Source organism: Dermacentor andersoni, chromosome 5 (assembly GCF_023375885.2).
Source record: "Dermacentor andersoni chromosome 5, qqDerAnde1_hic_scaffold, whole genome shotgun sequence".
In the NCBI taxonomy this organism is placed as follows: domain Eukaryota; kingdom Metazoa; phylum Arthropoda; class Arachnida; order Ixodida; family Ixodidae; genus Dermacentor; species Dermacentor andersoni.
Window position 1 is genome coordinate 41,651,287 of NC_092818.1, and position 72,089 is coordinate 41,723,375.

At 46.1% G+C, this 72,089-nt stretch overlaps 1 long non-coding RNA gene across 2 annotated transcripts; it reads left to right on the forward strand.

Annotated features, from left to right (window-relative positions):
* Positions 1-36,923: 36,923 nt before the first annotated feature.
* Positions 36,924-41,699, forward strand: LOC126530149 (uncharacterized). Of its 2 annotated transcripts, none has more exons than XR_011894600.1 (3): positions 36,924-37,225; positions 39,215-39,342; positions 41,405-41,698. It is a non-coding gene; the product is annotated as an uncharacterized lncRNA (long non-coding RNA). The 2 variants fall into 2 exon arrangements; XR_007599373.3 differs by lacking the exon at positions 36,924-37,225 and adding an exon at positions 37,964-38,236 and having other exon boundaries at positions 41,405-41,699.
* Positions 41,700-72,089: the final 30,390 nt, after the last annotated feature.

The following is a 72,089-nucleotide window of genomic DNA, read 5'->3' on the forward strand; positions in this document are numbered from 1 at the left end:
AAGACTGCTGATGGCTGTGTCTTTTTTTATTGTCGCATGCGCTCGAACCGCCACGAATCCTAGAGTGAAATGACATTAGAGCAGTATTCACGTCCAAAGGGAAATGCAGCCGGTAATTTGGCTGCCTGAGGTTTGCGGCCCGGCGGCAGCTGCCCTCCCGTCCCCCGTTTCCGTTGACAAGTTAGGGGGAGGGGTCTAGAGCAATCTTACGCCCCCCTCCCCACAGTGACGTAGCCAGAAATTTTTTTCGTGTGAGGGGGGGGGGGTCCCAATTGACCGTGGAGGGGGAAGGAGCGGGGCCATTGGCATAGCAGCAAAAATTTTACTGTTAGTGAGCGTTACAAATGCTCGGCGTGCCCCACTTGGCACGCCGCTACTAGACCCCCCGCGCGTTTCATGTATAGCCAATATCAATGCCTTAACTGGCAATGTTCATTTATCATATACTGTAAGCTTGTTCACTTACTCCCTTATAATTAGGGTGTAAATTAGAAAGACTGGGTGTTCCGAGGGTGTTTTCTTGTTGAACACCCTTTTCCGTTAAAAAGGGTGTTTCAAGGGTGTTCACAAGGGTGAAAAGATGAATACACCCGCATTACACCCATAAGGGTGTGAAAATTTGAAGAGAGTATCGTTATCGTAGGCTGAAGGACAAGTAGAGACAGTCCACAGCATCATTGATTCTGGGCAGAGGGTTGATGCCCTTTCGCGTGATTTTTTTCAAGCGACGGTAGTCTAGGCAAAAGCGCCAGCTACCGTGCTTCCCCTTTACTAGTATGACCAGTGACGCCTAGCGACTGCAGGAAAGTTCAATGACGTTATTCGCGAGCGTTGTTTCGACCACGCGCTGAATCACTTGCCCTTGTGTGTACGTGCTGAAGTTCAAAATGGGAAGGGACGCGCTGGTATTTGAAACAATGAAGATAGTATGGGGAAGGCGACTTTTCTGGACAATAGAACATTGCATTGCAGATTCCTGTTTATTGGTTTGGGGCACAACTACTCAAACTAACTTACAGAAACTTTTTGTCCCCCAGAAAAAAATGGTCAGACTGCTTTGTGACTTACCACATAGCAGCCATACACACAATATTTTTCAAAAAACAAGCATTATACCAGTAAAAAATCTTTATGACTATAAGCTAACACTAGCCTTCAAACGCGAAGTATTTGAAAATAGAACGTTTCTATGCGACTTATCATCACTAAATGAGAACATTTCCATACACAATACCCGGCACAAAGAAAAGTGGAATGTTATAACCCCTCGGGCTAACTACTCTACAGGAAAACTGTCCTTCACCCTGCCCACTCTCCTGAATAATTACAACAAACCTACCACTGATATTTTAAAAATAACTAATGCTGCAATACGACAACACTATGTATAAGGTATCTAATCTTTTTCATTGGATGATTTTTGTGTTCATCCCCAGTGTCCATTTCGATGCCTATGTATGTTTTCGATGTTCTTTCCTGTAACCCTTTTACTGCCGCCTTGTAGAGTGGGCTGCGGGCTCCTGTCAAACTGCCGTTTGTTCGTGCAGCTTTTACCTGCAGCCTCCTCCATCTTGCTTGATGGAAATAAACATTATTGTTATTATTATTATTATTATTATTATTGACTGCCGGGTTTCGCGTGACAATCCACTGTGATGGCTTAGGCGAACCCGATTTCTGTACTTGCAGATTTGATAATAAAGTATTATTATTATTATTATTATTATTATTATTATTATTATTATTATTATTATTATTATTATTACCAATAGCAATCAGGACGTAATCGCCATCAGGAATAGAAAGGAGCGACATTCGGTACACATGCGTTCTGGATTCGGGTGCCCGACAGATGTAATCAACGGAACATACACGCGGTTCATGGGTTGTCGGAGCGTCATAGTAGCCGGAAGGTCAAGTTGAAGCAATCTGGATCCACAATCAATGAGGGCTGAGTGCGCAAATAAAAAGTTAATGCCTAGGATGAGTTGATGGGAGGAGTGCTCGAGCAGAGCAAGTATTGCACCCGTGCAGCAGCCGGCAATACTTATTTGTGCAGAGCACACACCAAAGACGGGAAACATTATTCCGTCGCCGACTCTGATAAGCGGCAACGTGGGTGGCGCGAAGACCTTCAGTCGAAGGCAAAGCTCCGAATATATGACTGACATGTCTGCCCCTGTGTCAACGAGAGCAGCGACAAGTGTACCGTTCAGCTTGACGTCAATAATTGGTGTCTAGTCGGCACTGCGGTGAGAGAATTTTGCGGCTGAGTCGTCAATGCAGCTTCACCTCCGGGAGTGACATCATCTAGTTTTCTGGAGACAGGCGTCCAATTGGCATGGAATATTACGAAATTGCGGGGAGCGAGATGATGGGCGACAAGACAACGGGCAGAATGATTTGCTACGACGCCGTAGCCATAGCGCTATCCCATGAGTATTATTGCAAATCCTTTAGGCACCACCTGTCACTGGGGCATGCAGTATTTTATTTATATTTATTTATTACATACTCCTTTTATTTATTACGCTATGGTGGCACGGAGCAGAGCCTCTAATCTGAAGATCGTAAGCTCGCATTTTCCTCCAGAACACCACACTTTCAGGCTTGGAAGGCCACCTGCACTGGCAAAAGAATGCCGAGAGACAGTGGGGCTAAAGTAGCCCAAAGTGAACCAATCAGGAACGCCTAAGAAGCCACAAAGGCACTTCCACACAAGAAGATGGTTTGGCCTCCCTGGTGCAGTATTCGGCCTCTGCCTCCCTCATGACCCCTGCAATTAGTCCGTTGCCCTCATTCTCGAGCGGGTAGGGAGCACCTGACCAAGGGGGTGGTCAGGCATGCCACGCCGCAGAGGTTGCTTAGAATATCTGTGTCCGGAAAGGCTCTCACTGGAGACAATCTGACGACGCTCAACGCGCAGACCTTCTCGATGGAGGCTAGGCTAACAGTGCTGTTTCAGGAATCATCGGGCATAGCCTGTGATATTGTCACGTGGTGGTGACGTTGAAGAACATAGTAGCGAAACTGTGAAAGACAAAACTAACTTTTATTTGGCGAACCTGTGCCCACAATAGCAGGCTATACTTGTAGCACAACGATAGCGGCCAACACGGTTGGCGATCGTCGAAAATCTGATCAGCGGGTCAAGCGCATCGGCTTTTATAGTTCAGTAGTCGAATGTTCCAGAGTAACCGCTACACCATTCTACATTCTACACCAGTTCTACACCATTCGCGTTGCGCATACATGCAATCAGATTACACAAGTTGCGGCGAAAGGCAGTGGGCGGAACCATCGATAACATTCCAGAAATTTCTTTTACATGCAGGCGCGTCCTGCGCTGTGCGATAACATTTGTTAGGCGGTGAGAAGTGGTCGTCCGATAAAGATAAAGAAGTACACGTGTCATTACCCCCCCTCTTAAATGAACATCGTTCCGATGCTACAAATATAAGAGAGCGAAACACAAAGGGACACTTATGAAACAAATGTAACAAAACAATGAAAAGAAACAAAGTCCAAAGCTCAGTTACGCGAAGTCCCAGCGTTCATTAACGCTGGTAGTACGGCTTGAGTCACACAACGTGGAATATTTCAGGTCGTGAGCGGCGCCGCTGTGATAGCGAAATGCCGTCTGGCACGACCTCATAGTCCAGTGCGCCAATACGTCGGATGATCTTGTACGGTCCGAAATAGCGACGCAAATACTTCTCGCTCAGTCCTCGTCGGCGTATAGAGGTCCAAACCCAAACACGGTCACCGGGCTGGTACTTGACGAAGCGTCGTCGGAGGTTGTAGTGTCGGCTGTCGGTACGCTGCTGGTTCGTGATCCGTAGTCGGGCGAGTTGTCGGACTTCTTCGGCGCGCTGGAGAAAGGTCGCGACGTCAAGATTCTCTTCGTAGGTGACGTACGGCAGCATGGCGTCGAGCGTCGTCGTCGGGTTTCTGCCGTAAACCACCTTAAACGGCGTGATCTGTGTTGTTTCTTGCACCACCATGTTGTAAGCAAAGGTTACGTATGGCAGGACCGCGTCCCACGTCTTGTGCTCGACGTCGACGTACATTGCTAGCATGTCGGCGAGGGTCTTGTTCAGGCGCTCCGTGAGACCATTCGTCTGCGGGTGGTAGGCAGTTGTCCTCTTGTGGCTTGTATGGCGATACTACAGAATAGCTTGGGTGAGCTCTGCTGTAAACGCTGTTCCTCTGTCGATGATGAGGACATCTGGGGCACCATGTCGCAGCAGAATGTTCTCGACGAAAAATTTCGCCACTTCGGCTGCGCTGCCTTTCGGTAGAGCTTTAGTTTCAGCGAAGCGGGTGAGATGGTCAGTCGCAACGACGATCCACTGATTTCCGGATGTTGACGCCGGAAACGGTCCCAACAAATCCATCCCGATCTGCTGAAATGGTCGGCAAGGAGGTCTGATCGGCTGAAGTAATCCTGTTGGCCTAGTCGGTGGTGTCTTGCGTCGCTGACAGTCTCGGCATGTCTGGACGCAACGGGCGACGTCCGCGGTCAGACGCGGCCAGTGATACCTTTCCTGCATTCTCGACAGCGTCCGGGAGAATCCGAGGTGCCCAGCGGTTATATTGCCGGGTGCGCATCTCCATAGTTTTCTCGATCGTCGATGCCTCTGCTGAAAACTCAGCTACAATCTTCCGTGGGTTACGAATAAGTCGGGCGAAAAGCTCTCGCTTCACGCCCCGCATCAGGAAGCGGACTTCTTTCTCCTCCGACATTTCTGGGTCGGCGTGCCGGGAAGACGGGCCATCTCCTCCGTGAAGATCGCGATCGTGTCATTTGGCAGCTGCGCTCCGGTTTCTAGTAGAGCTTGGGCTCGCTCTTTTCGCACCACGCTTGTAAATCTTTGCAAGAAGCCGCTTCGGAACAGGTCCCACGTCATTAAGGTGGCTTCTAGATTCTCGAACCAGGTCTTGGCAGCGTCTTCCAATGCGAAGAAGACGTGTCGCAGTTTGTCGTCGCTGTTCCAGCTGATAAATGCAGCCACCCTCTCATACGTGTCCAGCCAGGTTTCCGGGTCCTCGAATGTTGAACCGCGGAACGTAGGAGTCTCCCAGGGCTGCTGCAGCACGATGGGGGACGCTGGGGCTGCCATTGGGGTTGCCTTGGCCACAATCTTTTTGGTCATCTCAGATAGAAGTCCGTGCTCTGGGGGCAGCTGTTGAAAACGGCGGCTTGCTCGATGGTCCGGGACTACGTTGGTGTTCTCTTTGCGGTCCGGGCTTGCATTACGGCTTGTCGGGGGCGTCCGGTACATGAACGAAAAGCACCTCCACCATATGTAACATGGTGGTGACGTTGAAGAACACAGTAGCAATACTGTGAAAAACAAGACTAACTTTTATGGGGCGAACCTGTGCCCACAAAAACAGGCTACACTATAACACAATGATAGCGGCGAACAGGGTTGGTGATCGTCGAAAATCTGATCAGCGGGTCAAGCGCGTCGGCTTTTATAGTTCAGTCGTCGAATGTTCCAGAGTAACCGCTGGGACCCGCGTGTCTTCCACAAAGTTCTACACTATTCGCGTCGCGCATACATGCAATCAGATTGCACAAGTTGCGGTGAAAGACAGTGGACGGAACCATCGATAACATTTCAGAAACTTCTTTTACATGCAGGCGCGTTCTGCGCTGTGCGATAACATTTGTTAGGCGGTGAGAAGTGGTCGCCCGATAAAAATAAAGAAGTACACGTGTCAATATTTTTAGCATGAGAGAGGTTGGAAGAACTGGTGAGGCTGATGCAATGCTGACTATTGGCCCCGTCTTCTGCTACAGTGGTACTCCAGATATGAGACAATAAGCGGTAGGACCTATAATCCATAGGCACATAGCGGACAACATTGTCGAACTCTACGTCATTATTGAGACGGTAGCAGTCGTCGTGTGGCTGTGGCACCCTGCCTTCCCGTGGTTCGCAGTGCTGTTCATTGATAGAGCAGATAAATTGAGGAGGCTCAAGACGGTGCAACAGCAAACGCCTGTGTAGTTTGCAGAGTCACTTCTTTGCTTAGCTGTTAACTCGTCCAGGGCCTCTTCGAATATCGCGTCATCGAGCTTCTATGCTTTTGGGTTTACCAGTTATACCAATGCGAGAAGAGCACTTGCTTCTGCAGCCGAAAGTCTCCATTTTTGTAGTGCGCTTTCGGCTTCGCTCCTGGTGTTGTCCAGTTGCAAGTGAAGCCCTTGCCCTCGTAAGAACAGACATTTCATGGTGCTAGCTGGTGACTTCGTCGCGAAGCTCGCGACTACCTAGCTACCTAGCTTTACAAGTAGTAATCGGCTCCGCGCTTAAGCGGAAGCTCGGCTTCCTGACGCAAGAGGTTCCGGGCTTCCGGTACAATTTGACAAATCGCTGGAAGGTTTTTCTACCCGTAGGCGACGACAGCTTCATACAGGTAATTTAGGCGGTATAGATCATTTAATTGAAGTTGGCCGCTGCGCGCGTCGCACAGAGAGAATTGTCAAAATTCACCGACGACTAACGTAGTCCCCAAAACGGAATTTGAGCAGAGCAGTTTAGGTGGTTTGAAATCGCGATATAATATGGCAAAGAATTCCATTTTGAACTACGGGGTCCTCAAGGTGGTGGCGCTGAGCCTCTGCTCGGACAGCTCGTTAAGCATCAGCAGCAAACGAAGCATTTCGGCCGGTTGGGTCGCTCATTGTTCAGAAAGAAAGCGTGGACACGAGAACGTGTGGCTCGCGGGGAGGGCATTCTTTAGCGGCACGGTACAGGCGAAGTTGTGCATGCACAGTGGGTCTAAAGCCGACGTCAGCGCTTTGTTTCGGTGGGCGCGGTCGCCGCATGCCTAGTCGCAGCCTTTGAGCACGTGTCGCACGGCACTCTGCTTTCCTCCTCATTCCTTCCCCAAGCTCTCCTCCTTCGTTTTCCTCCGAGAGCTCTCTTCCCTATCGCCATCTTTCATCCTCCGCTGCATTGCGCGCTTGCACTTTCATCCTTTGCTGTGCTCGTTCACTCGGATTCGCCGACGATGCTGAGAAGCGCCGATGCCGACGACCAACGCAGGAACAGGTGCCTTAATCGCCGATCATACGTAAGCGCTGGAACGCTGCCGCACGCGCCGCGCGGCGTCTGGGCGTGTAAGGCGCCAGGCGCAGACGCTGTATCGCGTGTCGACGTGCGACGGCGTGGAGACCTTGCACTGCTAGGATTTTTCCGCCCGCACCAGAAGCTGCGGCCAGCATCCCCCACCCGACGCGCCTGACTTGACCACGGCGAACTAGCGTGACTTCCGGAACGACTCTTCGTGCGGCGTGTGGGCAAGCCCGGGCAAGCTGCGTGCGCTGTGATCGGCGTCCCGCGCGCGCCTTGGTAGTTGATGATGGCTACCGCTGAAGTTGTCAGCCGTAATGGCTGCAGTATTAATAAAAAAATTGGAGGACGCCTAAGCTTTGCCTTCAAGAGTGGAACTCGATAGCGTTATTGCACCCCGTTCGCACCACCTACTCAAACGGCCTCTACGGTGGCTACGGCTAATACGGTACCGGAGGAATTCCGCGGAAACGTTCGTACGAGCCCTGGGGAGCCGTTTTTTTCAATCGAGATCTTGCTTCGTCAGTCGGTAACTGGCGTTAATGACATCGTATGTGAATTTCGGAAAGAAATAGAGAAAAGGCCATTATTTAAGGCGTAAAGAACGAGCACGTAGAGAGTTCGTGTTGCTGAAACATGACGCATGCACTCAGTGTGCTCCAACACGCGCGTAATTACCAGACATTCAGGTTTTTACAGCGCGAAAGTGTGTGTAGGTTGTTTCGTAGGTTCATATACAGTACATATGACACATGCTATACCCATTTATTATTCGGACGCATAAATATGTTAACGTTAAACAGTAAAAATGTTAATCCTTATCAGCGGGCCTGCAGTCCTTTGCGGCCTTTCTCGCCCATTATAACCTTCCACACAAAACGTGCGAGTAGCGCTGCTCATGCTTTCAATATTGAGGACGCTTCCGGCAGCAGCCGGGATGGAGGCGAAAGGCAAGAGGCACGTGGAGAGATTCCTCGTTCGTGTTTCGTAATTCTCCTCAGCCTGGCGCGGTATGTTGTAGCAGTCGCGGGTAATCGCGACGATGCATTGCTTTTTTCTTCTTTTTTACAAGTACTCCTCCAGGAGGACACATATGTGAAGGCTAACAGAGGCCTCTGGAGAGCACGTGACATTACAAGTGTTCCCGTTGCCACTTTGCTGTGGCGCGCTAAAGACACCTTCACTAATACCTAATACGAAATAATGACACGTTGTTACAACTAGCAAATAAACTCTAATGAATAAATACAGTCCCGCAGAGGCGCCAACTTCTGGTGCAGCGCTACCGCGACCGCGCGGGAATTACGAAACGCCAACGAGGAATTTACCGGGCCACGTACAACTACGATCAAAGTGCACGTTAAACATTCCCAGGCGACCTAAATAAAGTTATCCGGAGCCATCCAATAGGTCCTCCCACATAGCTTTAGTCGAGTCAGTACGTTAAAAACGTTAATCACCACAAACCAAATCAGTACATACAGGTGTGCATTCGGAGCTAAACGACTGCATCCGTAAGTCATAGTGAGCCTTGCAAAAGCGTCCATAATGTGCTAACTTCTGGTGGAGCTCAAAACATAACATGAATAAAGTCGGTTTTACATCACAGGCCAGCTACAGATGCGCACACTTTCGCTGCAAGACGAAACTACATGAAACAAAGAGAGCACATTCGGAAAATGGTCAACTTAAACGCGCTAAAACCACGCACAGCATGAACACATACACTTTTTTAAAGCGGCAGGCATGAACTAGCCTCAAAAGAAGAGATTATGAGGAACAGTGGCACTTCACAAAGCCGTGCGTTTTTGTGCCACTTCATCGAAGTCAGCTCGCCCGATCCTAGTTATCCACACTCCCTTGTGCGTTGCGCTCGCCGGAAGGTAAAGAAACCGCCGTTGTGTCGGTTCGGCAACCGAAGGCGCCGCACCATGGCATCACAATTAGGTTTTCGTCCCTAACACACTAGATTTGTTCCGCTAGCGCACTAGATCAGTCCGTTCGCGCCTACATTAGCCGCGCAGGGCCAATAATGGCGGTTGGAGCGCGCTGGAATGAAAAAAGTATACAAAAGCGCGGCGCCTTCTTCCACATGACACAGATTGGCCAGTGGGGGAGCGGAGGAAGCTGGCGCGACAGGAGGCGTGGAGGAGGAAACGTCGTGGAGAACGGGGTGGCGGAGAGATCTAAGGATAGCGCGACTTTTGCAAATTGAGATGCAGTGATTGAGGGGCTTTAGAGGAACCGGCCTACTGGCGCCGCCTCTGTGTAGGGAATGTCAGAGAACGTCACATGTCAGCCGCGAAATCATCGGCTGCCTCCAAACGACGGCGCGGCTGTCGGACGATGAAAACCTGCTCGGTATTTCCCACGCCGGGTGTGCCATCCGACGCTTCGGCACGGCAAATCACCTCGATTACGGCGGCCCTTCCGGCGTGTGGGACGCTGTTTAGGACATCGAATCGGACCGCGTGTATCCCTCTTTTTATACCCAAGTTCGAGACCTGACACAGCCTTCATAATGCGTAGGGTACGTAGCACGCGAGTGATGCTATGCCGATGCTGCTGCAGGTTTGACCGGGTTCACAGTACTCATATTAGGTCTCAGCTGAGCTCACTGAACCACTAGGAGTCCTGCGCTACCTTTTTAAAATATAAGAAACATACTTCAGGTAAAGCTTGTGTTTTATTGTTATCTTTAACGCACTGCTTAACATGACCGTTAAGCGAAAGCTAGGCTCCCTTCAGCACGTTAACCTAGCAACACTGCGTCTCCGTGAAGAAACGCTCGTCGACGTGCGGAAACTCGTGCATCGTTTGGATGCGTGCCCTCTTCCTTCGTCGGGCGCGACGCGATGTCGAGTGAGTGCGGTTCCTGACGACGCACTACAACACGTACGTCTGGTTGGGGCTTAAGAGCTACGCTCTATAACGTAGAAAAAGCGGTGATTACAATTGCTAGGCCGTCCGAAAAGGATGTAGTTCTGACAAGTCGCATTAAGTTGCGGCCTATTTTACATATTTTGCGAGCTTTCTTTAGGCCCTAAATGAAAGCCACGTAGAAGATAACGTCATGAAAACAGTTTTACAAAGTGTTTTTCAGCACGCTCTCAGGCATTTATAATATGACGTGTGTCGTAATACGGTTATTTAATATTTTCAGTAGATAAACTTATCTATAGTTATGAAGCGGTATGAGCCTTCGAATAGAAGATGAAGAAGCGCGAGAACCGGGAGACATGAGAAAAGAAGAAGGAAGTGAGAATAAAAGGTGGACGAGATGGACGCCGGTTCCACAGGAATGCTTTACTTCTACTGTGTCCTTTAACTAGGAACGCTACATTATTTTGGCGCAGCCGACAACTGACTCCAGCATGTGGGTGACATTTTTCCTCGAGGAGACCTCCGCAGAGAAGATCATCTTTTCGGGATACCAAGCTCAAGACGAACCAGCGGTGGAACTACCTCGTGAACTCAACTCGGCAGAACTTGTGAACCTGGTTTTAGAGAGGGCTTCCATGGACATTGCTGATCTACGTCGGAAGGGTGCGGTGAAAGTGAAGTTTCGTCTGGCGATCTTCGACGAATTAGTTCTTCAACCGATGCGTCGAAAGGACTCTGGATCACGGTCTTCCACAGAAGAGGTGAGCCTCGTTTTGAAAGCTCTTCAGCTACAACAAGAACAGATTGCGCAACAAAACCAACTGGTGACATCGCTTATAAGCTCTCTAAACGCTGAGAAGCCGGCGACTAATTTTCTAGAACCCGATGCGTTCGACGGCATGTCGTCAAGCCCAGAAAGTTGGCTTAAATTCTATGAATATGCCGCTGGGAAGAACAAATGGCATTCTAATGAGGACAAGATTACTAACATGCGTAGTTATTTAAGAGGTATTGCACGGAAGTGGTACGATCTGCACATTATTGAAGATGCTGGCAACTCTTGGAACCAGTGGAAGGAAAAATTCTTGACGACATTCCGAAGCAACCCAGTGCAAAGTTGGGACGGCGCGCTTAATTTCAAATTCAAGCAGGGCTCCCCCGTCGAGTATTTCTTTGAAAAACGCCGCCTTTTAAAGCTGGCCGAGCCTATGCTTCCTCCTTCTGCCGTAGTTGCACGAATAATGCACGGACTGCACGCGGAAGTCCTGAAGCTAGTGCAAGTACGATCACCTAAAACTATGGATGAGCTCCTGGAGTGTCTTCACGACATACCATATACTTCAGAAGAAAATATAACCGCTAGCTACAGCAGTCGCTTCAGACGGACCGGCACGGATTGGTCGAGCCGTAATCCGCGAGAACCGAGCCGCCTTGCAGGCAGCACAGAGAACTTGGGTTGGCGTGCTCCCAGAGGTCGAGTGAATAACGTCGACAACGACCCTGTCTCCCTACTTTCAGACGCTCAAGAGTCCCCGACGACAAAAAACTATTAAAAAAGGGTGATCAGTCCGACCCGATGACCACAACTGAGACTGTTTATTTAACTTGCTCAAGCCTACTTCACATTCCTGTCAAAGTGGGAAACAGACTTATGATGGCTTTGGTTGACAGCGGTGCTTCTGTGTCTATAATAAATGCCAAGCTGGTAGATGCAAGTCACCTGCATAGTGGAAGAGTACTACGGGTGCAAGGTTACGATGGAAAAGTGACAATGCACAACCAGTGGGCCGCAGTAAACATCAAGTTCCAAGGTCATTAAATAGACAGTGAAGTACTGGTGATAGAGGAGGTGACATACGACTTTCTGCTATCCAGACCAGATATAAAGAAACTAAAATCAACGTATACTGGGACGATGCGGTTTTAGTGGAAGGGCTATCAAGGGAAGACACACAGCAGGATAGAAAAGATAACCTGCGAATTGTCAAGTGCGCCGAGGATATTGCAACGACCTACCCTGAACTGGTATGCATAGGAAGCTATCCACAAGCGATGAAGTCGCACAATGTGCCTTTCGAACTAACTGACAAGACCGTCATCTGAAAATCACCTTATAACATGTCAAGAGAACGTAAGATATGGTTGAAGAAAGAATTGCAAGAGATGCTAGCCGCCGATATAATCCGGCCTTCGGTGTCACCCTTCGCCTCTCCTATAACTATTGCGCCGAAGGAAGATGGAACTTTCAGACTGTGCACATATTACAGGGTTCTCAATCGCCAGACAGAACTTACACCATTTCCCATGCCGAAGATCGACACGATTATAGATGAGACAGGCGATTGCCGGAGTTTTTCACGCATTGACTTGTGCGAAGGTTTCTGGCAGATCCCGCTAACCGAAGAAACAAAAATGTACACTGCTGTTATCACGCCCTTCGATCTGTACGAGTATAACCGGCTTCCTTTCGGCTGGAAAAACTCGCCAGCATGGTTCCAGAAGATTATGAACAAAGTTCTGAAGCCTTTCCTAGGCGTCTTTTGTAACGTGTACATAGACGACATTATCGTCTTCTCCAAAACAGAGGCTGAGCATCAGGAACACTTGTCTCGGGTATTAAATGCTCTGAGCTTGGCACAACTCAAGGTTAACTTTAAGAAAAGTGCATTCTTTCAAAGAAAAGTTGTGTTTCTCGGAAGAGTCATTGATGGGACTACCAAAAGCACGAAACAAGAGTTTGTCGAGAGAATATCCCAACTGGTGAAACCATATGACGTCCACTCATTGCGTGTGTTTTTGGGATTAGCAGGACATTTTAGATTTTTCATAAAAGACTTTGCCATAAAAACAAGATGGCTCACGCGCCTAACGCAGAAAGAAGTTCCATTTGAATGGGATGAGGAATGTAAGAGAGTCTACCGTGATTTGGTGCACAGGATCTCTGCTGACCCTATTCTACGCATACCAGATTTCACTTCACCCTTTGAACTGAATACGGACGCCTCACATTACGGAACAGGTGCAATCTTGTACCAGAAATGTCCAGAAGCATCCGACCGAGAAAAGCGACATGTAGAAGGCTACTACAGCTACACCCTCAAGCCACCTTAAGTCAACTACACCACTACTGAAAAGGAAGCTCTTGCTGTCCTTGAAGCAATTCAGTACTTCCGTACGTACCTAGAAGGTGCGAAGTTTACTTTGTTCACGGATCACCAGGCACTCACTAATTCTTGAATATGACCCAACCTAGGGGACGTATCGCCAGATGGGTGAACTACTTGCAGCAGTTTGATTTCACCATCTCCCACAGACCTGGGCCCCTTTTGACTGATGCAGATGCATTGTCTAGACTTATGATACAGGCCAGCAAAGAACAATCTGAAGAAATCAATGAAGTAAAATTGTGGGAAGGCACTGAAGAATTGATTTTTATGGAAGGTCGCTATCAATTCCCGCCAACGCTGGTTTCCAGGGTGCTTTATTTGTACCACGATAGCCCAGAATCTGGAGGATACGACGGATTTTGGCGCACCTACAACAAGCTAGTGAAGAGATTTACGTGGCCTCACATGAAAGAAGACGTCAATCAATACGTTTGTCAAGTGAACAAAGGGAAATATAAGCAGCCTACCGACGCCATGATAATACCTTGCCACTAGAATGTACCTTTTGAAGTTACACACCTGGATTTTGCCGAGCTAAATAAGAAACGACGAGTCCGAAAAACGCAAGCTTTTCTTCTGGCCATAGATGAGTGCACTAGGATGGTCGCGGCACGGGCAGGAAAAGAAGATGCGAATAGTGTCATCGCCCTCCTACAACGGGATATGTTTAGGGCAACCAGGACGATCGTATGTGACAACGGTCCAGCGTTCATGAGTGAAAAACTAGCAAGATGGGCTCGAGACCGCAATATATCAATCAAATTCTGTGTGCCATACCATCCCGCGGCGAAAGGGCTTGCAGAGCGTGCTATACGAGATGTGAAACAATACATCAGGATGTACGATAGTTTCCCTGGTGGATGGAAATGCTCTTTAGGAGCCGCTGTAAGACATCACAATCGCTCCTACACCAGTGGCTTGGGATGCAGCCCGCAGTTCGCTTCTTCAGGAGAGACCCCTATTCTTTAGGCGGACCGTGAACTGGGGCTGTTAGAAAATCTCAAGATCGTCGAGGAGAGGAAACAAAAATCGCAGGAGGAGAGGTACCGTAAACGAATGAAAAAAAATTTTGACAAGCGACATTGCTCAGATATCCCAGACATTCAAGTCACCGACCTGATTCTAGTTAGGAAAGGAGTAAGAGAATGCAGTTCCAAATTTTATGGTCCTTACACTGTGACGAAGACAGCCACTCAGAAAGGAATATTGAAGACTGTGTGGTACATTGGTGAACGGGGCTCAGTTGAATGTGCTTCGAATGGAAACCTTTTCAAGTATTACCCCAGGAAGGGTTAGCAAAAGGAACCTAGAAGGGTAAAGCGGTATGAGCCTTCGAATAGAAGATGAAGAAGCGCGAGAACCGCGAGACAGGAGAAGAGAAGAAGGAAGTGAGAATAAAAGCTGGACAAGATGGACGCCGGTTCCACAGCAATGCTTTACGTCTACTGTGTCCTTTAACTAGGAACGCTACAAGTTACTTGACTAATAGAAGTTGAATATAGTATCAGTGATTTAGAACGATTATATACTGCTAGTTTCATTTGTCTTAGGTGTAGCGTCCAGTTTTTAATGGCTGGTTCTAGTCGCGCCGCATCGTTGAAGAGGAGGCGTAAGTTGTGCTGCCATCAACGACACCGTAAAGAAAGTATCAGAAGATTGCGTGAGTGCTTTTTACTTTAGCCTTCAAGCATGGCTTATAGTGACGAGGCGATTTGAGCAGGCAAGATGAGATGACTGCTACTGACACACAAGAAACACATCGCCTGAAAACCTCTTTCTGTGGCAATTATCATGACAAACAATCATGGCACTAAGGTGAATAACTGAGAGATTTTTCTAATATTGTCGCATCTGCAGCCGTCTCGTTTATCTGCATATAGATTCTAAACAAGAACAGGCAAGACGTTACGAAACGCAGCCAGCCTCTCGATATCGGCTGCGCTGACACGTGAGCCCAGATTACGCTAAGACGAATGGAATTCGCAAGTCCAACGACGTACGCACTTCCACCGCTCACTAAAAACTACACTATGAGTATTTGAGAGAAAATTTACCTCGTCAAACAAGCAACCGTTCGTCTATATACCTCATCGTATTAGCTGTTGGAACGTGTCTAAGGGAATCAAATGCGCATCTGAAGATGATGATGGTCTCAAAGGTTGTGGCGCATACCCACAAGTGGTGATTGCTCAAGAACCTGGTGGTCTATGCAGATACATTAGCGATTTTGTGAGCAAACGATAGCCCCAAAAATCTAGCAAAAATTGTTTTTCAGAACACTGTACCCCGTCTCTTGTCAGTATTTATTCAAACGGAATGAGTTCTTACGAAATTGTATTCGACGGGAGAATCACGTGCGCTGGTGTTTTGCAGAAGAAGTAGGAATGGATCTCGATATCATAAAATCGTACCCATAAATTGTGGGTAATAATAAGAGCCGATGTCGGAAGGAAGAAACAAACGAAAGGAGAGAGCAGAAGAAAGGGTTTATGATGATGATTATCCTCAGGCAGCGCGCGTACTCTTAACGGGAACCAAATGGAAAATATGTAGGTTGTAATAAACAGGAATAATACGAATACAATACAGCCTAAACGAAGCCGTAGCTTGGTACGAAAGACGAAGCATTGATTGCGATTGAAAATTAGAAGACAGTTATGCGAAGTAAGGATAGTGGTTTTATCTTATTTCTTTATTTGTCTATCTATCTATCTATCTCTAGTATCTCTCTAGTATCTATCTCTAGTGTTTATCTATCTTTTATTCCATTACTAAACAAATTAGCAAGCATGGTGTCAGCGCGCATAGGCAAACACGAACACCCCAATAGATGACCGCGGACACTCACTGTAAAAAGGCTGGCGTTAGGAAACGCGGCAGTGGCAGCGAGAGAAGTGAACTTCGTGCTGTCTATCGCTTCAACGCGAATTGAGCGCTAGAACAAGCATGCACAAAATTGTGAGCCGTGTCCTAACACTCTGCAAACGACTAGTTTATATACGTTCGATGCGTTTAGTGCACTTGCAGACAACCAGGACGTCAACTGCCTTGCTAATTACTTTGAGCGTCTTGTCAAATCATGTATCGAACGTTTTGTGCACATTAAAACTAAGAAAAAAAATTCTAACAATCCATGGATGACTCGTGATACCTTGCATTTGTCCCGTCGCGTTCGAAGGCTAAGGCGTTCCAGAAGAGGCACTGATGCCATGGCGTTGGGTAGATTTGTTAAGGCAAAGAAAGAATTCAATCTTAAGTTGCAAAATTCCAAGGATTTCGTTTTTCGCGTTCACCTGCACAATTTGTTAAGAACTAACCCACGAAAATTTTGGTCTTTTATTTTACCTCGCGATGCTTCATCCGCTTCTTTCAGAATAGATAATGACGTCACCAATGACCCAATCCAATTTCCAATCCGTGTTTGTTTCCGATAACAACTTTATCGCGACACTTACCAATATAGTTTCTTCCGAAGCAATCAGTGACGTTGGGATAAACTGCGAAGTCATCCTCAACCTCATATTAAACCTGGATGTTAAGAAATGCACCGGTCCCGACGGGATACACAATGCGTTCCTTGTTCGTTATTCGTTGTGGTCCTCAAAATATCTGTCAGTTATATTCAGAAAGTCCTTATCATCCTCTACTGTACCTTCTTCATGGAAGTTAGCCAAAGTGCTCCCTCTTTATAAATCTGGAGATAAGCACTGTTTGTCGAACTACAGACCAATTTCACTGACATCACAGTCATGCAAAATGTTGGAACACAGTATTCATAAGCACATCACGCTCTTTCTGGAATCACATAATTTACTGCCTAACATGCAACATCGGTTTAGGAGCGGTTTTAGCACGTTAACGCAGCTAGTTGAGTTCACGCATGACATTTCCTTTAACTTTGACGTAGGCAACCAGGTTGATGCCATTTTTATAGATTTCTTGAAGGCATTTGACACCGATTTACATTCTAAACTTATTGCTAAACTTAATGCTGTACTGAATCCTCATTTGGTTCACTGGATTTTAAGCTTTCTCTCATTTGACGAAATGGAAGATTTGACGAAATGGAAGACCGGTCACGTCGCGACAACCTTATTTTCTATGGCCTTCTCGATTCCAAAGAATCTTGGAATGACACTGAAAAAAAGTTAACAGATGCAATAATTTCAGTGCTTCCCTCATTTTCTGCCGATTTCATCCAGCGTGCTCACCGGTTAGGTTCAATCACTCCTGCCAAACCGCGTCCCATTATTGCTAAGTTTTCCAACTTTAAAATTAAGGAAAAGGTGTTATCACTGCGAGAGCAATTCAAAACAAATAACATATCCATCAGTCAGGACTTTTCACCTGGAACCCGCGTAGCTAGAAAGAAACTAAAGGAATTTGCTCGTAGCCAACCACAATCGTCCTCGTCCCAACTGCGTTACAACAAAATGTTTTTAAACAAAAAATGCTTCATGTATAATCCTGCCTCCGATAAGGTAGAAGAAATCGAACTACGTGGAAGGCCTGCTGTTACTACACCTAACCCCGGCACTTCAAGCTAGGAAAGCGCGAGGGGTGATGGGCACTTCAGCTGTTCTCGTGTAACTGTCCTTTTTACTAATGCAAGAAGCGTACTAAACAAATATAACTCCTTATCATCCGCAATAGACACACTTTCTGCTCATATCATTGCACTGACCGAGACCTGGCTGCATGATAACGTTCAAGATGTGGAAATCTTCCAAGATGCATACCGTTTCTGTATTTATCGTTGTGACAGAGATGCGCGCCGTGGTGGCGGTGTGCTCGTCGCTGTCTCTAAAGATTTTTTATCATCGCGCATTGACGTCAACACTAACCTAGAAATCATCTGGGTGTCTTTAATAATTGACCATCAAAATATAGTCATTGGCATTTGTTACCGTCCTCCCACATACACTGATTCTTTTGTCCCGGAACTTCATGACAGTATTAATGATATTTTCTCACGTTTTCCTTTATCTCCCATATTTTTATTGGGCGACTTTAACTTTCCTAACATAATGTGGAACACAGAACCAGCTGCTATGTCACCATTTTCCTCTCAAGCTCACGATTTTTTAGAACTATGCTCTACGTTTTCATTATCGCAGTTAACCACTCAAGCTACTAGAATCACACCTGTCTCAGCCAACACCCTTGATCTAATCCTTACAACTAGACCTGACCTTGTTTCTAGTATTTCTTATTTACCAGGCATAAGCGACCACTCGTTACTTTCCTTTTCCATTGATGCACACGTTCCAAAAAACAGCAAAATACGCAAGACAATTCGTGACTATGCTAGAGCTAATTTTGAGGCAATCAACAAAGAATTAGCAGATTTCACTAACACATTTCTGACTAACTTTGATGAACGTTCTATTCAACATAACTGGGACATGTTTTCAACAAAAGTAAACAAATTAATTGAAAAATACATCCCTGTTCGTATTATCACGTCTAATCCTCGAACACCATGGTATAACTCCCATATCAAACGGCTTTCTAATCGAAAGAAACGTCTGTATCGCTTGGCCAAATTATCATCCTCAAGCTCACGCTGGATGGCCTATAAAACTGCATCTGATACTTACATTGCAGCATTGAAGGAAGCTAAAGATAACTTCATGTCGAATACGTTACCCGAACTTCTGAATTCTAATGTTCGAAAGTTTTGGCGTATGATTAACCCCTGTCTTGATAACTCCATTGCCTTGGTAGACACAGCTGGCAACTCCGTCCCACCTAACCAATGTGCTACTATTCTTAATGACACCTTCTCAAGAAATTTCTCCGTAGCTACAAATACTAATCTTCCAACACTTTTCGTTACAGTTACCCATTCATGCCTCCCATTATTGTTGACACGGCTGGAATTACAAAACTCATCAATAACTTAGAGCACCATTCCTCCCCTGGTTATGATTCTATTGATTGCAAATTTCTTAAAAATACTTGTGTCTACAGCTCAATCATACTAACAAAAATATTTCAGCAATCACTTGACACATCAACTCTTCCAACCCAATGGAAAATTGGGAAGGTGATTCCAATATTCAAATCGGGCAACAAAAGTTCACCATGTAATTATCGACCCATTTCCATTACTAGCACATGCTGCAAACTCTTAGAACATATTATATACTCGAACCTTGGCGCCTTTCTCGAATCTAACTCCTTTTTCTCACCAGCTCAACATGGCTTCCGGAAATCATTTTCGTGTGAAACGCAGCTCATATCATTTACTCATAAACTGCACCGCATTCTTGATCGTTCTTCGTTAGCTGACTGTATTTACTTAGATTTTTCTAAAGCATTCGACAAGGTCTCCCACATACTTCTTTTTCATAAACTTAGTCAACTTAATATCGATAATAGTCTTTATTTATGGATCAAAGATTTCCTTTCAAATCGTTCCCAATTTGTCGTAGCCAACGAACTTTCTTCTAACCAATGTCCTGTCCAATCTGGAGTCCCACAAGGATCCGTATTAGGCCCCCTTCTTTTTCTCATTTTCATTAACGACCTTCCTTCTTTAGTTTCTTCTAATATTCATCTTTTCGCTGACGACTGCGTTATTTTCCGTAAAATAGTTACTGATAACGATATTAACATTCTTCAATCAGATTTAAATTCTATATCTTGCTGGTGCAATACCTGGCTAATGGAATTAAATATTAACAAATGTAAAGTGATGCGTATCTCTCGCGCATCCAGTAGTCCTGTTCCATATTACCTAAACAACTCCCCTTTAACCGCGGTTTCCTCCTATAAGTATTTAGGCGTTCATATCACTTCTAATCTGAGTTGGTCCCTGCATATTGAGAAGATAATTAACAACGCTAACCGCATGTTAGGTTACTTACGCCGTAACTTTTCTGCTGCCCCTTCGTCTTTAAAGCTCTTATTATATAAAACACTCATTCGATCTAAATTAGAATACGCCACTCCAGTCTGGGATCCAAGCATTAACAATTTGGTTGCCTCACTAGAAATGGTGCAGAATCGCTCTACTCGCTTCATCTGTTCCTGTTATAACCGCACTGCTAGTATAACTTCTATGAAATCTGATATATCTCTTCCATCCCTAGCATCCCGCCGAAAAAATTTTCGCTTGAACCTTTTCCACCGGCTTTACTATCACCCTACCCTCCGTGACAAATTCATTCTTCAGCCACATTATATATCTAACCGTGTTGACCATCGCTTTAAGGTTGGTATCGAGCCATGTCATACTAAAACCTTTCTTTACTCCTTTTTACCTCGAACTTCACAAGATTGGAATCACCTTTCTTCCGACATTGTTTCCATTAATGATAATACCAGATTTAAACATGCCTTAGCTAACATTGTATAATTAGGATTTACCATACCTTAGCATGCTTTGTGATATTATGTTTATTATGTTCATTATCATTTTGTTATTATTATGTTACTATGCACTGTGTTTATTCTCTACCCACTCCCCTCTGTAATGCTTCGGCCCTGAGGGTAAAATAAATAAATAAATAAATAAATAAATTTCGTTCCCAGTTCGTCTCTTACAGTTCGACTAACTCCGCTACTGTTGATGTGACATCAAGTGTGCGCCAAGGCTCCGTCCTTGGGCCGCTTCTTTTTTTATTATACATAAACGATTTGCCACTTCACTGCTCTTCTAACATTCGTCTCTATGCTGATGACTGCGTTCTATATGAACTGATTAAATCTTCTAATGATCATTATCGCATTCAAGAGTCCTGACCTAGGTTTTGCGATTGGTTTAACACTTGGCAAATGAACATTAATTTCAATAAAACCGTTCTGATGTCTTTCTGCAACAAATCTTCCCCCTTCCTTTTCAGTTACTCGTTCAGTGGCCGTACAGTAGATAAGGTTTCTGAGTACAAGTATCTTGGTGTCATTTTTACCCATAACATGTCATGGTCCAAACACATTGATTAAATATGCAGTAAAGCACTAAAAAACTCAGGCTACTTGAGGCGAACGCTAACCCGATCTCCTAAAGACAGAAAGTTACTAATGTATAAATCTCTAATCCGCCCTGTTCTTGATTATGCATCTGTAGTTTTGAGCCCGCACAAGCAGTTAGAGATGAATAAACTAGAGGCTATACAGAAAAAAAGCTGTGCGATTTATATGTCATCGTTACGATCGCAACTTTTCGCCCTCTTCAACACTTTCTTCCTTGAACCTAAACACGCTCTCTTCTCGTCGCCGTGTCGAATCATTAAAATTCTTGCATTGCATTGTCAATTCTTTAGTTAGGCTCTCAAATGATAATTACAATAACTTCGCGCCGGGATCATCAACGAGAAGACATCATGACCTAAATTTGATACCCTACTACGCACGTACTAACATGTTCCAATTCAGCTTTTTTCCCCGCTCAATCGAACACTGGAATTCATTACCTGGGTCCATTCGTTCATGCTCATCACAAATTTTTGCAACCGCCATCCCAGATGCATATTCGTGCTCACCCATGCCTGACAGCATTTGTATAACTTCTTGTGTATTTTTCTTTCATCAGTGCTCTTTTGTAAAAGTGTTCACTTGTGTTTATTTGTGTATTTTCCTTTCATCAATGCTCTTTAAAAGTGTTCGCTTGTGTTTACCGCTGTATACTCCCATGCATTTTCTGTACCTTTTCTTAACCCACTCCTGCTATAGCGCAAATTGCGCTGCAGTATGTGCAAATAAATAAATAAATAAATAAATAAATAAATAAATAAATAAATGAATGCGTTTCAAAATAGTGACAGGTGTACTTATCTTTATCGGGCAACCACGTTGCGCCGCTTAACAAATGTAATCGCACAGCGCGGGACGCGCCTGCATGTATCCGAAGTTTCTGGAAAGTTATCGATGCTTCTACCCGGCTGTCTGTTGTCGCCGAACCTTGTGTTATCTGATTTCATAGCGTGATGCGAATGGTGTAGAACTTTGTGGAAGGCACGCGGGCCCGAACGATTAGTATGGAACATTCGACGACTGCTGTATAAAAGCCGACGCGCTTGACCCGCTGATCAGATTTTCGACGATCGCCGACCGTGTTCGCCGCTATCGTTGTGCTATGAGTGTAGCCTGTTTTTTTGGGCAAAGGTTCGCCAAATAAAAGTTAGTTTTGTCTTTTACAGTATTTGCTAGTGTGTTCTTCAACGTCACCACCACGTGACATCTGGTGGAGGTGCTTTTCGTTCATGTACCGGACGCCCCCGACAAGCCGCGATCCAAGCCCGGACCGCAAAGAGGACACCAACGTAGTCCCAGAGCATCGAGCAAACCGCCGTCTTCAACAGCTGCCCCCGGAGCACGGACTTCTACCTGAGAAGACCAAGAAGATTGTGGCCAAGGCAACCTCCATGGCAGCCCCAGCGTCCCCCATCGTGCTGCAGCAGCCCAGGGAACCTCCCACGTTTCGCGGATCAACATTCGAGGACCCGGAAACCTGGCTTGAGACGTATGAGAGGGTCGCTACATTTAACAGTTGGGACAGCGAAGACAAGCTGCGGCACGTCTGTTTCGCACTGGAAGACGCCGCCAGGGCCTGTTTCGAGAATCGAGAAGCAACTTTAACGACGTGGGACTTGTTCCGAAGCGGCTTCTTGCAAACGTTTACAAGCGTCGTGCGAAAAGAGCGAGCCCAAGCACTACTAGAAACCAGAGTGCAGCTGCCAAACGAGAGGAAAGCGATCTTCACGGAGGAGATGGCCCGTCTTTTCCGGCATGCCGACCCGGAAATGTCAGAGAAGAAAAAAGTCCGCTTCCTGATGCGTGGCGTCAAGCAAGAACTTTTCGCAGGACTTATTCGTAACCCGCTGAAGACCGTAGCCGAGTTTTCTGCAGAGGCATCGAAGATCGAGAAAACTCTAGTGATACGCACCCGGCAATACAACCGCCAGGGGCTCACGCCGCAGTACGCGTTCCAAGGACTGGATTCCGACGACCTTCAGGATACCATCAGGGTCATTGTGCGCGAAGAACTGCGCAAGGTCCTGCCTTCGCCGCAGCCCCAAGTGGCTTCGATCGCCGACATCGTGAAAGAAGAGGTGCACCGATCGCTTGGAGTTCCCGAACTGCAACCACAATTACCGCAGCCCTAGCCAGAAGCGATGACCTACGCCGCCGTCGCACGCCGTCAAGGTCCCCCTCCGCGACCACGCCAGGGCCCTGTAACGCCGCCATTCCGTCGTCCGCCGCCGCCAGCACCCCCACCCATCGCCCAGCGCACCTACGCGAGGAAGACGGACATTTGGCGAGCCCCCGACCGCCGCCCGCTCTGCTATCACTGCGGAGAAGCCACACCACAGCGCAGCCACCCAATCCGCTTACCTTTGCGATGCAGACGACCGTCCTCGCATTCGCCAGCCTGCTGCTGCCGTCCCTGGCAGGCCTGTCTACGGGGGCGTCATCGGTGTGTGCACTGCCGTACACTGGAGATGACCCTGGCTCCTGCCATCCACCGCCCGGCCGGTGCTCATCCCTACTGGATGTGCCGCCAGAGGAGCTGCACACACCGGAAATCACAGTACCATGGATGGCCACATCGACATCAGCAACAATGCCAAAATGTATAAAAGAGCTTCACCCGCTGACACCGCTTCGTGGGCTCGGTGACTGCACCACAGCGCAGCCACCTAATCCGCTTACCTTTGCGATGCAGGTCAGTACATCGTATGCCCTCTTTGCTAAAAAATCCAGTAATTATATTTTGGTGCAGTTTCCGAGCCCGCACTGCTCTGCTGCCATTGCCGTTGAGTGTGCTCACGTAATTCATTCCTTGTTTATGCTATCATGTGACGTTGAGACTAACCCTGGTCCTGAGGGCAACGCTGCTGTACTCGCTGAACTACAGAAGCTAAACGCGGGACAGACCCTGTTGATTACGGAAATACAGGGCCTCAAAACACAGCTGAACACAAGAGACCAAACCATAGCAAGCCTAGACAAACGAATGGCCGATCTCGAAACGCATTACCAAACACTTTTTTACCTCAGAAACGATATTGAAATAATGCAGTCAACCACAATCGACCAAGCTAAAAAAATTAAAGAACTAGAAACACGCCTGGATGACGCGGAAAACCAATCACGTCGGAATAACCTTATTTTCTATGGCATCCCTGACCCTGCTAGCGCTGAAACGTGGGCTGAGTCAGAAAAACTAGTCATTGATGTTTGCCGCAAAAATCTTGATATAACCTTGGAACCTAACGACATTGAAAGAGCGCATCGCCTCGGAAATCGTTCAGCCGACCGAATTCGTCCCATAATCGTAAAATTCCTATCTCATAAAACCAAAGAAGCACTGTTATCAAATGGCCGTAAATTGAAAAACACAAACTACAGTATTGGAGAGGACTTCTCCCGCACCGTTCGACACGCGCGTAAACAGGTACTAGTGTTTGCCAAAGCCAATTCTAACAAGTACTCCTTGCGCATCAAAACCCTGCACATCGGCTCAAAACGCTATGTATTTGACGCATCATCCCAAGCCGTTAAGGAAATAGCATAGAAATTGCCCCGTCACAAAACTTTAACAAATCGTCGACCCGCTCCACCGCACAATGTTCTCTCGTTTTCGATAATATTCACTAACATCCGTAGCCTTCTTCCAAAGCGCGAACTTATATCAAACATCATGTCGTAATCCGGGAGCAACGTACTAATACTAACAGAAACTTGGCTAAATAGTGACGTAACGAATACGGAAATTTTGGCCGATTTACCCAACTTCGAAGTGTATCGAAACGATATAAAAGGCAATCGGGGGGGGCGGTGTTCTCGTTGCCATTCATCGAGGCATATCATGCTCTGTTGTTGACGTCGCATCCGACATTGAAGCCATATGGCTCATCTGTCGCGCTCCCCCCGTAACAGTTCTGCTTGGCGTCTGCTACAGCCCCCCCCCCCCCCCCCCCCCAGACTAATCCATTCTTCCCACGTCATCTGAACAACATCCTTCATAAACTTGTTTTCACATATCCAAATGCCCGTATCCTTCTTTTTGGTGATTTTAATTACCGGGATATTGATTGGCAGAACATAGCTAGTTCCACAATAACGTGTCATGCAGAGGCGAAGAACTTCATTGCTGTCTGTTTAAATGTTAACCTCACTCAATTAATTTCCCAACCAACCCGTGTCTCACGAGAATCAGCAAACATGCTCGACCTGATACTAACAAGCAGCCCCGAGAATGTATCATCCATCAGTTACCTTCCTGAAATCAGCGATCACAAAGTCATGCATGCTTTATTCTCAGTTACCTCGACCCAAAAACAGACATCCGATAAAACGATACAACTCTACAATAAGGGTAACTACAATGCAATAACTGAAGAACTTAACACCTTTTTTCCTGAATACGTATCCGCATTTCACACTCGCTCAATTCATGAAAACTGGCTGATATTCAAGAACAAATTAAATCATCTCACTAATATGTTCGTACCAAGGATTACCTTTCATACTAATCGCAATAAACCATGGTTTACCCAGCACTTAAAACGACTCGAAAACAAAAAAAGAAACGATTGTTTCCTACCGCCAAACAAAACGACACGCCTGCCGCATGGGGAAAATACTTCGAGGCCGAAAAATCATACCTACTTTCTGTTCGTAACGCCAAGTACTCATTTTATCACAATGACTTACCAAACTTACTTATAAGAAACCCCAAGCAATTCTGGCAAGTTTTAAACCCAACACATCCTCCCGATATTAAACTGACGAATTATTCACATGAAGCGGTGACTGACCATGACTGCGCAGAAATATTTAACCATGCATTCACATCTGTGTTCACTACCGAACTCGACGCACTTTCACAATTACCACCCTTTAACTTAGAAACCCCCATGCCGGCAGTCACGTTCATCGAAGAAGGCATTTCATCCATAATTCATAATATGAAACTTTCATCATCCGCTGGTATGGACCTGATTAATTCAAAACTATTGAAAAATGTGGAATCAATTTGTGCATCATACTTATTTTCTCAGTCACTCTCCTCAGGAATTTTGCCTCTTGATTGGAAAACGGGGAAGGTCGTTCCAGTCTACAAATCGGGTAACAGAGACTCGCCCTTGAATTACTGCCCCATTTCATTAACTAGTGTGCCTTGTAAAATCATGGAACATGTCATCTCCTCACAAATCGTAAACTTCTTGGACCGAAACCACTTTTTTCACCCTTCACAACATGCGTTTCGTAAGGGCCTCTCTTGCGAAACCCAACTAGCGCTTTTCCTTCACGACTTGCACACTAATCTAGACCGTAATATGAAGACCGACACCATCTTTCTTGATTTCGCTAAAGCTTTTGACAAGGTTCCCCACCACCGGCTATTACTAAAACTCTCAAAGCTGAACCTACCCCCTAATATTCTCAAATGGATTGAAGAATTTCTAACTAACCGTTCTCAGTCAGTCTATCTTAACGGCCATCTGTCTACATCTCTCCCGGTTACTTCAGGCGTCCCACAAGGTTTTGTCCTCGGTCCCTTCCTATTCTTAATATATATTAACGACTTGCCCCTGCAAGTTTCCTGTAGTATTCGAATTTTCGCAGATGATTGTGTTATTTACCGCACCATTAATAACTGTCACGATCAATACTGTTCAGACAGAGCTTAACAACTTACTAAATTGGTGTAATAACTGGCTAATGTCCCTCAATCCTAGTAAATGTAAACTCATGTCCTTCACTCGTCGTCACAATCCATATCTCTTTCATTATTTAATTTCTAACGCACAGATTGAGCAAGTACAATCATATAAATATCTAGGAGTCACCCTCTCTTCTAATCTACCATGGCAGGTTCATGTCGCTAACATCATTTCAGCATCAAACAAAACTTTCGGTTTTCTAAAACGTCACCTTCGTCTTGCCCCACCACATGTTAAATTGCTCGCGTATAAATCACTTATAAGACCCAAATTAGAATATGCATCCCCCATCTGGAGCCCACATCAAGCATATCTAATCACCGCATTGGAAGCTGTGCAGAATCGTGCTGCCCGATTCATTCATTCCTCATACTCATATGACGTCAGTGTTTCATCCTTGAAAGCTACATCCGGGCTGTCACCCCTCTCTTTTCGTCGTCGCATTGCTAGCCTCACCCTTTATCACAAATTCTTTTATTCTCCTCTCAATCAAGCACCGTATATCGCCGCCGCATCACGCATATCTCACCGCACCAGTCATCCCCTTCAAGTTGCCCGCCCACTATCACGTACTACTACGTTTTCAGCTTCGTTATTTCTTCGAGCAGCCACGGACTGGGACGGCCTACCCCATGACATCGTCGACATCGCTTCAACACCTGCTTTTCAAGAACGCGTAACAGATCACCTTCAATGTTAAATCACCATCGCTGCTTGTTTTCCTCACAACAAATGTAACTCCACCCCTTATGTAACACCCCCTGAAATGGGGGCCTTTAAGGAATAAAACTGAACTGAACTGAACATGTGTATCGCCGATGCCCATACCGGGAGATGGGACTGTGAGGTGTCGCCGTCAACGCTCCGCGCCCGCAGCAAGGTGAACGCCCTCGCGATATCGCCGACTACCTCGCCGCTACTCAGTGGAGCTCTCGACGACCGTCGCATTCGCCATCACCAGGCCGCTACCTCTCGCCGCAACGCCGACCATACACTGGCCCAGCCCGGGGCCGGTCAGCGAGCCCATATCCGGAAAAGTAAAAGCAGCAACCGATGGAGGTGCGGTTGCTGTTCGTCGAACTGACGACGATCCTCCCTCGACGACGAAGACGACGAAGAAACCATCTCGACGACCTAATGACGACACGCCGCCGTCCCGACGAAGTCAGGAAGCCAAGACTACACCGACGAAAGACGGCTTGACGACGCGACGTTCCAGCTTCAGTTCAACGCGACGCAGCCGTGATCCGACGCCAAGACCTAACTGCAACGCCAGAGAAAGAACCACCGACCTCGACGTACTTCTCGACAGACACGCAGTCACTGCCTTAGTCCACACAGGGGCCGATTACTCCGTAATGAGTGGACACATCGCCGCCCAGTTGAAGAAGGTTAAGACTGCATGGGAAGGCCCCCAAATTCGGACCGCTGGAGGACACCTCATTACGCCGGCTGGAATCTGCACGGCAAAAATAACCGTTCATGACCGGACTTACCCTGCCACCTTCGTTATCCTCCAACAGTGTTCACGAGACGTTATTCTCGGTATGGACTTCCTGAACCAACACGGTGCAATCGTAGACCTGAAGTCAAAATCGATAACGCTGTCGGAAGATCAAGCGATATTGCCGGAGAGCTTTCGTAGTCACCACACCTCGAGTGTTCTCGAAGATCAAGTGAGCATCCCGCTTCACTCGAGGATTGTTATTTCGATTACGTAGAAGGCGTCATCGAAGGCGACCAACGTCTACTGCTAGACCGTGAAATTCGCGTCGCAAGAGGGATCGCTCGACTGCATGGAGGGAAAAATGAAGTGTTGCTGACAAACTTCAGCCAAGAGTTCAAGCACATCAACAAGGGCACGACGATCGCGTACATCGAGGAAATTATGAAGACCAGTAATGCGTTTGTCCTCTCGGATTCCGCCGCATCTACCCGGACGACGATGGTTCCCGAACCAGACTACGACATTATTCCAAGTCTCTCCGTGATTAAGCAACAGCAGCTCAGAAGTCTGCTCTGACGATACAAAGGCTGCTTTTCGACGTCATCGAGGATTCGACAAACACCAGTCGCCAAGCATCGCATGATCACCGAGGAGTACGCTCGACCACTCCGCCAAAGCCCTTACCGAGTTTCGCCGCGAGAACGCGAAGCTATAAGAGAACAAGTGGACGAAATGCTGCGCGACGACATCATCCAGCCGTCGAAAAGCCCGTGGGCATCCGCTGTTGTCCTGGTGAAGAAAAAGGACGGAACCCTACGTTTCTGCGTCGATTATCGTCGTCTGAACAAGATCACGAAGAAGGACGTATACCCCCTTTCACGGATAGACGACGCATTGGATCGGCTCTGCAACGCTAAATACTTCTCGTCAATGGACCTCAATTCTGGCTATTGGCAAATAGAAGTCGACGAAGGAGATCGCGAAAAGACGGCCTTCATCACCCCAGACGGCCTCTACGAGTTCAAGGTTATGCCATTCGGACTGTGCTCGGCGCCTGCAACGTTGCAGCGCGTGATGAACATGGTTTTAGCAGGATTGAAGTGGCAGATCTGTCTCGTTTACTTGGATGACGTCGCCGTCTTCACCGGAAACTTCGACGATCACCTGAGGCGGCTTGCGTCAGTACTAGAGGCCATCAAGTCATCAGGGCTCACCCTGAATACGGAAAAGTGCCGCTTTGCTTACGATGAGCTTCTGTTCCTAGGCCACGTAATCAGCAAATCTGGTGTCCGCCCAGACCCGCAAAAGACAGCTGCCATCACACAGTTCCCGCAACCCATCGACAAGAAGGCAGTGCGTAGATTTCTTGGCATGTGTGCCTACTACAGGCGCTTTGTCAAGGACTTTTCACGCATCGCTGAGCCGTTGACACTTCTAACTAAATGTGATGTTGAGTTCAAGTGGGAAACGCCGCAGTCCGACGCATTCGAAGAATTCAAACGATGCATGCAGTCGCACCTGTACTCGCGCACTTCGACGAGTACGCCGATACAGAAATCCATACTGACGCCAGTAGCCTAGGCATCGGTGCCGTTCTAGTCCAGAGGGAAAACGGAGTCGAACAGGTGATAGCTTATGCTAGCCGGTCGCTGTCAAAAGCGGAAGGCAACTATTCTACGACCGAAAAGGAATGCCTCGCCATCGTTTGGGCTACAGCTAAATTTCGCCCTTATCTAAATGGCAGGCCATTCAAAGTCGTCAGCGACCATCACGCGTTGTGTTGGCTAGCGAATATAAAGGATCCTTCAGAACGACTGGCGCGGTGGAGCCTCAGTCTACAAGAATACGATATCAATGTAACCTACAAGTCCGGACGAAAACACTCCGATGCCGATCGCCTATCACGCGCACCCATTGACCCGCCGCCGCAAGATGACGAGAATGACGACGCCTTCCTTGGAATGATAAGCGCGAAAGACTTCGCTGAACAGCAACGGGCAGACCCGGAGCTAAAAGGCCTCGTAGAATATTTGGAAGGGCACACCGACGTTGTCCCCAGGGCATTTAAGCGCGGATTATCTTCCTTCACGCTTCAAAACAATCTACTCGTGAAGAAGAACTTCTCACCAGTCCGCACCAATTACCTTCTTGTTGTCCCGTCGGGAATTCGTCCAGAAGTATTGCACGACCTATATGAGGATCCGACCGCTGGACACCTCAGATTTTCCCGGACATTATCGAGGATACAAGAAAAGTATTAATGCCCGCGCCTGACCGCCGACGTCGCCCGTTATGTCAGAACATGCCGAGACTGTCAGCGACGCAAGACACCACCGACAAGGTCAGCCGGATTACTACAGCCAATCGAGCATCCTTGCCGACGATTCCAGCAGATCGGGATGGACTTGCTGGGCCCCTTTTCCGACGTCAATAACCGGAAATAAGTGGATCGTCGTGGCGACGAACTACCTCAACCGCTTCGCTGAAACAAAAGCACTGCCGAAAGGAACTGCAGCCGAAGTGGCAAAATTCTTTGTCGAAAACCTTCTGCTGCGACATGGCGCCCCAGAAATCCTCATCACCGACAGAGGAACGGCCTTTATAGCGGAGCTCACCCAAGCCATTCTGAAATACAGTCAGACAAGGCACAGGAGGACAACCGCCTACCACCCGCAGACGAATGGTCTTACGGAGCCGCTGAATAAGGCCCTCGCCGACATGCTAGCGATGTACGTCGACGTCGAACACAACACCAGGGATGCCGTCCTGCCGTACGTAACATTCGCTTACAACAAGGCGGTGCAAGAAACAACACAGATCACGCGTTCAAGCTGGTCTACGGCAGGAACCCGACGACGACGCTCGACGCGATGCTGCCGCACGTCACTGACGAGGAGAACCTTGACGTCGCTACCTACCTCCAATGCGCCGAAGAAGCCGGACAGCTCGCCCGCCTGCGGATCAAGACCCTGCAGAGGACCGATAGCCAACATTACAACCTCCGACGACGCTTCGTCGAGTACCAGCCCGGCGACCGTGTTTGGGTATGGACCCCGATACGCCGACGAGGACTCAGTGAAAAACTACTGCGACGCTATTTCGGACCCTACAAGGTCATCCGACGTATTGGCGTACTGGACTATGAGGTCGTGCCCGACGGCATTTCGCATTCACAGCGGCGCCGCGCATGATCTGAAGTTGTCCACATGGTGCGGCTTAAACCCTTTTACGGACGCTGACGAACTTATTTTTTTTTCTGCGCAACAAGTGCTTTTGTTTGTTACTTTCGTTTGTTTGCAGCATCGGGTTGATGCTTTTTAAGAGGGGGTTATTGACACCTGTATTTATCTTTATCGGGCGACCACGTTGCGCCGCCTAACAAATGTAATCGCACAGCGCGGGACGCGAGCATGTATCCGAAGTTTCTGGAAGGTTATCGATGCTTCTACCCGGCTGTCTGTTGTCGCCGAACGTTGTGTTATCTGATTTGATCGCGTGCCGCGAATGGTGTAGAACTTTGTGGAAGGCACGCGGGCCAGAACGATTAGTCTGGAACATTCGACGACTGCTGTATAAAAGCTTGACCCGCTGATCAGATTTTCGACGATCGCCGACCATGTTCGCCGCTATCGTTGTGCTATAAGTGTAGCCTGTTTTTGTGGGCACAGGTTCGCCCAAGAAAAGTTAGTTTTGTCTTTCATAGTATTTTATTTGCTACTGGGTTCTTCAACGTCACCACCACGTGACAACAGGGCGCTCGTGACCGCGAGCTGCCGTGGAACAGGTAGTTGCTGCCGGAGTGCAACGCCGCTAGCTCTCCAACTCCTCATCGTGGAACAATGCACGACGGATGACGGCGCGCCGCCTCCCTGTGTTCTTACTGCTTTCCTTCTGTGCTCAAGCGAGATTATGTCGCAATCGTCGGCTCCCCCCCCCCCATACTCGTAGCCGCGCAATACGCAGTTGCTGGCGGAGTACAGTGGCACACCCCTCCCTCCCCTCCTCCTGGGGCGTCTTGCGCGATGGAAGACTGCACGTTTGCTCCCCCATTTCCTCCTTTGCGCGCGCCAGATTGAGCCGCAGTTGCCGGCTCTCGTTGCGCGCTTTCACTCGCACATACAGTATAAGGCGCGTGTCGACAATTTTATCGCCCTTGCACTTTATAAGGAATATTAGGGCGACGGCGAAGCCGGCAGCAAGAATGCGCCTGCGGTTCATATTTATTTGCTGTCGCAATAAAAGGATATGGAAGGTAGAATTTATTTAGGATATAGGAAAGCGGTTAAACTTTTAATATCTAGGAAAGCCCTTGGCAGCAGCAGCAGCAGCCGTAGAAATAAAGCAATGCTGCTTAACGGTTCTCCTCGGTTACACAGATGGACCGCTCGTCAATAAGCGCTGATCTGCACCACCAGTAACGTGGTGACAGATATCAAGCTTCTTTGAAAGTTGGCTTCACGTCCACCGATAGCGCTGATCGCTATCCTTAAGAGCACCCGGAGAAATACGTGATTTCCCAGATGAAATGCATCACTTCGCGGCATGTTAACTTCGAAACAACCGACATGAATAATTCAATAAATGTTCGACAACTGTTGCAGTCTTGTAACAGAAAAAAACGAAATCCTACTTCACATTTGGCAATACCTGAAGTTATACAGTCGGGGCTAGATTTCTTGCAATACATAACGAGCCGCAATGGAAAGTACAGGCGTGCCACTCAGCCTACCTCCTCACTAAGTTGGAGCGGCCCGGGCTTCTTTAACCGCGGCGTACTTTCGCGGCCGTCCTCGCGAGCCGCAAGTGGGAAGCCTACATGCAAGCGCTCTTTTAGGGTGGTGGCGGCACCAAAATTTAGACCTTTATTTGCCGCTAAATTTGGTGGGTAGCCATTTTGGTCCCCAATCTCACCAGAATAAACGGCGCATTCATGCTTTTTTTTGTCATGCTCTGATGTACCCATGATGGCACGCAATCTATTAAATTTATTCAATCTTGTTCTATATCAATGTGCACACGAAACCTGCATACGTCTTCAGTATACTAAACACGTTTCTTTTTTATTTTGAAACATCAATTTCTTTTTCTATTGCATGTCGTGGGGCACGTATAAAGCAAGTTATAAGGCTTGGAGGCGTGGCCGTGGCAGTATTATCTCACGCCAAGAATTTGGGCTCCTTTGATCATGGCGGTTGCCTTCCACTCGTACGTAATATACAAAGGGTGTATTTCGGAGGGTGTTCAATTGAACACTGTGCTTACTAGCCTGTTTAACTAAAACGTAGACGTGCCCTGTACTGCGCTCAGACACGCTATCTGTCTCTGGCTGCTGAAGGCAAAGTTTATTTGAAAAATTAGTGTCACGTCACCGAGGGTAGCGGGAAACGTCGTCTGTCGGTTGGTCTTTCTCCATGTTGTCGGCCGCATCTTATGATTTGTCAGAAAGTTCATACTGTCACTTTAGCTGGCGGTGGCAGGTACCCTTACGAACGCTGTCACCACCATGAAACAGAGCTTGATTGTAGGCTCCCTAGCCGCAAGAGCGCGGACGCTACTCCATCGGGCGCCGCCGACAACCGCTGCCACTGCTCCGTCTGTGACGTCAGTGCGCAGAGCGCGCGCGCGCGTTTTTCTGCGCAACAACGTATGGAGCGACAGCAATTGCTAAACTTAAAGTTCGGTAGACGCTTAAGACTGCTCACGTGTAGGAATGCGAATGCATTATACCATTCGTAAACGTCGGAACGTCATCAACTGGCTCATTTTATGCATGCACTCATGACGTGACGCCGCCTCCTCCACACCGTCAAGAGTGTATAAAAGTGTTTTTCCGAGCATAAAAGAAGCCAGCAAAGGGACGCTAAATTGTCGCGCGACTCGGCCGCTCGAGGCACTTGGCGTCTATTGGCGGGCTTCATTCACGCTCGCAAACCAACTTATATAGCACGTATTCAGCAACAGAAAACGTGTTTCCAGCAGCGCAATCAGGGGCGCGAGCGGCTGCTGCCATCCTCGCCACTTAGCAGTGCCCAGAGGGGTAAATGGCAGCAGGATCGGGGTGCTCTTCTTGCCGAGCGCTGTACTACAGCTTGTAAACACTGACACCCCTAGGCTCTGTACTTCTTAGCCTAGTGTGACAAACGCGCCCCGAAATCGTGTTTCGTAATAGCAAGCGCTGGCGGTTGTATCGACGGCAAAGCCCAATCTCTGTGCGCCAAGTTAACGGGCGAATGAGCCGAAAAAAAATTCACGGACAATTACGATACTCCCTAATGCGTGAATTGGGCTCGGCTCTATCCGTGTTCTCATTTCGCGATATATTGGGTGGCATGGACAATCTGTCTATTGAGGCACATCACAAACGGAGCGAATTGGGGGGCGTCTGCCTCGCTAACAGGGAGATCGCGAAAGGCAGCGCCTGCACACTAAACATTGTTACGCCCTTATGGGTGTTAAGAGGGGTGCTTTCTGCATTTACACCCCGGTCCACACCCTTTTAGCACCCTTTTCGGTCAAAACACCCTATCACAAGGGTGTACACTACACATAGGTGCGACTTTGCTAGAAGAAGGGTGTTAAATCGACGACTGAAGGGTGTTGAACGCATTGATGCATAAATCTAAGTAACGTGTACACGTCCACGCATTGAGCAATGTGTGTAGGTATTGCATTTTTAATGATAAAGCATTTTATGGCCTTTCAGGTAGGAAAGATGGCGTTCTCCGCAACAACAATCCATACGGGACCCTGCTCATGTCAATCTTGTCATTTCTCTTGAAAGCATTCAGAAAGCATTCAGAACCGCGCCGCCCTTTTATTCTCTCAAATTATTCACGTCATTTTAGCGTCACGTCCACGAAAAGAACACTAGGTCAACCTGACCTTTGGTTACGTCGTAGGTACCTTCGTCTGTGTATTTTTCATAGAATATGGTACTTCAACCCTTCTCTTAAAGAAAATATTTCACCACACCAAGTTGTATCTCGTCTCGCATCGACCATCAACACAAAATTGATGTGCCATTCTTCCTTTTTGCCAAGAACAGCCACTGAATGGAACCGCCTTCCCGCCTCCACAGTCTCAATTTATGACACCACTAATTCAACATCGCTGTTCAAAGTGTCTTACAGTTTAATTTTCTATTCTTGCCCTGCACTGCAAATATTGTATACTTTCACCCCTTCTTTCTGTTGTGTCTACTAGGCCTTGAAAGTATATTATACATACTTTCAAGGCCTAGTAGACACAACAGAAAGAAGGGGTGAAATTGCGGCATTATTGCGTTATTTACCCATAATTGCTCATAATTAACGTTGTTCTATTTACTGCCTTCTGTATCACTACTGACGTCATACAAGACGCTGATGACGTCACATTTTATTGCTTTATTATACAAAGCAATAAAATGTGACGTCATCAGCGTCTTGTATGACGTCAGTAGTGATACAGAAGGTAGTAAATAGAACAACGTTAATTATGAGCAATTATGGGTAAATAATGTGAATTAGGGTGGAATAAATTCGGTTAAGGTTCGTACAAACTGTAGCAAGGTGGATTACGGTAGATGAAGGTAGAATTGTGAAGACACGTGAAAATGTATGACGTATCACGGTCACGTGATAATTGCAAGTGTACATCCATGAAGTGATTAAGTTTTCGCATTCCTAAGTGACTGTCGATCTTTTTCTAGGATTCTAATGTTACTGGCATGACGGCCACTCCAAAATGTATCATCAAGAAAATGTACGCACTTTCACTTACAATGTAATTATCACTACATTTTGTGCTCACAATTATATTATCATGCAATTAAACACTTCTAAGACTAACTGCAGTAGCAGAATGAAAACGCGCGAGCAACTTGCACAATTCTGCACGAATATTTCGGTGCCCTTAAACGCCCAACAAGAAGTGGCGAAATTAAAGAAGCTGTCTGGATACATTGCTGAACAAACAGGGACGTGCTATTAGACGAGCCTCTGATGTACAATGGCATCAACGTACAATTTGCTTGGTGAAGCCATAACGAAGACATTTATAGCGGCGAGATCACGCTGGAAGTTCTCAAATCCGAATCTCCACGTACCTTGCCTAAGTTATTCAGCATTTTACTGAGCTACTGGTCTGCCTTCTAAGCGCATCCTCGGACACAGTTTGTAAGGCTCAGCCTATATATTAGGGGCTGGTGTCGTCAAAGCTGTAATTGCTTATCCACAGCATACGCTCTTACAAGCGCATTCTTCAGTCGCCTCATGAATGCTTACGCGTCGCTGTCGCACGACCAAGATGTGAGGGTCTTTATCGAGCCAGGATATCGCTGTAACTACGCTGTGACCTCGCAAGGTTGCTTCGTTTGGACGCAGCGAATAATATAATCGCACCAGCAGAAGAGCGCCGATCGTCTCGCTCACGGCCCCGATTTGTGTACTGTACCCTCAGTCATGCAGCGCAGACTGCGCCCCCCCCCCCCAAAAAAAAAAAAAAAAAATATGCTCGGCACGAACCGTAGTAGCAACTACCCGCCTCACCGCTCTTGTTGGAGACCACAACGAAGCAGCAGCTCACAGGCGGCCATTCGAGCAAGCAAACCTGCCAGAATAAAAGTTCAATTTGCGCGCCCGCCCCCTGCCCAATGAAAAGCGACCGGAAGTGACGGGTAGACGCTGTACAGTCACTTCGGCGCGCGGCACGATGGGAAGGCGGAAGCTACGCCATTATTGCATTCTTTAGCTACGTGAAATGCGTTCGCGTCTCGCGCTGTGCGACATAATTTTAAACGTGTGATTAGTTTTGTGCGCGGTGTAGAAAAAGGTGTGGCCCGTGCTTTGTGTATTACTCGTGGTCCACTTCAAAGCAAAGCGTTCGTACGCACTGGAAGATGGATCCACGGACGCTGAGACGAGCAGTTGCAACGTGCCCTGTGTCGGCGGTCGGTAGTACTGCCATAATGGAAATTTTCAGGCAAGTGCCCATTTATTTGGTATTTCTTTGGTTTGTTACGTGTTTTTGTTCGCTCTAGAAGTATCTTACTGTGATCTCGTAGCATAATTCACTAATGTAAGAGCAAGAGCAGCTGCACTCCTAGTAGGGCAAGTTAACTACCTCGATCGCGCCCCGTCTTACATCGGGCGTGATGCGCCTGCATAGTTACGCTTTTCTCAGCGCTTCAACGTTCATAGATATGCTTCTTTTGTGCGTTCAGCGCGGCTTCTTGTAATACGGTCGCTCGCACTTAAGTTAAATGTGGTCAACCACTTTTGCGTCGCGTAGAAAAAGGACGACTGACTTTGCCACCTTTCGAAAGAACTGGCGCGGTATTGGTTCTCGCTGATGCGGTCGCGTGCTGCTGTAGCTGCTTGCCGGCGCCTTTAACATGTTTTCGGCTCGCTTTGTCTGTGCGTGTGTGCGCGCTCTCGCTCGGCTCGATTCGTGTGTGTGCGTGCGCACAGCTCAGCTCGCTTTGTGTGTGTTTGTGTGTGTGTGTGCTTGCGTGCGTGTGTGTGTGTGCATGCGTGCGTGCGTGTGTGTGCATGCGTGCGTGCGTGTGTGTGCATGCGTGCGTGCGTGTGTGTGCATGCGTGCGTGTGTGTGTGTGCATGCGTGCGTGTGTGTGTGTGCATGCGTGTCGGTTTGTATGGGCCGGCGTGCTTGCGTGTGTCTAGTGCGTACGTGTTTTGTGAGCGTGCTTCTGTGTGTGCGTCCACGTGTTAGCGTGTCTGCCTGCATGTATGTGTGATTGTTTGTGTTTATCAATGTGCGCGTGCGTGCCTTTGTGTCTGCGCTTTGAGAGTGCGTATATTTGTGTGCGTGCGTATGTATTGCATAAGGCCGGTAGAATTTTACTCGCAATAAAACTCTTCCAATTTGGTGCAGCGAGTGTTGCCGCCTGAAAGCCGAGTTTGGTTTCAAGCCAACGTGGACAACTGCTGTATGAGGCGCTGTTTCTCAGGAGGATCAGTGGGAAGGCGTCAGGTATACGCTTCCTCCTTTTTCCCGCCTCTGCCCTGATGAATCGATATCCTTGATTGTTATTCTAAAAGAAACGTTACATCCAGAGCAGAAATAAATGATTAAGAAATATGGTAGTTTGTTTCGCCATTACACTAATTCTGATCTTAAAGACGTGAATTTCCCATTAGCCCACATTTCCGTTGATGCATACAGCCGCTGAAATTGTGAACAGCAGGTTATTCAAGACCCCCCGTCCTACGTATATAGCAATTGTCTTCAGGAGCTTTAATGAATTTTGAAAATTTGAAGTGTTGTTGTTGCGCTTTAGAGGTATCATATGCAAGCTTTAGGTCTCTCCGGGTAGTTTGCATGCTCTTCGAGAGCTGTCGCCTATAGCCATATTGAAATTCGTAATGACAGTTTGGAGCACTAGGGAAGCTAGAAGGCTTGTCCTGGATCTCGAGAAAGTGTTTAAGCTGGAAGTGTAGGTTGAGGAGTTTAGGGTTGGTCACACGAAGGCTTTTTATGCCTTAGCAGTAGGAGTGTCAAAGGATAAAAAATGCAGTGTGTCAAGCGTGGGAAGCTGCTTATGTGGTAGAGGCTTGTGCGTGTGTGTGTGCGCGCGTGCATGCATGCGTGCGTGTGTGAATTCGCTCCTCACAAGGGAGTGTGTGTGTGTAAGTGAGCTACTTCTTTGCATGTGCTATTTGCCAAAAATTGGCAAGAAAACACAATAATCAATATAACTTGAAATAATAAGCTATGCAAAGCATGCTGGCACAGTAGCGACAGCAGCATATGAGCATACAAAGATGCAGCTGTGTGACAATCTTAATGCATGACTGCAACATCTGGAAGGAAGCTTGCTTCTTTTTTAGTAAGCAGCGCAAAGTCCATATCTTTTGCTTTTCTCGTGCAAACCAAAACGAGGCTCATTACCAGTGATCTTGTCTTTCATTCTAATAGCATTTGTTTATCTTAGAGTGTTGTTTCTCGCAGGTCATGCAGATGATAGCATCAATTTCACAATGCCCAGCCTTGGTGCCCTCCATTAAGAGCAAGCCACTTGCGTTCGCCTTCAGGCAGATGGTTGATGTCTTCTAGGAAGCAGTTGGGAAGACTACATTGTAAGTAGATATAGGTGTGTAGTTTAATATAGTAAGTCAAGTTATAATTTAAAACTCTGAGGCTCTTTGGCGGCCTAAGCTTGATATCATATGCAGTTGTGTGTGTTTTTAAATATTGCCGATTGTAGTGCATACTGCAGGTATGACTGTTGATCCAAAGCATACACTTGCATTTTCTTGATGGCCTTTCATAACAAGGATTTTCTTTGTGCAAGAATATTCACAGATGGGGGCATTCCAGCATGATATTCTTTTTTGTGCATTCAGTGCTAATTTCGTATGACCTTCCTGCTACCAATGTTTTTGCATGAAAGGAATATTTCCTTACTCTATGCAATGAGCTTGTTATTTGCTTGTTGCATTACTTGTCTACCTTTATTTAATCCTGTAAAATTCTCAAAACCTTAATATTTGAGCTGTTTTTATTTCAAATACAATATTAACATGCGCCGGATTGCAATCTAGACTGCAAGGCATTTGAAGAAATTACAAGAAACTAGGACCTCTCATGGGTGTTAAAAAACATTTCCGCAGGCATTGCACCTATTTCTTGTACTGAGCTAGCTGCTCATGAAAATTGCAAGCATATGTCATTTCACACAGTTTTGCAGGATATAGCAGGCCTATCCTTGTCACTAAGCACAACCTTTCCTCATTTGCATCATGAAAATCTGCCTCATGCTTAATTTGGGACAAGTCTTGAAAAATGAATGTTTCATAATTTTGAAACTACACAAAGTATTGTTTGGGGCTTGGCAGTTTTCAGACAACTTGACCATGTTGAACCTAGCCATTACAAGACGAGAAAAAAAAACATGCACAGGAGGACTCATTCAATCAAATGCCATGCTGTGGTCATTTCCCATGTGGCAAAATATACTTTTAGGCGGGAGAGGGCGGGTAGCCAATTTACAACCATTGCGACTCATGCAGGTAGTGGCAACACAGGATGAGAAATGGTTGTGGCTCTGAGGTTCATTGAATATGTGAACACTTATACAATCCCTCCCCACCCCCCAAGTGAAGGGTAACCGTGCAATATATTTTGGGCGGTAAAGATGATTTTTTTAGGAGACAAGAAATTTCAGGCTCTAGTTGAGATGCTACACAAAGGAGGACCATTTATGTATTCACAGAATAACATAAACTGCCTAGGAGAGATATCACAGTTTAGAGCATGAAGTAGAAAGTGGGAGCATGACGAAGGATCATAAGTTTATTTAAACTTATGATCTTTGAGAATACTACTTGTCACCGTTTGCCAAGCTAACCTATTGAAAGAAAGGGGCCTGCTCTAAAAAAATAGTTAACACATGCTAAATTTTCAAGGAAAGTATGCCGAACTGTCAATTCTTACTAAATTAATAAATAAGAAATACACAATAAATTTTAGGATACAGAAAGGGTCTAATAAACTGCATTGGGGAGTTGGAGGTTGTTGGGCTGGATGCATGTATTGCAGGGCAAATGATAATGCCAGTGGGGGTTCCCTCATTTTCATTTTGTGTGCACTCTGTAAAATTACTCTCTGTCTCCTAGTGTAATAATGTTGTGTAAAAACAGCCATTTTTTAATGTCTTGTGCATGTCAGTCTTAATATGCCATATCCCGTAAGGTTCTCAGCTGCAGTACTTATAAAGTGTAATGCAGAGATATATTCCACATTTCATGTCAACTTTATATTAAGGTCACATACACACTCTTGGACAAATTTCTGTTGTTGAGAGATGTCATTGGTAGTGTCCTTAAATTTTATTCACTCTTATTTTCTATGGGGAAAAGGCTACTGTAAATTTATTTGCTTTTGCTGCTGTATGTGCCTTGTATTCACAGTGACATAGTGGTTTAGGGTTCACAGTAAATGCAATTCCTAAATTTGCAAAATAGAAATTTCTCCTACCTTTCACCTGTCTTGCCCAGTTGCCTGAGCTGTTCATTGTTCCTAGTCACATTAATTAAGTTTGTTACTTTCAGGAGCTTGTTGCCTTATCAAATTTTCCACAGTGCACATGTGTAATTGCACAGACTGAACTCTCATGATTCTCTTCTTTTGCTAATGCAGGATGCAAGATTCCAGCAATGCCATGCGCTGCATTTATTGGTCAAGATGCTCAGAGAATGGAGTCCCTGCACCTCGTGGTGAAACGTGAACATTTTCTTTCTTTTGGAAAGCTAAACGTCATTTGCTGTATCAATTGCATTCTTGCAGCTCAGATGTGTACTATATTTTTTCTAATTTTGAATCAATTAATATTCACTTTTCAGTATAAAAATGACGTACAGTGTGAAGGACAAGGACTGCGAGAGATGACATACACTGCGCTGACTTCCAACAATATTTTATTGCGTTGCCACATCGTGTGTTTATACACAACAAGGGCCATGCGCAGAAAATCAAAGGCAGTCACAAGGGGTGTTCTAACAGCAAGTCATTGTACTAAGAACATGGTCACTAAAAAAATCACAATTTCTATCTGTGGAGATACAAGACTTCACTAGGGGTCAGCATGATAGAGGGGGCACTAACGCACACACTACACATTTTTCTGGTGAAATAAGCATCAATAATGTACCGGGTGAGCTGTGTTTCGCTAGAACTTGCGTATCTTCAAAGAGGGGCATGCAGCGGCAGTCCCGGCAATGAATGCCCAAGTGGCCTTGAACAGTGTTATGGACGTTATAGTGCACTTTTAAACGATCCTTTAGGCACCTGCCTGTCTGTCCAACATATTCACTGCCTCAAAACGGGAATATGGTAAACCACATTCGTTACACATATCGCAAAACGTTTTCTGTGCCCGACAGAGCAAGAACTCTGACACGATTTAGGCGCGTTTACATGCTTATAGAGCTTTGCCAGCTTTTCCGGGGCTGAGAAAAGGACTGGGATTCCTGGAGGTTGCCAAATCTTTTTTTAGCCTATCGGAGACATCATGCACATACGGTAGCACTGCGAACCAGTCTTTCAACCGGCTGGTTCCTTGCGCTCATCACGTTTTGTGCCCTTCAGAAGCTGTTCCGCTATGGCTGAAATTAAGGCCAAAGGGTAGCCAACCCAAGAAAGGCGATCAACCTGTGCAGCAAGACTATCTTGCATTTCATGTGAGCAAGATTTATTGAGGCTGTTAACGAGGCAAATCTTTACAATACCTCGTTTAACAAGGTCTGAATGTGCAGAGTTAAACGGCAAGAGTGACTTCTTACTTCTCGGTTCAAAGCACTAGCCCACCTGTTTATTTGTAAGGCACTGCCTGAGATCAAGAAAGCGCAAAGAATCATCAGTGGGGACCTCATTTGTTAGTTCTAGAGGCTGCAGCTCTTAAAGATCTCCAAGTCTCCCAAGCAGCAGGCTCAAAAGCATGATCAGTGCAATCAATAAATATCAGGTAGTCGTCCACAAACTTGCACACTTTGACAACGAGAGACGCATCTAGGGGACCTTGAATATTTCAGTCATGATTAGCTAGATAAATATCACTCAGTGGCGGCGCCAGGCACGATCCTGCACAATATACAAATAAATGGTATTTGTATAGGATCATGCCTGGCGCCGCCACTATGTTATATTTATCTCGCTCATCATGATTGCAATATTGAAGGTCACCTAGATGCGTCTCCTGTGAAAGTGTGCAGGTTTGTGAATGACCACGTGGTATTCATTGATTGCGCTGATCACGCTTTTGAGCCTGTTGCTTCGGGAGTCTTGGAGATGTTTAAGAAAGCCTCTACAACTAACGCATGAGGCCCCCACTGATGATTCCTTGCGCTTTGTAGATCTCAGGCTGGTGCTTCGATTTGAGAAGTAAGAAGTCACTCTTGCCCTTTAACTCTGCACACTCAAAGCTCGTTAAATGAGGTATTAAAAGTTTTCCCTCGTTAACAGCCTCAATAAATCTTGTTCACACAAGATGCAACATAGTCTTGCTGCACAGGTTGATCACCTTTCTAGGGGTGACTACCCTTTGGCCTTAATTTCAGCCATAGTGGAACAGCTTCTGAGGGGCACAAACCGTGATGAGCCCGCTAAGTCAAGGAACCAACCGGTTGAAAGACATAGGTTCGCAGTGCCACCGGTGGGTATGTGCATGATGTCTCCGATAGGCTAAAAAAGATTCGGCAACCTCCAGGAATCGCAGGCCTTTTCTCAACCCCAGAAAAGCTGGCAAAGCTCTGTAAGTGTGTAAACGCGCCCAAATCACGTCAGAGTTCTTGCTCTGTCGGGCACAGAAAACGTTTTGCGATATGTGCAACGAATTTGGTTTACCATATTCCCCTATTTTGAGGCAGTAAATATGTTGGACGGACAGGCAGGTGCCTAAATTATCGTTTAAGAGAGCACTATAACGTCCATAACACTGTTCAAGGCCACTTGGGCATCCATTGCCCCGGGACTGTGACTGCGAGCCCCTCTTAGAATATACGGAAGTTCTAGTGAGACACAGCTAACAGGTCATCCGGGAAACTATAGAAGCAAATTTCACCAGAAAACTGGGTAGTGTGTGCGTTAGTGCCCCCTCTATCACGCTGACCCTAGTGAAGTCTTGTATCTCAAAAGATAGAAATTGTAATGTTTTTTTTTTTTTTTCAGGTGACCACGTCCTTAGTACAATGACTTTCTGTTAGACGCCCCTTTTGACTCATTTTCTGCGCATGCCCGCACTTGTATACATACACACAATGTGGCAACGCAATAAAATATTATTAGAAGTCAGCGCAGTCTATGTCGTCTCTCGCAGTCCTTGTAATTCACGCTGCACGTAATTTTTTCGCATTAATTGCCAACTATCCCAAGAAAGCACCTTTTTCAGTATATTTATAATGTTTGATACGACCATTTGCTGGCAAATGTTAACAGTGTGATATTTAACTTGAACTTTTACATGACTGCCTGTGCCTGTGTTCTTTTAGTAACCAGAGTATGGTTAATTTATTAAACCATATTTGCTCATTTGTATACTCACATGCTACAGCAAGCCCTAATCTTGTATTACTGCATCTAAGTGCAAATAATTTAGAAATTTACTATGTATTTTAAAACACTGTCCACCTTTCGTGTTCAGCAAAATTGTTTAATCAACAGTGGTTTGCTTTTATCAGGCCTTTTACTGCACCTTGCACCCACACAATAGTAAATGTGGAATACTCATTCTTGATTTATGGTAAGAAAAGAATCTATTTTCAAACTGCATATTGTATATGTACCAGTGCCTTCGGGTTACAAGACAGAAATTTATAGAAACTGGAATTGTAGTTAGAAAATCTCCTACACAGCACTTTTAGCACAGAGAACTCTCGTTTCACAAAAGAGGACAAACTATGTAGGCACTAAAAAATTCTACATATTTTTCGTGCTCAAGTAATCTTGTTGGAAAGAGAAAATTAGCAATAATACTGCTGGCTTAAACCTCACTTAAAGCACGTCTATGCTTGGAAAGTATTGTTTCAGTCTGAAAAATGTTGGCCAGTTATGCTTACATCGACTTTCCAAACTTTTCATAATGCTTTGCGATTACATTAGTGTACAAAGTAACAGGTGTCTTGTGCATTCGCTCTGCATTTCAATTACTCCCCTAATTCACCTTTGCAATGTCCCTTTTTTTTCAAGGCTTCAAAACTTGAATTTTCGTTCATCGAGCCTTATACTGAAAATTTATTCCTTTATGTGGCCCAAAACACTGTGAGGTCAACTCAGGCTCTTTCAGTGCTGCTATACATAGTTTCTTCTCTAATAACAGATTTGATCAATACATATATTTTAGATACCTTTGTGGGAAATGTACATGTTCTTGTACTTACCGATGTGTTTGGTGATTGTGCATGTTTATATTTCATGTGATTTATGTATATATTGTACTCTGTATTGCAGCACGCAATAAATATATTTACATTTTTCTTGAAAATGCTATATATCGTACCAGTCTGTGTTGCATTTTATGTGGATCTGGAAATCGTGATAACCGTTGGTGCTGATATACATGCTCAAAAGTGACATTTGCTAGGTTGTATATGTGCAGCGAAGACAGGTTTTGCAATATACACCGTGAATTACTAATATGTAATGTGATCCACACGTATACATGCGTGTGTGCCCATCGAAGCTTCAAGGCCGGCTGTTCGACGGTGTGTTTGGTAGCCGAACTTGAACCTTCTGGCACACGCGAGAGTTACGCGTGGATCGCTGTACATAGTAGTAATTGAAGGCGTGTACTGCCGAACCTGCCTTCCATACACACTAGCAATAAAAGGGTGTACACCCTTCCAACACCCACATAGATGGGTGTTAATATGGACTTGCACCCCTACACCCAAAATTTATTTTGCTGGACACCCTTCCTCTAGGGTGATATAACTGCACCCCAATTGTAGGGTGTAGACAACAGCACCCTTAGGGTGTTCGTCTGGCGACAAACTGATTTACACCCTTAAGGGTGTTAAAATGTTTAGTGTGTGGGTTACGCGTGATCGCGATTCACAGGAGCCGCCGCAGACGGACCTCCCAGACGACACGCGCTACTCTGGCGCCATCTCGTAGTCATCGTCGCCGCAGCACGCTTTTCTTCTCACGCTTTCGCCATACCTTCCTCCTCAGCTCTCCGCCTCGTGGTTCCGCTGCACGCTCCTCATTCGCTTTTCTCCTCCCACCTTTCCTCCACCGCAGCGCTGCGCGATCGCTCTTTCGTCTTTCGCTGTGCTTGGTTACTCCGACGCCGATGCTCGCAGCAGGGACGGGCGCGTAAGAGCTGCACTCTGAAAGAGATTCGCAATACTAGCGGGGAAATGCAGTAGCGCAGCATAATTTTCACGAAGGCGTGTCACATCGAGCCTATTTCTTGCGGTTTTCGGGCTCGCTAGGGGGTCGCACGAGAAGTTCCATGACGGACGAAATGACGCAGTGGTACCACCCATAAATAGATTACAGACTACGAATGTCCCCTGTTAACCACGAGCTGAGTTGTGCGATTTTTGAGCATCGTCGCGAAGCTTTTGATGACTTGGCGTGTCTCAGGAACGAAAAGAGCTGTCACATCGTATAAGGTAAGCTGAAGAAAGAAGGCGCTGCTGCGCAGATACCTGGTCTACAAAGCCTTCAAGGGAAAAGCTTGCAGACAAATAAGCCAGAAAAGTTACTGTGTTGTTAAACGTACTAATTCGGGGTGATGTTTCAAAGTTTACAATATTTATTCTACGTACTGCATTGTCAGACAAACGCTTTCCTTAGTCTCGTCGTAGGGAGCGAAAGTGGTCTGCCAATTCTTCTCTTAAAATATAGAAAACACGATTCAATACATGGCAATAAATTAGGTTTTTTCTACGTGCGCAGAATTGCACAGAAGTGCGCAGAACACACAGAGCTTCAGTGCGCGTGTATTCGAAAATTTTTAAAGACATCAACAGCATTTGGGATCGTTCCTATCGGTCTTTTCATCATTAAACATATTCAAGCACTGCCAAAAATACAGCATTGCTCACATCGCGAAAATTCTTGGTTATGCAAGGTTACAGCACCATTATTTCTTTGGTATGTTCCTTCCTCTAATACGTAGTGCACTAAGTTTATAGAAAACATGATTTTAGGGAGCCGAAACGACACACGCAAGGGAGGAACACACACATACATTTAGATCGCCTGACATACATGGCGCTCTTTGTTTCTACGTGTGTTTCGCCCTTGCACCTGCCATTTAAATGCTGTAAAATTGTGTTTTCGTAATCGCACCAGCCTGCCCGAGAAGGTCTATTAAATCAATAAAGCTTTACAACATTCTCTGTTGTAACCTATTTACACTTTGCCAGTCCTGACCTCTTGGTTATTTAAGAATAGGATGAATTTTGGTGAGCAACATTTTATGTAGGTAAAATAACGTGAAGAACGCGTCATAGATCTCATCGGCTATATACTTGCGTAACCATTCATGTCCAATGCAAGAGAAAATGCTTTACCTTCCTATTTTGATATTCATCCAACAATAAGTAAACAAAGCAAAGCACCAACGTGTGGCGCTATGTATGCTGCCTAGAAGTTGATCGCACTTGTCAAAAGTGGTCAACTAATAAAAGAAGTTGTACTTGCACATCTTCTGGTGAACGAATTTGACAGCTAGATTTTTACATGCTTTGGGCGCTCGAAATCTAGCCTACGCTCTATTCGTGTTCTTTCGCATGTTTACCTAAATGGCTATCGTAGTTGTAATGGTCTCTTTAATTATGCTTCTTCAAGGTGAACACTGGAGCAGCCGAATGGTCGCCAAGTCCGCTTACGGCAAGCAAAGGTTATCTTCACCAAGACGCAGATCAATGCCCATGAGCATGGACACCTGATGTCCTGAGTTCGTAAGTGTTAATTATCACTTTTTACATGCCAGCAGGCCATTGGTACTACTTCTGGATGGTTATGCTTCTCCTGTACGGTATTATTCAATAAGAGCACAAAACCCGCTTTAAGAGCCGCATCCTCGTAGTGAAACGGATCCTGCATCTCAAGCGAATGTGAGAAATTTGATCTTAAGTGTTATCATTAATAAGCTAGCTATGTTGGTACACTCGAACTCTTCGGGCTCTACGAAATAGGAGGGAAAATGCTAATGCCGTATTGCGCGCGTTATTTATGCTTAACCAGTGCGAGAAAGTAGCGAAAGTTTAGGCTTAACAAACGACATCTAGCCACGATATTGCTAGCATTGCCTAATGATTGCGTTTACATCTTTCGACATATTGTAAATTTGGGAAAACTGTAAAGAGTGTGTCATAATGACAGACACCATCTTTTACGTAAGATATCGCTACTCCCCTAGCTTGCAGCACGTGCTGCAGCGCCACGAGAATCCGTAATTGTTTCTCGTGTGAGCGAAACTTTAGGAAGAAAGAGTAACTGGTATTTGTGTTCATGTGGCCTTAGTTAAAGTTCAACACTGGTATGATTTAGTTTATACATGATGGTGCAGCGAAAATTGTGTTACTGATGAAATATTAAAAGAAACCGCAAATAACCTACGTAAATGTAACGTGTCGCAATTTCCTCAGTTTACCTAAGAAGAACAGTGAATTTACTTTTTGCACCAGTCAGAATCACAGACTTCTTCATCATAAAAATATAGTTTATTAACCTACTTTATTACCAATATCTTTGCAAGTATTGACAAGTATTCGGAGTTACAATTGAAGGAGGCCTTCTTTGTTGTCTAGTACTTTGCTTCCGTGTTTTCTACATTTACTACGCATGAAAAAGTTTTGCAGGTGGATTTGTGCAGTTGCCTTTTACCTTACTGCATTTGAGCTTTCCACACATTTTTCGTGCGGCACAAGATACATCAGCTGATGAAAAAAAAATCCGAGGACACCTAAAAGCTTCTGAGTTGTGAATGCGAAAACATTATTGTCCACTTAAACGCCGCTGAGCGGTCCTTCGAATTATGAGCTCCTCACGGGCAAGTGAGCACGTAGGGAATTTCGGTCCATTAGCATGACGTCATAAAGCAGAGTGCGCAGACCTGCTGTTAAGGAGAGCGTTGGTTTGCCCCATTGAGTGACAATCAGCTTATAGGCGTGTGGTCGTAGGCTGGAAACTCACTACCACGAACGCTTTTCGTGTGAAATTGATTTTCTTTTATAGGGTCCTGTTTTTATAGCGAGTAGCGAGGCGCAGTCAGAACACTGGTGAGAGCTTGCATGGCAACGAACGCGCGGATAACAGCGGCTTCCGAGAGCCAGGGGACGTGGCATTGCGCATCGCCGCAATGCTCTCGGCGAGACTATAGGAAATTTCTACAAAGATGCATAGGCTAACGGCCATCCCACCAGCTCGGGCTTCCTGATCCGCCACAACTTCGCTTCTGCTGGGCCACCTTCTATGCGGTCGATCAGCAGCCTACACGTCCGGTCGAAACCACTGAGGCCTCCTGGCCGTGATGCTCTGATGCTGCAAGGGCGACCCTCTACCATTCTCCCTTCTACCCTCTCTCTCCTTTAGTTCCATCACCCGGACCTCGCTGGCGCTGAGCCGTGCTCCTGCATTGGTTGCAGAAGATATTGCTATAGCCTTTCCTCCTTTCCCCACAAGAACCACTTCTCTCTGTCACACACAACAGCTTGCGTACTCACGGGCCCTTTCGGTCGCTCTGCTCCTTCTAGGTGCGCTCGTGACGGGTCGACGCAGCTAGTGGGAATTTAGCTGCCGTTTTTTGCTTGCACAGAAGACAGACGCGGGCGTACATTTCGATACATGTAGTAGGGTTCGTGCCAATAGAACAAACATCCGAACTATAAAGTCTCACAGATCACGTAAGACAGAAAATCGCAAGCTACTGGAAATTTGAACAATCATGTCTTGCTCCACAAGTTTCTTTTGTGTACCGCATTATAGACACCTAAATGAATAATGTTATTGCGCCATGAATTACACGGACACTCCAACATCTTCTCTGGCGTGGACATCACCGTGATTTTCCATACTAGGTCCAAGCATGATAACATCCTCACCGCGTGACGTACGCGGTATGTATGAGTGAAAGCTTGCAAGAGTGAGCCGTCAATCGAGGCTGAATCTCGCGCGCTTCTGTGGGGCGCGAGCCAAGGGGGGACGCGAGGAAAGGGGGGGGGTGGTAGTCGTCCTACTGCGGAGGCAGATGCTTACAGTGCGCCCGGGTGGACACCGTATCTTGAAAAACATCTATGAGGTGGGAAAAATGCGCGCCCGCGCGGGCCTCTTCTTCAAAGTGATCTGCATTGTAGACAAAGAACGCCATGTCGAGTCCTGGTATGCGCTGTGCTTTCGACGTTTAGTTCGAGTTCAATTGAAGACAGCACGAAGGTCAATTGCTTGGCTGCTGCTTCCGCGCTTCCTCACTCCATCGCTTTGACAGAGACTTTCCGTGGTCATCGAGCGAGATGTGTTCATGTTTATCTGTGGGCTCGTGACACCCTGCTTGACAATTTATTTAGTAAGGTCATGTTTGCAAGTTTATGCGGCAGATGAAACTAATATCTAATATCTTGATTTATTATCGCAATCGATGGTTGGTTTTTCGGGTGAAACTGCGACTTTTTTCATTTAAAGCGAATGCGGATTTTGGTGTGGAGACAAATGTGCTTGCGCTTAATTTCGGTCTGAACACGGCGGCTTACCTAATTATCTCGCCCACGCATCCTGCTGATTGTTTGGTGGCTCACTATTGTTTAATTTATGAGTGGGCTAGCGGAAAAAAGCCGGCAAGTCCAACGCCCTGTGGGGAACCGATGGTATGCAAAGCAGTGTGCGGGGAGCCAACCAAGTTATCGAAACGACCATGAGAACGCCAAGACGCAGGCCACTATTTCCTTACCTGCATGACATGTATATCATGATATACATGTCATGATCTATGATCTATATTGGTCATACACGTTTGTCCTACTGTGCCAGTTTTGGTGCATACATAGTAAACGAAACGACCATGAGAGCCCCAAGAAGAAGGCGGCTGTTTCATGGCCTTAATAACACGCATGTGAGGACATTCTTGTCATGACCCAATATTCTTGTTCGTCATGCACTGTTGTTCCACTATGCCACTTGTGGTACGTATCAGCTTAAGCAAAACCCGTATGGCAGGAAATCGGGTGTCGGCGGCGTTGTCTGCATGAGAAAATTCAATCCTGACCACGCATCTCCAATGGAAACCCTCCTCGTGGCGCATATGCTTTATTAATCTAATTGAATATCTCAAAGCAAAATGGATCAGAAAATTTTTTAATGTACGACACACACACAACCTACAGCTACGATACCATCGCATTGTAATTTGAATATAAGAAAAAAATTTGATTATACTAGAAAACATACTTCTGTCACGCGGAAACACTTACAAAAACCAATTTTGATCTGCTGTTTGAGGTCTGTCTTGATGTTTCTGGCGGGCCTGTGCACAACCTCCGGGATCAGCATACGCAAGATAGTGCGTTTCAACCCATCACAGAGCGGATCGCGCCGCCCGGTCTTTGCAGCACCACCCAGACAACGCGCTCACCTCTGCTGTCACCTCTGTGGCGGCAGCGGCAGCGCCAGCCGTGCTGGTGAAAAAAAGAACCAGAAAGCACGCCTTCGTGCATATCGTTCGCCGCCAGCGCACCCTGGTAAACATTACGTCTACATAAGCTGCAGTTCCCGAGAAGCGTGAGAATCTGTCAGGGACCTCTTAATGCTATCGCGTTCAACCCTTAAAGGTGAAGCTTAAGCATTATCCAAGATTTTTCCATTGTAGCCATAAAATGTTCCTTCGACAGAGACAAATAATCTTTGGCGAAAGAGCACATATTGGGCACGCGTGCCATGCTACACTACAGCTCCAACATCATAATCATCCTGCCCAAACTCTCCTTCACTAATTCCTCATTTTGGATCCGTGCCGTAGTACAGACGCTGCGATCATCTCAGAGAGCGTGTTTAGATTGGACTATGCACCACCCGCTTCTGGACCAGCCCCGTTGTTGGTGTATGAACATTGCATTGATATAATCACCACAACCAACACACGGACTAGCTATTGGCCGATTAGCGGCCGTGGGTAGGTGCCATAGTATGGAAAATGTAATTATCATTAGCACGAAGCCATCATCACAAACGTCTGTTCGGCGTCGACATAATATGCACTGCCTGCGTCTTGGCAAACCCTAATTTTTAGCATGAACCATAGTACGGGAATCTCCATCATAATTAACGCACAGACACTGCTCTTAGCCGATTCACGTCTGTGGGTATGTGTCATTGTGTGAAAATTGAAATCATCAATCATGCAAATCAAAAGCATCCAAGATATTATATTTGGTAGAATTAGGAGTGAGGATCAACAACGAATACCTCAACAACCTTCGGTTCGTTGTGTGATTCGGCAGGGCTGTGGACGGATTGCAACAAATAATTAAGGGCAATAGGCAAGAAATTGTAAAAGTATGGCTGTACCATGATTATGCTGCAACCAAAAGTAACCTTCCAAAGCTCGGCAAGAGAAGAATTCATGATGCCCAGTCACTCTCTAGAACAGCACAAGGGAGCATTTATCTAGGTAAATTACTCACATGGGGCTCTGAAGATGACGAAAAAATTTAGAGAATAATGACAATTGGCTGGAGCGCATAGTGCAGGATTATCTGGTCATGAGCCGCAGTTCGCTGCTCTATCGATGCCTAAAAAAACACTAAGCTCAGCGCAAACTGCCGCTTAGCTATACGATGCTTTCAAAGCGTAGAAATGTTATCAAGAGACAACCGCTTTACTATATTAAAGAAAGTTTTTGAACTTCAGAGGAAAATAAAATTCTAGCAATTTAAAAAATAATTCTTTGAAAACACACTTTTTTGAAAAGCTTTTGATAACAAGTTGTCCATTAGCAAAACAGACAACAGATAATGTTCGTTTTTTTTTGTGCGCTTCAAAAACGCATCGCCTACAGGTCTGTGCGGCTTTACAAATTTCAGGGTGTTTCATTCTTATTTGGGCTGCATTGGCTCAGTACACATCCACTAAGATTAACCTGCTTATTTGTCACACCTTTACGACACACTATGGTCTACGTAGTCCGGTGAGGAACTAACTAGGCCCTAAAGCAGACGCCCGTAAAATACACGACGTTTCAGCAAGCAGATAGAGGAACTTGAATGCGGTGTCGCCGCCACTGTTTGCTCTGCATTTTTTCTAGCAGAGCAAGCCAGTTCTCGTAGTGAGGGTGGGCTTTTTCTGTTGTGTAATCTGCTTGTACACGTGAACTAATTTTGTAGCGCAAGCATTATATGCCCCATTAAGCAATAATACGGCGGCGTCACGGGCGGAGTGATCTAGCAGTGGTACGAAAAGTTGCCGATGGCCCAAAGAGAAAAACTATTCCAGAATGCTCGGCTTGGCGTCAGGTTTCTCAGGGAGGTTCCTGTAAACAAAGTACATTATTTGCATTGAAAATAAAATGTGATACATTTCGGTCTGGGTGGGAATCGAATTCGTGCCTCCAGGGTGCGAGACGAGCACGCTTCCGCGCCGTCATGGTGGTTCCAGGGCCCTGGCTCACTAAAGGCGAAGCTTTGTGCGTGCGGCTTGGGTCAACTGACGGCGCAGCCAATGGGGATGAGGTGGCGCCTCGCCGCGAGTGTGTGAAATCAATGTATAAAATGAAAACAACGAACCAAATGTGCCATGATGCTTACGCATTCCCCCATGTCAGCATCTCAAGCATTTACGCTGAATTCTACTTAACGTGGTTTTAGGTCTGTCCATTTTAGGTGCCTTAACAGGCGCAGTTGACAGCACCGTGATGGTCACTAAATGAAATATATCGAAATATAGTGTCGTAAAAATTTTTGAGTTTCATCAATTCTTGTGCAAAAAAGGACGGCTTCAATAAACAAAATTGTACACTATGGGTATATTTACCTTTCTTTATTGAAAGAAACTAGAGGTGCGAATATTCGAAAATTCTCGAATATTCGGGGAGGGCACAATAACCGCTGAAACGATGAACATTTAGACAGACTGCGAATAAACGGGAAAGTAACGAATTGTATGCTTGCCCCGCGTTCTCCAAAGAACATGTTTACTCGCTGAGAACTTCGCATGAACCGCTCATTATCTGTCTGCTGTGTTTCAGTTTATCGGCATCACGCCCATGAGTTATGATCAGTTTTGGTTTCTTTTTTAGCAGGCTTTATTTTGTGGCCCTTTAACAACGATATATGAGGTACTTTTGGACTCTCTTTTGATATACAAAATTTATTGCATATACATAATGTTACCTGGACTATTTTTGAATGTCTGGAAATGAAAAAGAAATGTACGCCTGAGGAGAAGATTGCAATGCCATCGATAACTCACGCCTTGTGTCACCGCTTTTCTAAGATGGCCGCGGGTTCTTTGCTACATGCTGCTGCTCTGTGAGACAAACGCGAACCGTGCTGACTTTGCCGCTGCGCTTTCTGCGAATATCTCATTGCTGTGCGAGGACTGGACAACGTGCACACAAGGCTTAAGAGAATAAATGTGGTTTCATTCGCAAAGGAAGACGGCAAAATTACAGTGATGGTGCACGTGCACCGAAAGCGGCTAGGATACTGAGTTCCTGCTTACGCAACATGCCACCCAAGGTTGCCAAAATACGTGAAGGCTCGCATCTTACCCTTCTTTTGTAAAGTCCGTGATGGGCTTTCAATCTCATACCCCACCCCTTTTCTTAAGAGTTCATCCTGCAGCCACTGAGGTTTCTGAACGAGACGCCGTGGCCCGTCACGACGGTGCAGTGCAACGTAGTCATTGTCACTTGCAGTGAGGTCTGACGGTTCAGTTGCAGGTCCTTTGTCGTTCTCGCTTACCGAAGGATCATCAATGGCTGTGTCGGCTTGCAGTTCTTTACAAATGGCAGCGGTTGATTGTTTATCCAAAGTGCTAGGTCCAACTTTGTAAAGTACAGAGTCCACATATGAATGATGAAATAGCTTCTGTTTACTGACATGAGCAGGCTTTTCGTCGGCTGTCGAAGGACTTTCCATGTTAGCATTGACACGGCAGATAACAAAAGTAATACTAGTTTTCTGTTCTGTGATATTGTATGAGCTTTTAAATGTTGGAGTCAGTTCTCTTGTACCATCAGTAATAGGATCTTGGCGTTGGAACGACACATACTGACTGACAACAAATGCTTGCGACTATGCTGTGCTCTTGGGGTGCTTTCTTGTGTTTCATCACGAGTCCCTGCGAGGTCTAGAAGTCTTTTTCTAGGGTCTCATCTTTTGGAACGCGGAACCTTTCTGCTGATAGCATTGGAATACAACCGTTGAGCGGTTCAAATGGAGAGCATTGTAACCTTGTGTTCATGCTTGTGTTCACGGCGAATGCAGCAGCACAGAGAACAACAGCGACTGGGATATCCCAAGATCTCGACGATTGCACAATGATGCGTTTCGGAAGAACTTCTTAACATTGGCGCGCAGTGAAGTCGTGGTCCTCTTTGCTGTATCTGTAAGGTTCACGTGCCTATGGTATTGCGTCAGGCACAAGGTGAACAGAGTGTTCAGTATCTTCGCAAAGAGCCAGATCATTGTCATCACTGCCGGAGAGGACGACATGCTGGCACAAGACGTCTTGAACTACAGCGACTTCTTCATTTAGCTGTGCACCTGTGTGAGCGTCGCGCAGCTGTGGGCATTGATGTTTAATTTTGTCATCATTCCTAAAAAGTGGTATCCTGGGTTGACGTAGTGCGAGTTCAGGTAGCTGTTCATGCTGTTCGAGGGACAACGGTACAAACTGCAAGCAGCCTGCAGATTACGCTACTTGTGTAAAAGGAGAAATAATGCTTCTGGACAGCACTATAGCATCCAACATTTTTGGTAGCACTTTCTCCCGGCATCGCATGACAACACTCGTGCTAGGATGGCGAATTTCCGTTGGGTGATATGGCAGTAGAAGGAGCTCAGCGTGAGATGCCTCAAGCCAGTCCTCCCGAAGAATCAAAGGCAATAGGTTTATATTCAGAACTAGAACCTCGAGTATTGCAGAAACAGGGCCAACAGTGATTCTAGTACATATAGTACCAGCTGGCATAACGGTACCACCACCTACAACAGATATGGGAGGCTTGCTCTATTGTGACAGGTTGGCATATCCAGACATTGAGTGACCGTATGGTGTGTAGTGCCACTGTTTGGAAAGACACCAGCAGTGCCTAAAAATGGAATGTCTGCTTGAATTACGTCACACTCCACAAGTGACTCCTCAAGTTGTTCTTAAGCCTAAAGGCATGCCATGGACGCCAGTTTCGTTTGCTGGCTGGGTGGCTGTGGGAGATTGGACTTGGGATGAGGGCACTTCGATGCAAGATGGCTGGTTTGGCGACAGTTATAGCATACGGCCGTGCTTAGACTTTCCCCAGGACGATAGGCAGCTGCGCCATGTTGGGCGCTGATTGTAAGATAGCGAGTGTCTTGCTGGTCCAATGGTAATGAGGAAATTCAACGTGAGGCTGATGAATCAGCTGTTCTCATTAGTGAAGAAGTTGTGTTGTAAGAAATATCAGGATGCTGCACAAGCAAAGGAGGCTCTACTAATGTTAATCTTCTAGCTGCAAAATATGGCGGACTTCTGAAGACAGAGGAATGTTCTATAGTTCTATCAAGCTGTGTGGCGATGGTAAGAAACGTAGCTACAGTCAGCGGGCGCTGTGCTGCAATAGTCGTTGCCAAGTGTGTGTCACGCACTCCCTGTAGTGCATACTCAATGGGCTGATGATCAGTCAGTTGGACAGGATGTCTTGAAATGACACGTAGTGTGGTCAGGGAATAACTGACAATGCTCTCTCCAAATGACTGGATGCATCTGGTGACTATGTGCTGCCAATTCAGGAGCGTAAGTTTGTACCGAACTGTTGGTTATTCGAAAGCAGTCTTCAAGTTTTTCCACATGTGCCAGTGATTTCCTGCCAGGCTTCTCCAGTCTGCAGCTGGGCCACGGAGTTTACCAAGTGCTACGGGAAGGAGAGTAGAACACGTCCACGAGGACAACCCTTGCGTACGCTCGAATTCTTCGATCCACGGGCGAGCAGAAATACGGCCGTCACCACAGAAGGTTGGGAGCGACGCTGAAAGGTCGGGCAGCTTTGCGACTTGAACGGGAACTGTCGACCGTTGCGAAAGCAAGAGACTGTTGCAATGAATCACTCAATACTTGCATGCTTTGGGCGTATGTGAGAGCCCATGGTTGTTCCGGGGCGGGTGCGGACGAGTCAGGGCTGCTCGATGGTGGACAGTTGTCGGCGATGTTGACAAGCGTTCGATCAGTTCGTCCTTCGAACGGGTGGTCTCCAGGTTACGACGCGACAGTTCATGATGACGAATATAGTCGGTTGTTAAACCATAAAGGTCTTCCGCGGTGGCTTCGTTCCAAGTCATGGGTGGCATGACGAAGGACGAGCAGGCACGCAAACCAGAAGTGGGCTAGGCCAAGGAAAGGCGTGAAGGCGGTAAGCGAGCTTCAATTACCAACTCAGGCGAAGCTGACGGGTGGCTCTGGGTTCCTCGGCATGGTTCGTCCCCGACTGCGCCAAATGTGAGGACTGCACTTCGTGTACACAAGGTATAACACAACAAATGTGGTTTTATGGGCAATAGAACACGGAAAAATTAAGTGATGGTGCACGCGCACCAAACGTGGCTACGAAACTGAGCTCCTGCTTGCGCAACATGCGACACAAGGTTGGCAGAATACTTGAACGCTCACAAGGGCTCACAGCTGATACAGTACTCGCTCAAGCGTGCTCTCCAAGAATGGTATCAACTACGGATGACTCGCCACCATGCAAGCAAGGAAGTGATGCTAGAAGTCTTCTTTGGCAGTACTACGCAAGTCTCTTGCCATCGACAGCTCGGCGCTAGTCATGTGAACATTTCTTTGAAACGCTGAAGGGAACAACCGCATTTCTTCAATGTCGCTTGAAACAGCAGCCTTTCTTCGCGGGAAGAATATGAAGAAGACACTGGATGATATACTTTGGCAGAGACCAGCAGGCATTGTCTCAGAAGAAAGAAAACACACTTCACAAGAAAGTGGCCGAAATGTTCGTCTTAGACCTCCCTTGCAGGTTTGTAGAAAACCATGGGTTCAAAGTACTCAAAGAAGCAGCTGTACCATGCCGCAGTCTGCCATGTCGAACAAGATTGTCGCATGTTCTCGTTCGGCGCCTGCACGTCGGCACAAATGCTAATCTACGACACGAGCTGCGAAAAGAACTTGGGCACAGAACAAACACTCTCGCTTTTACGAGCGATATCTGCACGTCGCATACCAAGGCGGGCTTTATAATACTCACGTGGCAGACTCCACGCACTGTAGGGATCGAGGTAAGCGAAGCTTTCTGTGCTGTATGCTTTAAATGACAATAATTAGCGGTGATGTTGAGGGGGAATGTTTAATTTCTTCAACGTTTTTTTCGCAACACAAGAGCGGTGAGTCGATGATAAATGTTACCTTTCGTGTACCACTGTTGTTTGTCTGCGTCGCACACAAAATAGAAAAGGAGAAGTGTTTGCTTGAGGCGTTGTTGTGCCCCATATTTCGTAAACTCCGACAAGGTTGAGCATTGTCATTGGCTCACATGGCACGTCGCATCGGGGCAGAATCATTAAACTGGAATTGGATTATGGAACTGTACGTGCCAAAGCCACACTCGGATTATGGTGCTGTTGTAGTGGCGCACTCCGGATTTATTTTCGCAGCGTGTCGTTAACTACTCCCTTAATCAGAGTGCGTGAGCATTCTTTATTTCGCCCTCGTATAAATGCGACTGCCTCGGTCAAATACGCGACCTCGAGCTACGCCACAACCGCAAAAGCTATCGCCGCTGGCACGGAAATCTTGATTAGACGTGCGACCACTTCCGTCGTGTCGCCTAGACCCTGCTTTGCCCTTTAATTATTGCGGATCTGCTACTGCACGCCTGGCGTAAGTTGTCCGCTAGACATATTTGCATGGTTTTGTTTTTCAAAAATAGCAGGAATGTACCGTACCGTACCTTGGAACCTAGCTTATCCAGCGTAGTAACTGCAAGCGAAGAGTGGCAAGGCTGTTATTCAATCATTTCACGACTGCAATGGTTCTACCCATTCTCTGCCTCCTGTTCCCCCTCCTGTCTTTCATGTTATCTAGCTTCCTTCTGGAACTGCCCGTTGGTAGAAAGGTAAGCGCTTGCGTCACGTCATGGATAATTACAGATGTCAAGAGGCTCATGAGGCGACGACCCGCGAGCTCCAGAAAGCATTGTGCACATTCAACGCGATGCGAAACAAATGAGTTGCTTGCGTCTCTTCTCTGCCATGCTCCTTCCATGTATATACAAGCTCTGCACCACCCCCCGACGCAGTGTGCCGGACAGCAGCAGCCATAGCAGCAGCAGTGGGAAAGCCGAAGGAAAATTATGCAGATCCCACGCACTGTGGGAATCGATGTAAGTGAAGCATTCCGTGCTGGATGCTTTGATTGACGATAATTAGTGGTGATGTTAACGACTAAAGCTTAATTTCTTCAACGTTTAGCTAACACAAAAGTGGACAGTTAGTGTTAAACGTAACTCGCGGGTAGCACTGCTGTTTGCCTGCGTCGTACTAAGAACACATTGGGAGAGGTGTTTGCTTGAGGTATTGTTGTATGCAATATTTCATAACCTACGAGAGGGTTGAGCATAGTCATTCTCGGACATGGCACGTTGCATTGTGCCCAGAGGTATTGACCTTGAACTGGATTATGGGGCTGTACGTGCCAAATCCACAATCGAATTATGAGGCACACAGTAGTGGTGGACTCCGGGTTAATTTGAGACTGTGATATTCTTTAACGTGTCCGAAAATCTAAGTGCACGTGTGTTTTATATTTCACCCCCATCGAAATGCGGCTGCCATGGTTGGGATCAAATTCAAGGCTTCTAGCAATGCCATAGCCGCAAAACTTAGGCGGTGGGCAAAGAAGCGTTGACTTGACTGTCGACCACTTCCCTAGGGTGGTCTGAGCCCTGCGGTGCGCTTTAATTAATGCGGCTCTGCTTCTGTCCGCCCTGCGTAGTTTGTCCGGCTTACATATTTGCATAGTGATTACTTTTCAGAAACAACAGCAAGGTTCTGTATTGTACCTTCAGCTTAAGCTTATCGAGCTGCGCCGCAACCGCCCTCGTATAATAGTAGGAATTGCTTGCTTTCTCATGTCACCTCCCCCCCTCTCCCTTGTATGGCAACTGCCTCTTTTCCTCCTTCCTCCCTACAGCCCCATCTACGTCCCCTTCAGACTTGCAACTTAGTAGATAGGCAAGCGCTGCAGTTTCTGCAATGCTTCTGAGGGGAGTCACGGGTAATTACAGCTGTCAAGAGGCTGAAGTGGGGACGGCCATGGAAATGCTGAGGACATTGTGAACATTCGACGCGGTGGAGTAAAAACTAGTTTCCAGTGTCGCCTTTTCTCCTGACTCGCTCCTGTCCTCACCCCCTCCCCTCCCCTCCAAAATCGGGTAGCCTGACAGCAGCAGTAGTCGGAAAGTCGAAGAGGCATAGAAAGCTTTGCTTTGAACATGCGACATGTGCCGAAGAGTCACATGGCTGTGAACATAGCTGACTCATTGGACCAGCTATGTACCAATGTATACCAATCGGCTGCATCAAGTCCATCGTGACGGACAATGGCCACAATATCCTAGCGGCTGTCTGGAGACTGTCATGGCTCCAGCGCACCTGCTTTGTACACACTCTGCAGCTGGCGATGAGCGATGCGATGCCATGTACTCCGGCAATCAACGGATTCTGCAAGATGGCGAAAGCGATTGTAGGACACTGCAAGTATTGCCCTAGTGCGCAGCAAAGGCTAAACTATCGGCAGAGGCACCTCAACAAAGACGTGCTCCATGTCGTGCAGGATTTTGACACAAGATGAAACAGTCCGTACCTCATGCTCTCAAGGCTCCTTAAACTAAAAGAGTCCATCGCACTTTAGCTTACCACTCTGGACAGAAGCATAGATAACTTTAACGTTGCAGAATGTAGAAATGCGGTAGAGTTCGTGGAGGCATTGAAGCCCTTATTTGACGGAACCATGATCTTGTGCACTTACAACTACCCTCATTGTCATGTCAAATTTAAATTATTTTTGCAATGCTGCACAACCCCGCAGGTGGCGAAGGCAACCCAGGATTTCCTAACAATCTCGCAAAATGTATCAAGACTCGCTTTTTGGGTGCGATTTTGTCGAACTGGCCAGCCTAGCCATGTTCCTTGGTCCGCACTTTATGGTCATAGTTCAGTTTAAGGCCACAGTTCTGGTCAGATGATCTAGCTGGAAGACCTTGTGACAAGGGAGCTACAGGCAAATGGCGTGGAACCCAGTGGGGAGGCTGCTGTGCCAGCATTGACTTCGCGTGCACTGATGACAACCAGTGTATGTAACATTTTAGACAATGTCGTGATGAACAAGGAAAAAGGCACACTTGCAACAGAACTGCTTGTTGGCCTAGTTGGTGCGGCCGCCCGTGTTGTCTTTATGTGTCTTCCTTTTGTGAGGGTTCAATTGCGGCAAAAAAGATGTCTTTTAGCAAGCCACACTTAGCATCTACCCCCGACGTGAAAGTTAGAGACTACGTAGACAAGCCTCTTCTGGAAAGGGGCCAAAATTCTTGTGAATGGTGGCAGTCCATTGGCCGCTTCGAGTACCCGCTTTAAGTACACTCGCCCAGAAGTATTTGGCCATCTCTGCCACCACAGTTTCTAGTGAGTCTTTTCTACCGGGGGAAATGTCATACTTCCTAGAGAGCGCCTACTTTCTGAGAATGTTAAGCACTTCATTTTCCTTCATGATAATCTGCAATAAGTGCGTTACCTGGCTGAGAACATTGCCTGTCGTTACCTGGACAGGCAATGTAATGAGTGGATCTTTACCCTGCACCAGCCTTGTAAAATGCAATATTATTTTTTAAAGAGTAATAAAGCTATTGTTACATCGTTTTGCAACTCTTTGTTACTGCACAAGAATTCAATATTCAATAGAATATTCCAAGACACTTATTCGTATTTGAAAATTTCTATAATCGCACAACCCTACAAGAAACCTCACCAATTTGGGCTCATGGACACACGACAAAATTATTTATTCGCTACCATATACTTTACCATGACTTTTCGAGCTATGGGTTAATCTTAAGGGCTAGGTAGATACGTAATTTGGCCAGAAAATACACAATGCCCACATTATTGCGAAAAATTTCGCTGCAGTTTTATTAGGCAGTTTCACACAAAGTATTGTAATGTGTAAGGTTGAACAGAAAGCAGTTGAGATCGTAACGTTCAGTTAAGCGCATCACTAACTGAGCCTTCAAATACTTTAAAGCGCCGTACATATTTTGTGTTTGGCTTTATTATGTAGGCTGCTTGAAATTTGTGTCTCCTTTTTACTCTTCACAGTTATGGGCTTCATCATAACCTAGCACTTTGCTCAATGTCAAAACATGATTGATTGAAGAAAAAAATTCGCCTACAAAGAGAAATTGGAGCGCAGATCTATACGGGCATTCATTAGCGATATACTGGTTGGCGCACAATCAACCAAGCGGAGCGAAGTGTGGTGCGACTGCCTAGCTAACTGGAGATCGCGAGGGACAGCGCGTGGGTGACGCGTTATCGCGCTTCACATCAGCGTCCGCCAGCGGAGCTCTGAAACGACACGCACTACACATGTGCCATTTCGTGCGCCTCCTGGTTGCGCTGCAACTTCCTCTGCGCTTTCCTTCTCGTGTGTTTCAATAGTCATTGTTGCTCTTATCCTTCACTGTGCTTGTTCGTTCGATTATGCTGCCGCCGTTGACACTCCCCGCAGGAAGGGGCGCTTCAGAGCTGCACTATAATACACATTTCTAGCACGGCGAGCAGCTCATTCGCACTCCAGACCTGGGGTCGGTTGTCACGGCGCTCGCACTTCTTGCACCGCAGGAGTATCAACACCGCGATAGAAGAGGACGGAACAGTACTAGCGTTTCAACGCGACCGTGAGTATGGCCTGTGCGTTGGCATGCAACGGCAGGTTTCTACTCCGGCCGTCCCAATCGCACGGAGGGCAAGTAATTTCTGAGGTAGTCTTCGCCGGCTCCTTCTCCGCACCAAGGCTCTCGCGACCGAGGGCTATTCGTGCTATTGCTGCGGCTTGGATTAGGCGAGAAAGAAATTATTTGCGGTGGTATATTATATTTTACTTATCAGCCAATTACGGCTCACTGTGTATGAGTAGGAAAATGCATACTGCTGCTTATTTTATCTAGAATGCGTCAAATTGTTTATGCGATAACAATTATTTGGATGTTCCTGGCGCATTTTTGCCGTTGCCGTCTCCTTTATCATATAGCGCGCAATATACTGCAGAGCATATCACATGTAACACCAATGCGGTGTGAGTTGATAAAAAATAAATGGCCAAGCACTCACTCGCATTCTGCTTCTAAAAATAACAGAAACAAAAGGAATGGTACTGCTGCCTGTTGTAAATCAGCAGTACGACGTACCCATAAAACCTTAATGGCGCCACGGAAAACAGATAAAATCGACTACTCAAATTGCTTTTGAGAAGATGATTGAAGGAATTTGGGGGCAACGGAATTCCATTGTTCAGTTGTTTCAGGAAATGATTAGTGTTTAAGGCACATTTCTCGCGCTATGATTGGTTCGATTTGTTCTTTATGGAAACTCCTTACTGTGCGAGAGCAGCGTTGTTTGAAGTATTGGGCGGCATTGAACGTAAAGGAATTCAGGTGTAATTGGTACAAGAATTTTACCTCGCGATTTCTATCCGTTCCGCAATCTCAGAAACTTGAAATTCTGTTAACATGTTAATGACGGAATATCGGTTTCTTTACGTCGATAACTTGAATTGAGGCAGTCATCTCCAGACTTTTTCAAACTTCTGTATAATGCATTTGTGGTGCACATCCCATGTAACGCTCGCGTACTGTTACGAAGGAAGCCCAAAAGTTACGTATGTGGTCAACTGTACATCAAAGCAGCAAACTAAAATTTCCCTCTAAGAAGCCGCAACTTTCTGTCGGCTTTCTGGAACATGTCATTAATGTGTGTTTTTCCGTTTAGATCAGATTGTATTGTTATGTCAAGTTAGTTAAAAGTTTGTGTTACGTGGTGTCCGAAAATATGATACTGAAATGCTAACATGCTTTAGTTCTCTTATTCAGACAAATGTATGTTGTCTTGCTGAAGTTAATTTCCATTTTATTTTTCGCGCAACAATTCGCCACGAGCTGCAGCGCAGAATTTAGTGCGATTTGGTCCTTGAAGCCGTTCATATCGGAGTAAATGCAACCGTCCTCAGCAAATAAATGTACGGTTATATTAGGAGGCATTCAGTCAGCTTACAATTATATTGTATTCTAACCTCACCGCTATAGATGTCTTCATTAGGAATCTAAGAAACAAACGATATATTGATGACCCTGAACAAGAGACGCTCGTAAAACAGACAGTCCCTGTCCTGTCTGTAATGTATCGAGAAAGCTTGTTTATATTCCATAGTTTTTGTGGGGCTCTATGGACGCTTGAAAACTCGTCCAAAAATAGTGCCAGCTACACGTTTTCACTCATGTGATGGATATTTCAACCAGAAGTGTTCATTGCCTTTATATGCTCATGATATGAACATAAAATATAAGGATGATAAATAAAGTGGTAAGTGAACAAGTGTAAGTCTGGATATTGCCACGACTAAAGGCTATCAAGAGAGCAGAAGAAAACGAATTGGGGGACACGAGTAGCGACCACGGCCCCTTTGAAAGAAGACGAAGTTTGCGCGCCCGCTCTTGAGGTCTATGAATACACAGCTGTTTTTTGTCCTTGGGCGTCGGCAGTGGTGTTAGCCAAGAAAAAAACGATAGCAGCTATGTTTCTGCCTTCATTAGCGCAAGCTCAATCACATCACCAAGAAAGACGTTTACCGGCTGCCTCGTATAGACGATTCCCTCGATATATTGCCACATGCACCTTATTTCTCGTAGATGGATTTGAGGAGCGGGTACTGACAAATATAAGTTGATGAAGGCAACCGATAAAGAAAGCGAATTGGTGACACCTGACTGCCTCAATGACTTTTGGGTACTTCCCTTCGGCTTGTGCTTCGCGTCACCTACATTTGAGGGGCTAATAGACACAGTACTCTCATACCTCAAGTGGCAAATGCTTTTAGCATACATTGACAATGTGATTATAATTTCTGCAACTTTTTCCGAGCACATCAGGCGACTGCATACGATTTTTCAAGCCATCTCTTCTGCCGACCTCATGCTCAGGTCAGAAAAATGCCAATTTGGATTTGAAGAGCTTCTCTTCCTCTGTCATGTGGTTAGCAGTGAAGGTGTACGGCCTGACCCGGACAAAATAGCTACCGTTCAAGATTTTCCAGCCACATATGACAAAAAGGTAGATAATTTCTGGACTGTGCGCCTGTCACCGGCGCTTCATTCGTAACTTTTACGAATTGCGTCACCGTTTACATGTCTCACCAGGGAAGACGTCACATTCGTATAGGGTGAAGAACAGCAACAAGCGTTGAACGAGCTGCGGCGATGCCTCCAAAAGCCCCCAGTCCTTAGACACTTTGACGAAGGCTGCGTGACAGCAGTTAACACCGACACCGGCAATGTAAGCTTAGGAGAAGCACTCGTGCAGCGGCAAGACGGCGCTGAACGAGTAATAGTTCATGCAACCAGAACCGTTTCGCATACGGAAGCGAATTATTCCACCACGGAAAAAGAGTGCCTTGCTGTGGCATGGACCCTTATGAACTATCGCCCGTATTTGTACCGCCGCTCCATTAGTGTTGTTAGTGACCACCACTCACGTTCTTGGCTGATTAACTTTATAGCTCCATCAGAACGATTTGCGCGCTGGAGCCTTAAGCTTCAAGAATTCGACAAGGTTATTGTCAATAAATTGGGAAAAAGGCATGCGGATGCCGACTGCCTCTCTCGTACATCTTTGGAATCTGCCAGTGCAGAAGATCATGACGATGCAGCCTTTGCTGTAGTTGTCAATACAGCTACAATCGCACAGCAGCACCGTGACGACCCGGAATCGCAACCCATTATTAGTTTCTCGGGGGGTCGCACTTCCGTTCTCCCAAGGCTTTTTCCAACGGCACTACCATCATTTAGCTTGCGTAACGACCTCCTGTATAAGGCGAACTTCTCTTCGAACCGAGACACCTACTTACTAATCGTCTCAACGCCTCTCAGGAGGGAAATATTGCAGGGATTCCATGATGAAGCACGATCAGATCACTTGGCTAACACATGAATATTGTCTAGAGTGAGGCAAAAATACTATTGACCAAGACTCACGATGACCGTTTATCAATATGTCCGGACAGGCTTTCAACGCCAGGACGAAAAGTGCCGGCATTCAAACCATTAGGCTTCCTCCATCGTGTTGAAGTGCTCGAAACTCAATTTCCTCAAGTGGCAATGGCTCTTCTAGGCGAATTGCCAACTTCTGCTCAGCGTCACAGATGGATTATCGTAGCTACAGTTTACCCAACCCGTTACGCTGAAACCAAGGCTCTGGGGCAGCGCACGGCAAGTGAAGTAGTCCGATTGTTTAGAGAATGTTGTGCTGAGGCACGGTATTACAGCAGTAGTATTACCTGACAGGTAGACTGCATTCACAGCCGAGCTATTCGACACAGTACTAACACTTATTGTAAAAGCTTACCGGCGAACGACGGCGTACCATCCGCAAACACACAGACTGACAGAACACCTTAATAATACGCTCTCGCATAAGCTCTCCATGTGGGTGGATGTAGAGCACATGAACTGGTTGAAATCTTGCTGTACGTCACCTTCGCATACAACCCGGCTCAGGAATAGACAACACGAATGACACCGTTCGGTCTCCTACATGGCCGTGAAGGCCATGTAGGAGACCATGTAGGAACTATGCTAGATGCAATTCTGCCCCATGAATGCAGCGAGATCGAAACGGATGCTGAAGACTTTACTCAACGTGCTGAAGAAGCCCGACAACTTGCTCGCATACGTATTCATAGGCAGCAGTATAACGACTCGAGATGCATAATCTTCGTCACCGACCAGTCTCCTAGGAGCCCGAAGAGAGAGCTTAGGTTTGGACTCGCATTCGCCGTCGAGGCCTTTAGGAGAAACTCTTAAGGCACTACCTTGGGCCGTTTAATGTTCTTCGGTAGCTCACCGATACCAACTATGAGGTTGCTTCCGATAATTCGTATTGCTCAAAGCATCGACGGCATCTACCGGAGGTTGAGCACGTTGTCCGGATGAAGCCCTATTTGTCAGAATAAATTCACTCTACAGCAAGCGTGTCCCGGTTCTGCTGTCGTGACAATAAAGCATAGGGACAATGTTTTCTAGGAGGAGAGGCTAATGCCACGACTAAACGCTAGCAAGAGAACAGAAGAAAACGATTTGAGGAACACAAGCAGCAACCCCTTTGAAAGATGAATTTGGAGCGTCGGCTCTTGTGGTCTCTTACAACCGAGCTGGTTTTCGTTTCTGGCATCATGGTCCTCTCTTGCTCTTTTGATGTTGCCACAGAATGAGGTTTCGCTGCAGTCATCATACCAACCACATATTTTTTGAAAAGAAAATTGAATACATACAGACTTTGAGCAATGCGCGGACGTATACGCCTGCATGTGGACAGATTTATTGTCCAATGTGTTCAACACACTGGAGCGCTCGACTTAGAGTGCCTATTTACGAAAAACACAAACCATATATGCGTATGCAGTCTTATTCGCGAGTGTTTTGACCAATATGAGTTTTGAAATAGTGTAATCAAAGGTGAAAATGTAAAACAAAACTGACTTTTATTGGTGTTGAAATCTTTAGTGGACACTTGCACGCAAAGGGCTACTATGCATGATTCCCCATATTTCCCACTCGCCTGATTTCGCTCGAATGCACTCATTGAACGAAGATAGTACGGAACGCGCTTTCTTGTTCACTGACGGTAATCAAGACAAGAAAACGTCTACATTTTCACTGGTAATAACCGAAAACCGTGACAACTGATCGATATAGAGCCACGTACGTCAAAACCAGGGCAGTTTGCGCACGCAACGTCATTTAGAAAACACAAGTCCGACCAACGTTCCGCACCAGCGCTGCTTAAAGTTATCAAGGCACCATCAGATTATCGCCATAACGTGACTCTCTTGCTGTCCATGTACACACTCTGCGCAAGCCGCGTGCCGCCTCTTCTAGGGGGACACTTTCCGCCGATCCATCGTCGAATGCGAGCAACTTAGACGTGGCGCATGTCCAGGCCAACGCTTTTCTCTCTTTCGAATACGTTAAAGAAGGTTGTAGTTTCACCGGAGAGGCCAGGCAACGATTTCTGTAGTAAAATATTGCACAGCTATACGAAGTAAGGATAGTTTTATCGACCGTATAAACTTGTAAACATTCGCTTACCAACTAAATTAATAAGTATGGTGTCACGTGCGCACAAGCAAACATGAGCACATATGGCGGGATGACCGCGAAATCTCACTGTCAAATCGCGTGAGTGAGGAAGTGTGGCAGCAACGAGCGTTTGACCTTCGTGCTGAACCTCCCATTAAAGCGAACAAAGCGTCTAAAACACAGCGCACACGAAGCTAGCAGCAACGGCCGCGCCAGGCGCAGCAGCGGGTAAAGTATACGCCCGCTCCCTCCCCTAGTCTCTTGCACACGACAGAAGACGGCGCGCTTCCTCGCGGCTTTTCTCCCTTGCGCGTATGAGAGTGAGCAGAGATTGTTGGCTCACCTTCGCAACCTTTCACTCGCACATACTGTATACGGCGCACCGCGATGATGTGCGGCGAATTTAAGCGGAACAAGACGGCGTCGTCGACTGCGGCGGCAGAAATGCGCCATGACTGCACATATAGTTGCCATCGCAATATTAACATTCTTTCTATAAATCACTTGACGAAGTAATGCACTGGCTGGCACAGTAAACATGCGAAAGAAGGTACTTATGGATTTACCACGTGAGCCCTCCTTTTTCAGTCGCCGATGAGGTGATGATAAGTGATTAAAGCCCAAGAGAGAGTCTGTATAAACCAATGAAGCTAGGGCCAGCCGTGGGTGCTATTATACGTATTCGTACCAGCAGCCCTTTCATGTGAGGGCATCGCCAAAGCTAGAGCATATCCAGAAGTTTGCCAAGCTGGGTCCTTCCTGCACAACACTCTAGGAACAAAATTCGTTCACGCATCATTTGCGCTAGCTCATACTGAATGTGATGTTACGCACGTAAGTCTGTGCAGGTGATAAAATAAAGAGATGGTCCATTTATCAGGAGCATAGCTGTAGCTAATTCAAAGGTGTTAGCAGAAGTAACACCTATTTGGCAAGGTGTTTCTATGTGGCACCCATTGAATTGGCATTGTCGCTTTACCACCCTTCTTTCGGGGCTGGGCGAATAGGTTTTTCTAGCCATTATTTGAATGGTGCGTCGCTAAACACCCGGGAAAGCTGTCACCTCTAGGTCTAATCATTTACAACTTCATAGATCTTAAATATTCAAAGTTCACGATCATGCTGTTCCGAACGTGAAGGTGAAGGCGTGGAGTGGGATAAAAAACGGGCATTTGAGCTGATTACGAATATTGCTTCATGACAAGACAAATCGAAAAGTGCGAAAAAGTTTCTTAAAATGAAGGAATGGATGGAATTATCGAGGCAGATCAAATGGCAAATCATTTATTTAGTGCGCACTTATCGCAAGTAGGCTGTGTATTTTGTAAGTAATAAATCAATTGGAAGACCGGCATTCCCCTGAAGGCAACTGGCAGTCAGCTTATTTGTTATATAAAAGTTTTCTATTTCTCAAACAAGTCTGCAACGTTTATATCGTTTCTATAGTGACTGTCCACCAAGGTGTCACAAAACAGCTAAATTCCTACTGTCTACGCCACGCGAAGAATTTTACCGTAACATCAATAATTCCTTCGAATTTTGACTCCTCTACCGGCAAGGTTCATAAATGAATAGCCGCTATGTATATGTAAGGAGTAGTTGAATTTCGTTGGTTTCTTTGCAGGTACAGGGTGAATGGTGAAGGAGTGAAGCATTTCTTCAAATGCCACAGAGGCGCTGCTAAGCCGACGATACACATCTTTCAAGTGAATGTGAGAGTACCTGTCTTGCAGTTGTCAACTTTCGGCTCTACTGATAAATACACCTACTCTAACTTCTATTGAACCGGAGAAAGAAGGTACCCGGTTGTACAGTGCACAACATAGATACGTTATTCCACGAAAAATATGAGTACCTGGCATTTCCATTGGTTTATTCTGATAACGTAATGGGAAACTTTTCGACCCTCACTTATTGATAATATTTTACGTCATTTTCCACACTGACACTGTATGCACGCCACAACTAGCGAGCAACAATACACTAATTTAGCCCGCGGAACAGGTGATAACAACTACAATCTCGTTGAACAGAAAAGCTTAGTAAATTCACGTTCATCAGCATTCCTTTTTTTGTGTGCATGAGCAAAATACTCATGAAAAATAGTGCAACCCACATATTTGATGACATTACCTCAGGTAAATTTCATGGCTGATACGACATAGTTCATATTTCCTGGCGCAGCTGAAGGTTTGTTACTGCCCAGATGGTAAAACTGAAAATTGCTTCCCTGTCGGCGTATGTAATAGAGAAGTGAGTAACCTTGCAAGACTTTTGAAAGCAGTATTTCGAGCGCAGAAATTTAGTCCGATATCATATGCAAGGAAAATCAAATTTTGTAACCACTGTATCACAAACACGTAACTCTGTCTTTAAGCCAAACACCCATCCTATATATAGTTTGCTTTAAAAACTTCATTCCTTCCACTACATCAATATCATAATCTCTCCAGAATGGTGATGTATATTCGCATGTTCTCTTATTGGCTCCTTAGTATTCTCTGTATTCCTTGTGCACTGATGAATGCAAGTTTTATCGAAAAAAGTGAGCCATTATTTTCCCATTTACAGTCGCACATTTCCAGGGACAATGTACTTGTACTCGCCACGCCGATGGGCTACTGGAATTCAGAGAACTCTTTTTTCCTTCGCGACTTCCCTTGGGCCTCAACTTTGTGGACGCTTCCGACAACAACATTTTATAAGTACATCCAGGCAAATGCGGTCGCTGGTGTCAAGACCAGCGTACTTGCGCTAAACCTTGGCCACAAGGCACTTCCTTATATAAGAGTGTGCCCCACACGTCCAGTTAGTTTTGCATTGGCGGACTGCTTTTTAGTTGAGAAAACCACAGCCGGAAGAACAATGTGGAATGGTAACATTACGGTGTCGTACACAAGAACGTTGCCTTGTGATCGTAATAGTCTTTGTAATGAAAAAGAAAGCGCACTGCAATGTTTAAGCAATCTCCCATTCCCTGGTGCATCGAAACACACAAGGGAATGCGACTTTTTTTCTGTGAGAAGGTATTCTAGACTTTTCCCGCAACGCCAGCTGAGAAATCAAGTGATACACGTCGGTTGCGAAAAGAAATATGGCAAAGAATTTCCTTGCCAGTCAAGGCAGTCGGGGTTTATCTTACATGCACTTCAATATTACAACGTAACTTTAAAATGGACCTTTAAAACAGAATTTCTAACTCTTGTGCAAGGGCTCGTTTCGGGAGATATTGACATCATAGGAAACGAGGTGTTTCTTAGCTATCAAGCTTCTAACTTCTTTGGCATTGATCAAATTGTTTCTCAGGGAAATGAAGTATTCTATGTCAAAAACGCGAACGTCAGGTTGACTTCTTTAGTGCATATCCTCGTCGAGTCCCTACCGGGAATGCGTATCCTTCTGGTTTTACTTATATGCACATCCCTTGTGTTAACAGTAGCCGACTTCCGAGAAAGAAATGTCTTACAGTTTAGCGCTTTGACCGAATCCTTTCTCTTCCTCCTCGCATCATTTTACGCAACTTCTTCACCCATTCCCCGAAGAAGGAGCTCACTATGGACTCGCACACTCGTGTACAGCGTCTGGTTCATGGCTATCCTTCCGCTTTCAAACTATTTCCGCAGCGAACTCGTTGCGCGGCTCAGCGTGAGCTCTCAAGAAAATGTTATGGACACGCTCGAAGAACTTAACGATGCCCTTAGCCAAAAAACTGTCACCCCCTGCCTTCGTGTTGGCACTCTAATGCATCACAGCGTTATCGGAAACTTTAGTTACACA